Source organism: Crocuta crocuta, unplaced genomic scaffold (genome assembly GCF_008692635.1).
Source record: "Crocuta crocuta isolate KB4526 unplaced genomic scaffold, BGI_CrCroc_1.0 scaffold68, whole genome shotgun sequence".
In the NCBI taxonomy this organism is placed as follows: domain Eukaryota; kingdom Metazoa; phylum Chordata; class Mammalia; order Carnivora; family Hyaenidae; genus Crocuta; species Crocuta crocuta.
In genome coordinates this window covers 918,731-987,660 of record NW_027532426.1, presented here as the reverse complement: position 1 = coordinate 987,660, position 68,930 = coordinate 918,731, and the positions used below count along the sequence as shown (strand labels likewise).

Here is a 68,930-nt window from a genome sequence, read left to right as displayed (position 1 = left end):
CTTTCTCACGGAATCTATATTCTAGCTGGGGAGTCAGGTGCTAAACCAACCGCTGTACAAACAGCTGAACTATTTCAGTCACGTTTAGGCAAGGGGTCACATTCAGCCTGTGACAGGGAAAGGCACTCTTTGTCTGCTCTTTTTTTTTTTAACATTTATTTATTTTTGACAGAGAGACAGAGTGCAAGCGGCAGAGGGACAGAGAGAGAGGGACATACAGAATCGGAAGCAGGCTCCAGGCTCTGAGCTGGCTGTCAGCACAGAGTCCGATGCAAGGCTCAAACCCACGAACCGTGAGATCATGACCTGAGCAGAAGTTGGACACTTAACCAATTGAGCCACCCAGGCGCCCCCTCTTTCTCCACACTTTTTTTCCATAGCACTTATCATGGGACGCCTGGGTGGCTCAGTCAGTTAAGTATCCGACTTCGACTCAGGTCATGAACTCACGGTTTGTGGGTTCGAGCCCCGCATCGGGCTCTGTGCTGACAGCTCAGAGCCTGGAGCCTGCTTCAGATTCTGTGTCCCCCTCTCTCTGCCCCTCCCCTGCTTGTGTTAAAAAAAAAAAAAGAGGTGAATGAATGAATGAGAAGTGAAGGCATTAAGTCTCTGAGCTGCCAGGAGGGTCTGGGATGAAGGGCCACCATGGGGGCACTGAACTTGACAAGGCTGAATCCCCTCCAGTGACGGAGGAAAGCAGAAGAGGAGAAGGTGGACTCAGACAGCTGTGGTCACACAGGGAGAAGGAGGCTGAGGTCAGATGGCCTTGGGAGGGAAGGGAATGAGACTCACAAGGTTGCCAGGCAACCACGCAGCTGCAGACCATTAAGTTGCAACAGAATCAACTGGCCGCTGTCAAGAACTATCCTCTTTGAAGGGACGGGGAGACAGGAGCTGAGGAAGGGGTGGTGGCTGGAGGCAAGCCTGGCCGGTTCTGAAGCAGGACAGGGGCAGCACCCCGGGTGCACTGCCCATAAATGAAGCGAAACACCGTGGGGTCAGGTCGGGAGGGAGGAAAGTGAGCCCAGAGGGGGCAGGTGGGTGGTGAGAACGAAGGCAGGTGGACTGGCAGTCACGGCAAAGTCAGATTCAGCAGGAGCTGGACTTCTGGAGAGAGGGTGGGCCACAGGCTGCGGCCCAGGAGAGGCAGCAGCACAGGCAGCCCAGAGAGTTCTGGCCGGGGGCCCAGCTCCGTGCCCTCCCCCGTCCGGTGTCAGGCAGTTTCACCTGGCCAACCCTTAACCCAAAAATGCACCTGAGGGCGCCTGGGTGGCTCAGTCTGTTGAGCGTCTGAGTCTTGATTTCTGCTCAGGTCATGATCCCAGGGTCATGTGAGGCTCTGCGTTGAGCGTGGAGCCTGATTAAGAGTCTCTCTCTCGGGGCACCTGGGTGGCTCAGTCAGTTAAGCATCTAACTTCAGCTCAGGTCATGATCTTGTGGCCCATGGGTTTGAGCCCCATGTTGGGCGCTCTGCTGACAGCGCTAAGCCAGGAGCCTGCTTCGGATTCTCTGTCTCCCTCTCTCTCTGCCCCCTCTACCCCTTTCATGTTCTGTCTCTTTCTCTCTCAAAAATAAATAAAAACATTTTAACAATAAAAAATAATTCTCTCTCTCTCTCCTCTGCCCCTTTCCCTCACTCATGCTCTCTCTCTAAAACGAATAAGATAAAAAAACACCTGAGTAAAGATTCTTCTCACACTGGTGCTTTTAGCATTTGTTTCCCATTTTAAAACCACTGATAGTGCTAAACAAAATACTTTCTAATATTTTTTTTTAAATGTTTTTTATTTATTTCTAGGGGAGAGAGAGAGAGAGAGACAGCGTGAGGAGGGGAGGGCCAGAGAGAGAGGCAGTCACAGATTGAAACAGGCTCCAGGCTCTGAGCTGGCAGTCAGCACAGAGCCCGACGCGGGGCTCGAACCCACGAACCGCGAGATCATGACCTAAGCGAAAGTCGGACGCTTAACCGACTAAGCCACCCAGGCGCCCATCTAATATTTTATTATAAAAATATTCAAATGAACCAGAACGTTTAATTTTAATGTAAAGACTCCTAGACCCACCACTGAGATTCCATGATTTATATTTTATTATTATTGATCTCATATCTATCCATCTTAATTTACATGCATTTCAAACTAACTGTACAATAATATGCTTTGACCTAAATACTTCCTTAACTAGACTTCAACTTTATTAGTTTTTTTTTTAATAAAATATATGTACAATGGAGTGCACAGTCCCAAATGTGCTCTGCAAACAGAGTTCTGGTCTTGATTTTGATTGTTAAGCAAGACAATAGGCCCTGTCAGCACCTCATTCAACAGTGGAAGGTGTCATTATTAAGATATGGGAGGCAAAACAGACCCCAGAGGGAAGAGTAGAGAGAAAAATAATCAAGGAAAAGGGGATAGAGCATTCTGGAAGTCAGCAGGATGCAACAGCACAGATGAGGTGCAGGTAAGGCTGTGGTGATGAAAATACCAGTAATAGGGGTGCCTGTGTGTCTCAGTTTATCATCTGACTCTTGATTTTGGCACAGGGCATGATCTCACGGTTTATGAGTTCGAGCCCCACGTCAGGCTTTGCACTCACAGTGCAGAGCCTGTCTGGCATTCTCTCTCTCGTCTCTCTCTCTGCCCCTCCCTTGCCCGCATGCTCTCTCTCTCTCTCTCTCAAAATAAATAAGTAAAAACTTTTAAAAATATACCAATAATAATAGTAGACCCTTACATAGAACTTACCATGCATCAGAGACCAAGTGAAGGCTACAGGTGTCTCATTCATTTCTCACCTTGACCCGCCCAGGTAGGTACGGGTAGCATCCTAAGTCTGCAACTCGCCTTAGATCACAGGTAGGAAGTGGCAAAACTAGGACTCAGCCCGGGGTTGCAAAGCCTCCTCGTTCTGCCCTTCCACACACACAAACACCAGTCCCGCACACAGATACCAGCCGCCGCCTGCGTCTCACCCCGGCTTCTGATTTGAGAAGACTTCTCATTAGCGCCCTGGGCACAGGGCTGGGTTTGGAGCTCTGCAGGCGATCCTAATGTGGGGTACAGGCTGAGAGCCACCGCTCCAAAGATACAAGCGGGCATCAGATGGGAAGGAGAGGGGGGCCAGGGAGAGGAGGCCAAGCCTGGAGTGTGAGGGTGCCCTCTGCTCTCCCCTCTAGGCAGCTGGGCAGCCACCTGGCCCCTGAGCTCATCCCAGGGCGGGGGGAGAGAGCACCTCTCCAGCTCAGCCTTAGAGCAGCCTGGTCCTGGGACAGCAGGTAAGGCCAGACATCATGAAGCCACTTGCTCCTCCCCAGCCCCCCACCGCAGGAGGGACCACGCATGCCCATGCTACCTCCCGGGGTCACTGTCTCAGCACCGTCACCCCTCCAAAGCCCCATTGCCTGAGACGGAGTGGCTAAGGCATCCCCAGTCTCTCCCTCGCCTACCATCAATAACCCAGGAGGAACCCCGGGTGACTGGTGGCTGCTGACAGCGGTCTGCAGCTGCCTGGTACTGCTATTTCCCAGGGCTGGCCCTGGCAGGGGGGAGTGGGGTCAGGCATGCAGAGTGGCCCCCAGGGAGTCTTCCCTCCCCTGGGAAAGTCCTCCCCGCTGTTGTTACTATGTCTATTTTTTATGGGCCCCCGTGCCCTGGAATCTAAATGCCGCAAGGCCCTGACAGGGCCGATCACATCCACCTGTTACCCCCGGGGCCTGTCCCGGCCATGGCTTACACAGGTGCTCACCACCTGGAAGGGAAGTGGAACAGAAGCATGGCCTGCTACTTTAACAAATGTCGCCTGTAACTGTATTTGAAAAATCACATGCAAATTCACACAGGGCCAGTTCTCTTACTTGATGATTTCTACAGAAAATTTCATGGGGCCGGAGCCCCTAGTACTGGTGGGCTGCTGCAGCCCCAGTAAATCACCACAAACTGTAGAAGCCAGTTCCTTCTCTGACAGTTCAGGAGGTCAGAAGCCCCAGGGGCGCGGGGCTCACTGGGCGGAGATGAAGGCGTCACCAGGGCTGCTCCGGGGATGAACCCAGTTCCAAGCTCATCCAGATTGTTGGCTGAATTCAGTCCTTTGTGGTCCTAGGGCCTCGGCTGGGGGCCTCTCCCAGCTCCTTAAGGCCACCTGCGCTCCTCAGCCCTCCCCCTCCGTCCCCAAACCAGCAAGGGAGGGTAGAATTCTCCTCGTTCCTCAAATCTCCGATTCATTCTTCAGCCACATCACTTCTGCCTTTAGGCAAAGGGCATTCGAGCCAAAGAACATTTTTTTATGATTATCTATTTTGAGAGAGTGTGTGTGAGTGGGGGAGGGGCAGAAGAACAGAGAATCCCAAGCAGGCTCCTCACTCAGATCCAGGAGCCCGACCCAGAGTTGGACCTCGCAATCATGAGATCATGACCTGAGCCGAAATCTAGAGACGGATGGACGTTTAACCCTCAGGTGCCCCCAGCCAAAGAACATTTTAACAGCATATCTGATTAAGCTGGGCCCACTCAGGGGCGCCTGGGGGGCTCAGTCGGTTGAGCGTCCGACTTCAGCTGAGGTCATGATCTCACAGTTCACAGGTTTGAGCCCCTCCCCTCCTTTCAGGCTCTGTGCTGACAGCTCAGAGCCTGGAGCCTGCTTCAGATTCTGTCTCCCTCTCTCTCTGCCCCTCCCCTGCTCGCACTCTGTCTCTCTCTCTCAAAATAATAAACAAACAAACAAACATTTAAAAAATAAATTTAAAAAATTTTAATTTTAAAAAACTTGGGCCCACTCATACAATCCAGGATAAGCTCCCTACTTCAAAGTCTACAATTACATCTGCAAAGTCTCTTTTGCCACATAACCTCGTATATTCACTTGTCCCAGGAATCGGGCTGTGGGCGTCTTTGGGGGATGATTATTCTGCCCTCCACACCCCTCCTGGGAGGAGAAAGATCCTAGAACTAGGAGTTTCAGCCCAGGTCTCCTTGGTCCTTGAAACTCAGGACAGGGATCGCTTCACCTGTCTGAGCCTCAGTTTCTTCATCTGTGGAATAGGGACACACTAATACTTACATGCAAGGACCATGGTGAAGAGCAACTACGTTTATTCATGCAAAGAGCTTATCAGTGCCCGGCACACAGCATTGTCAGTCTGGTGAGAATAAGGGCAGGGTCCCTGGCGGNTCTCTGCCTCTGGATTTTCTGGGCATCCAGCTAGTCAAAGTTTGGAGCCAGGAGTCCCCTCTGGCCTCACGGTTCCAAAATCTTCTGTACACCAGTTAGTGCTGGCCTCTGAGAGGTCCAGCTTCCGCAGGCTCCATCTCGGCCACCTCCTGCAGGGGAAGCCCAGGACAAGTCTCCCTCTGAGTCACGGCCAGCGGGAGAGAAAACCTTAGATTCACACATGATGCTTTTTAGGGAATCACCCTCCTTATGCCTTGGGGAAGGAGAAGCTCTCTGACATGTGCGAAGTGTGTGCATGGACCTTGTGATACCTCCCCGTCACAGCAGCCCTCTGAGGTAGGAATGAATGATTCCCATTTCACAGATGAGGCTACCTGAGGCCCGAAGAAGATAAGGAGAAGGAAGGAATAAGGTGCAAAGTCACTGTGCCCGGTGCTTTCCATACATCACCTTCACAAGACTCCTCCCACCCACTCCTGCACCCAAGTTATTTTCCCCATTTCTTGGAGAAGAAAATAGCTCTGCGAGGAGGAGAGATCTGCCCAAAGCGCAACATCTGGAAAAGGGCAGAACCAGGAAACCCTTTGCTTCCCCACTGGACACGGTTCCCTTGAAGGCAGAATATACAGTCTGGTGACTGTGAGCACCTTGGGGAGGATGTTGTCTCTCCATTCAGGACAGAGCCCGCCCTGCTTGCCCGCCAGTGTCCGCAGTTGCCTGTTGGGTGGGATACACAAATCCGTTTGGTGCTGTCCCCACCCGGTGTGACCAGCCTGTGAACAGCCAGGCGGGGCGGGGGGGGCGGGCATAACCTCCCTCCACCCCAACAGAAGTCTTGGGTTCTGGTGCAACCAAGGCTCTGCGGAAAGCTTCTAGTTTCCCGTCACCATGGCAACACGTTGCCATCCCTCTCTCATGTGAACAGAGCGGCTCCTCCCGCCACCCTGTCTCCCAAGCCCCCTCAAAGGCCCTTCCACCTCTAAGATCCTGGATTCGATCAATTGCCACCAATGCCTGTACTGGTTTTGTCATTTTCACTTATTCCGTCTGCAGAGTCACTGAGCCCTGCTCTGGATCGGAGTGGTTATTCACCAGAACATTCGGCCGCTGGTTGCCATGGACACCTCTGAGCCTGCTTCATCACTCGTTAATTTCTTAGCAAGGCTGGCTGTGAGCGTGGGTACCACTGCCCTTATCCAGGTCCCAACAGGCATCAAACTCCCCCGGACAAGCAGGGGCTGTGATGACGCATGAACAAGAGCCAGCACTCTAATACCAACTGTGGAAAAGTCAAGAACAGCCTAGAGCTAGTTACCTCTGTCCAAACCAGGTCAAGGCGGCAATTCATCACATAAGTCAACAAGCACGCTATTTAGTTTTCTGGCACATCTTGGGCAAACTCTTTAGTCTCTTTGCCAACCACTTTAAGATGTATTTCTATGGGCGCCTGGGTGGGCTCAGTCGGTTAGGCATCCGACTTCGGCTCAGGCCATGATTTCGTGGTTTGTGGGTTCGTGCCCCACATTGGGCTCTCTGCTGACAGCTCAGAGCCTGGAGCCTGCTTCAGATTCTGTGTCTCCCTCTCTCTCTCTACCCCACCCCCTCCCCTGCTCATGCTCTCTTTGTCTCTCTCAAAAATAAACATTAAAAAAATTTTTTTAAGATATATTTTTATATTGAAAAGTGCCGAGTGCATTGTGCAAATTGCTATCTCACCTTGAAAACAAAAATGAGCCTCCAAGTGCAGGAACCTGAGGGAACCAGCCCCAGGGGGGGCGGGGGTCCAAGAGGCAGGGGATAAAGAGCAGACCCGGGATGGAGAGGAGGGGCAAGCTGAATCCAGCCAGCACAGAGGACACAAGATGGGCGGGGGGTACACTGGGGGTTTTCCAGGCAAAGGAGGTGAAGAGGCAACAGGATGCAGCCCCCAGGCAGAGAGCGGGGCCATCAGCCCACGGCCCATTGCCCCTGATAACTACCTCATGTCCTGTTTGCAGAGTCCGCCGGAGGGGACAGGAGATCAATACATCACTCCACATGGACACACTCCCTGCTCTCCAAACACCAGCGTAGGGTGAAATATGCTTCCCCTGAATCTGAGGTCCCTGGGGGCATCTACCCCATCTGCCCCCCGATGGGACAAAGGGAGGGATGATGTCACCAGCGCTCTGAAGGACTGGGTGGGGGGCACTCTTCCCAACCCCAGGGAGCCTGTCTCCTGCCTGCCCCCGTGCCCAGCTGAGGAACTGCCCGCACCCTGCACCCGCCCCCACTGCTACGAGGTCCACTCCCCTCCCTTCCCCCATGCACTGACCTATTGAATGACAGGGTAAGGCAGGGGTGATGTACCTGGGCCCACCCCCTTGTGTCTTACTGCGGGGGAGGCTGACCTCATGGGGGTTTGGGAGGGGCCTCAAGGGCTTTAAAAGGCAGGGCTGGAGCACCAAGCAGAGCAGAGCACCAAAAGGAACCAGGCCGGCTGCAGCATCACCAACCTCCGCAGCATCACCAACCTCCGGGCTCTGCAGGTGAGAGCACCCAGGTAGGGGTGTGGAGAGGTGGGGAGAGGGCTGTTGAGACATCTCCCTGCACCAAGGGACCTTGGTGCTCTAGAGCCCACCCTGGAGTTCCCAGACCTTTCCTCTCCTGCTGCTTCCACCAGGGCCCTGACCTGCCCCTCTGCCTCCATGCTCACCCCGGTCCTGCAAGGAGAGAAGGACAAAGGCTATTCTCCCATCTCTGGGTGAAAAACTGAAGCCCAGGAGGGGCTGTGACTCGCCAAAGTCACACCAATCATGGAGCAGGGTTGGAACTGGAGCCCAGGCTTCTGGATTCCATCTCAAGCTCTTTTCCACACCAGCACTGTCTGAAAGAACTTTCCATGATGCCGGGGACTAAATCTGCACCGCCCAATATGGTACCCACGAGCCAAAGGCGCACCGGAAAGGTGGCTAGTTCAGAGGGGGAGCTTTTAATTTTAATTAATTTAAATGTAAAGAGCTGTATGTGGCTAGCAGCCGCCATGTTGGACAATACACGAGGCTAAGCTTGCTTCCTTAGCAGCAGGAACCCTTTCTCCTCCAAAGGAAACCTAACAGCGAGCTCCACTATGAAAAACAGATAGACACAGTATTTTATTCACATACATGTGTTCCTCCAAGGTAACATTTTTATAATTTACTTCTGATGAAGCCAGTCAGAACAAGGAGGCAGAAAAAACATGAGTGCTAAGAATAGAATTTTAGATTTGAATTTTAGACTCATTTGAGGATCCAGTTTATTTCTGTATGATGGTTTGTTTCCCCAAACTCAGCTCACACTGACACAGAGGTGAAGTGGGAACAATTTAATTTTTTTTCATTTCTTTAAGTTTATTAATTTTTGAGACAGAGGCAGAGGCAGAGAACAAGTGGGGGAGGGGCAGAGAGAGAGGAGACAGAGAATCCCACGCAGGCTCTGTGCTGGTAGCAGGGCTCAAACCCATGAGCCACGATACCATGAAAAATCAAGAGTCAGATGTTCAACCAACTGAGCCACCCAGGCGCCCCTATAACAGCTTAATTTTTAACTGCTTAATTACAATCACAGGATTTTCCTCTTAAGCAAAAATGTCGAGAGAACCTTCTTTCTGAGAGCTGCACAGATTCGACGTGACCGACCACACAGCGAATATGCTGGTGGTCTCCAGACAGATCCCATACCGTGCAGTCTGTAACGTGCCCTTGGGTATTACCATTTAACAGGGGCACAACCTCAGTCGGTTGAGCATCTGACTCTGGATTTTGGCTCAGATCATGATCCCAGAGTTGGGATCAGCATGGAGCCTGCTAAAGATTCTCTCTCCCACCCCCCGCCTCTCAAATTAAAAACAACAACAACAAAAACCTTTTGGCGGCACCTGGGTGGCTCAGTCGGTTAAGCATCTGACTTCAGCTCAGGTTATGATCTCACGGTTCATGAGTTCGAGCCCCACGTTGGGCTCTGTGCTGACAGCTCAGAGCCTGCAGCCTGCTTCAGATTCTGTATCTCCCTCTCTCTCTGCCCCTTCCCCACTCTGTGTGTGTGTTTGTGTGTGTGTGTGTGTCTCAAAAATAAACATTTTTTTAAAACTTTTAATAAAAAATAAAAGTTCACTTTAAATTACAAGATGTAAACATCTACAGAGCCACTCACAGGGCCTCACATTCTGCACAAGTTTGGAGATCATTGCTCTAAGTTGTGAGAGAAGCCACTGCTGTGATTCGGCTAGGTGAGGAGGAAAGGGGCTGGGTTTGGGAGCTGCGGGGAGGTGGAGGGAGCCGGCAGGACTGGAGGAGCGAACTGAGGAGCAGCCCACACCCCCACATGGCCCTGCACCTGCCAGCACGGAGGTACCTCGAGCCCATCTGGTCCAGGCCCCTGCCTTTGGGTGCCTGGTCGGCCCCGCCTTTCAACTCCACCCCTCTTTCCTTTGCAGACAAGATGCAGCGACTGTGTGTGTGCCTGCTGATCCTGGCACTGGCTCTGGCCACCTTCTCTGAAGCTTCTTGGAAGCCCCACTCCCAGCTGCAGGATGTACCCTCAGGTCCGATGGCCAGTAGGGGCCTGGAGCCACACTGGGTGGACCGGCAGGGCCCAGCCTCTCACCACCGACGGCAGCTGGGGCTCCAGGGTCCCCCACAACCGGTGGCAGGTAGGAGATGTGACGGCCGTCCCTGCTTGCCTCACCCAGCCAGTGTTGGCCCTGGCCTTCGTTCCTAGTGGCTGGACATCCTTCTCATATGCTCACATCCTGTCCCCTCTGACCCTCAGACCTGTCCAAGAAGCAGGGACCGTGGCTGGAGGAAGAAGAAGCGGCATACGGATGGATGGACTTCGGCCGGCGCAGTGCTGAGGACGGCGACGAACATCCCTAGAGCGGAGCTTCGGAGCCCCGCCGGCGCCCAGCCCAGCCCAGCCCCACGCAAAACCAATTAAAATAAACTAGCTTCCGACAGATTGCGTTGTGTCAAGTGTGGGGCGGGAGAGGGGAGCTGGTGGGGACACGGTTGAGGCAGCAGAGAGAACGGAGGACCCTCTTAGGGGCGGGGACCCGTCACTCATGCTTCTCGGTATCCCCAGAGCCTAACATTGAATGCGAATCTACTTGTGCAGGTAGAAGATGGTGGAAAGGTGGCAACCAGAGGCAGCTTTCTAAGAGAGAAATCAAACTGCGCCACTCCAGGTTTTCACCCTCTGATGCCTCTTTTTTTTTTTAATTTTTATTTTAACTTTTATTTATTTCTGAGAGAGAGAGAGACAGCGTGAGCAGGGGAGGGTCAGAGAGAGAGGGAGACACAGAATCTGAAGCAGCCTCCAGGCTCTGAGCTAGCTGTCAGCACAGAGCCTGACGTGGGGCTTGAACCCACAAACCGTGAGATCATGACCTGAGCTGAAGTCGGAAACTCAACCGATTGAGCCACCCAGGCGCCCCACCCTCTGATGCCTCTTGTTGCACTTAGAATAAAACCTAAACTCCTTGCCGAAGCCCTAAGTCAGCCCCGCGGTCCCCAAGGCAGGTGCCAAGTGCCTTCCGCTTCTCTCCCTTTCCCTAACGCAAAGTGCCAAGCTCGATCCTGCTCAGAACTTTTGTCCTTGCTGTTCCCTGTGCCCCGAAGGCTTTTCCCAGGCGTAAACGCTGCTGGCTCCCCTTTTCCTCCCTAGATCACACCCTGTCACTGTTTCATGTGTTAGTTTATTGTCTGCCTCCCCCAGTTAGAAGGGAGACTGTAAGAGTAGAGACCCCGCGTCCCTCCTCCCTGCTTTCTCCCCGGTCCTAAGAACAGGGGGTATCCAATAAATATCTGTCAGCGGGGCAGGTGCGTGGCTGACACAGGTGTTGGTGTTTCACCCATATTCCCTCCCTGTTCTGAGCCTGTCAGCAGCACCCTTCCACTAGCACCCTCGACTGGAAGATAAATACCCTAGTTTCCTCACCCCTTGGGCAGGACCATTCTGTCTCCCAGAATTCCCTTGTAGGACTGAGCCCCTCCCTTCCCCCCAGCAGGAATGTGCTCCATGATATCCTTTGTTCACTTGCCTCCCTTCCCCATCTCACACCCTCATGGTCCCACTTGAGATCACCACCCAAATAAACCACTCACGCAAATCCGTATCTCCTAGTCTGGCTCGGGGCAGGGCAGGGTGTGTGAGGGGCACTCATCTGAAAACAGAAGAGTTTGGAAAACAACACTCTCAGGGGCTCTTGGGTGGCTCAGTAGGTTAAGCATCTGACTTTGGCTCAGGTCATGATCTCACAGTCCGTGGGTTCAAGCCCCGCATCGGGCTCTGTGCTGACAGCTAGCTTGGGAGTCTGGAATGTGATCCCTCATGAGCCCACCTTTGCAGGGTGCTGATACCCGCTGGAGTGTTGGGGCAACCCTATGACTGAGATTCGCATCCTGGTGAATTAGGAGGGGGTACAAGTGGAAGAAGGTGCACTGGCTTATGCAGTTGCTCCAGTGTTGGAGAGAGAAGAGAGGTGATGCTTTTGGCTGTGGCGTCAATTGGCTTCTGTTAATCCCCAGAGAATCTCCGGAGGAAGAAAATATTAGGCTCAGGTTAGCCAACCATTCACTCAAGCCCGAGGTCTGAATGTAAGAGCGCAGATAACAAAGGAAGCTGGAATTGGAACCCCAGCAAGTCTCCCCCCGTTAAAGTCTTAGAATGAGGGGCGTCTAGGAGGTTCAGTTGGTCAAGTGTCCAACTCTTGGTTTCGGCTCCGATCATGATCTCACGGTTCGTGGGTTTGAGCCCCGCGTCGGGCTCTGTGCTGACAGCTCAGAGCCTGGAGGCTGCTTCAGATTCTGTGTCTCCCTCTCTCTCTGACTCTCCCCTGCTCACGCTGTCTCTCTCTCAGAAATAAATTTTTTAAAAAATACATTAAATTTCTTTTAAATAATTTTTTTTTAAATTTTGAATTCCTGGGGCACCTGGGTGTCTCATTCAGTTAAGCATCTAACTCTTGGCTTCAGCTCAGGTAATGATCTCATAGTCCGTGAGTTCAAGCCCCGCATCGAGCTCTCTGCTGACAGCGTGGAGCCTGCTTGGGATTCTCTGTCTCCCTCTCTCTCTGCCCTTTCCCTTCTCATGCTGCCTCTCTCAAAAATAAATAAATAAACATTAAAAAAATTTTTGAGCTCCCATGTTTCTGAGAACCTTCTGGGCTGGAGGGAGTGCCTCCACCCTGTCCGAGGAAAGCAGGTTCCCTTTGCCTGGAGACCATGCAAAGGCCTCCTTCAGGAAGATCGCTTACAAACTGATGTTTCTCAAGATCCCTCCTGCCTCCCTTCAGGGCTTCCAAACCAAAAACTAGGGTCAAGTCTTAGGATGTAGAGAAGCACCGTCCCAAGTATGAGGGGGAAAGAATTGATTATTCAGCCCAAATACTTAAGAAGCTGGATAATGTGTAGCAGCAGGGACCGGGAGAGCACGCACCGGAGGGGGTTTGGGAAGCAGGTGGACCAAGGAGGTGGGCTGGAGACTGGCACAGTGCCTGGGTAGGGGGAGCGTGTTGATACGGGAGAGGAGAGCAGTCTCCCGTCTCCTGGCAAGGACACACGGAGCCCGTCCTAACGCCTTGCTGGAAACGACTCCCTCAAGCTTGGACAAAGCAGTGGCCTATAGCAACGGAGCTGAAGTGCCCGAATTGTCCCAGCAGAGGACCGAGGAAGGAGTCAGAAGACAGCTAGGCATGCTGGAATGAGTTGTTATGGACGACAAGAGCACCCACCACATATTATGGTCCTGCAAGGGCACAGAGAATAGTCATTTCTCCAAGGACATGAGGAATGAGTTAGCGAGGACACATAAGCACTGTTGAGAAGTTCGGTGGGGGGTGGCCTCTGCCAGCCGGGGCTGATGTAGGAGATGCTACCGCGGACGGGGCTACTTAACGTCAATGGGGATGACAGGATTGCAGGACAGGAGGGACAAGGCGGCAGCACTTAACCATCAGGGGCAAGGTGGGCATAATTCCCATGAGGAGCAACACCGGGAGGCCTTAACCCACAGGATCTTCAGTGGCAGCTGACTGACCGCGGTGCCCCTAAACCTGAGATACATGGGTGGCCAAGAGGAACAGACCAAGAGCAAATAAGCTGATGTCAGGGGCCAAAACACACGAAAATCATAATCTGCAGTCTGGTTGACGAATCTGCATTGGTTCTCAGAAGCAGCCATTAATCAGTGTCATTGTACACTGGCGAAGGAGGCACACTCAGATACTTCCAAAGCCGTTGTGTACAGGGCTGAGCTGACCCACCAGAGGACCCCAAATGTGGTCATGTCTCCATCCACGTCAAAGAGAGAGCGCAAGGAGGCCAGGTGACATGTGGTGGAGCCTGTCTCACAGCGATCCAAAGGGTCCTCCGACACAACCGTGGTCATCCTCTGGTTCCTGAGTGCACAATAGGGATGGATATAATTAGCAGCTCGCATTAATTCCCTGTCTGGGGAGCAAGTGTGACCACGGCGGGGAAGGCCAACTGAAGCTGCCCACCTACTCACCACACATTTTAGGTGGAACGGCAGAGGTCAGTGCCATCCTTCAAGACTGCAAGGGTGATGGACTCCATCACAAGACGCTTTGATTCCTAGGCATGACCCCTGAGGAGGCCAGATGGCCTCTTGCCGTCACGGTTAACACTACAACTTAGCCAGTGATCACCTGATCGCAGCAGCGGCACCAGGTCGGGCAGCTTTACTAGGAGAGATGAGCACAACCTGTGCCACCTGACATGCTCCTGCTGCTGTGATGAACACGTTATTGCCAGTCTGAGTGCCTGGAACAGACGGGGGTGCACATTCGTGGTCTTGCCCAGCTCCGTGCTGACTCCCCAGCTCTCTGTCACAATCTGATCCGATCCAACGTAATCATCTAGACATTCTGCAGAGTGTCACTCCGGCCTGACTTAATGATGTCATCGTGACAATCAGAGCTAGAGAGCAGGAAGTGGCCAGCACGCTGGCTGTCCTGCTAAGCATGTGCGCCAAAAGTCGGGGCATAAGGTCTGCAGAAAATTAGGAATCCTGGTTAAGTGTTTAGGGACTCAGTAGTTCAGGGCAAACCTCACCTCTACTACTGAAAAAAAGAGGCACAAGGCTTGCTAGGATTCTCTGGGTTTTGAAATCAACACTGTCATACTTGGAAATACTGCCCCCACCCAATTATCAAGCGAATCAGGAGGCCGCCAGTGGAGCCCAAATCAAGAAAGAATTCCCAGGGGATGCCTGGGTGGCTTAGTCGGTTACGTGTCTGACTTCAGCTCAGGTCATGATCTCATAGCTCATGGGTTCAAGTCCCATGTCAGGCTCTGTGCTGACAGCTCAGATTCAGATTCTGTGATTCCCTCTCTCTCTTTCTCTCTCTTTCTGCCCCTCCCCTGTTCACACTGTCTCTCAAAAAAAAAAAAAAAAAAAAAAAAAAAAAAAAAAGATACACAGTAAAAAAAATTTTTTTAAAGAAAGAATTCTCAGGCCAATCCAGGCAGCCCTGCTGACTTAACCATACAACCTGGCGGACCCCACAGCTCTAGAAGTATCCGTGGTGGACAAGGGTACCATACAAAATCTCTGACAAGTCCCGGTAAAAGAGCTACAGTGCAGACCCCTAGGCCTGGCAAACTTTCTCTGAAAGAGCCAGATAGGAAATATTTTAGGCTTTGCAGGCCAAGAGGCAAAATCACGGATATGGTGTAGGCCTTCAAATAACCATGTAAAGTGTAGCCGTTTAGGGGCACCTGGCCAGTTCATTTTACATGTGACTCTTGATCTCGGGGTCATGAGTTTGAGCCCCATGTTGAGTACTGAGATTACTTTTTGAAAAGTTAAAAAATAAAATGTAGCCATTTAAAAATATCCGTTACAGGGGCACCTGGGTGGCTCAGTTGGTTAAGCATCCAACTCTTGATTTCAGCTCAGGTCATGACCTCAAGGTTCATTGAGTTTGAGCCCCACGTTGGGCTCTGCATTGACAGTGCAGAGCCTGCCTGGGATTTTCTCTCCCTCTCTGTGCCCCTCTCCCCCTCATGATCTTTCTCAAAATAAATAAACTTTAAAATATATATATACATTCCAGCATGTGCTATCCATATTCCATTGGAAGCATTGGGATTCTGTGCCAGGCGGCTTGTCCTCACCCATGCACAGGGCACAGAGTGCAATATATCAATGCCCCCAAGACTGCCAGTGACAAATGTGCATTGCCCAGCTTCCTCAGCCTTTGAGTAGGGTCCATCTTGGTGCGTCCCAAACTTCAATATGCATGTGCCTTCCCTGGGGTCCTTGTTACCATGTAGATTCTGACTCATAGTTCTTAGGTGGGACCTGAGAATCTGTATTTCTGACAAACTCCCAGGAGATGTGGGTGATGCTGGTCCACAGACCACACCTGAGTTGCAAAAGGCTACACTTCTTCCCAGAGTTCCCTGCAGGATTAAGCATCGGTGCCTAGCACTCCCTTTCATTAGCTTCCTTCCGTTCTCAACTCTCCACTATCCCCAATAGCAATTCCTAGATCATCTTCCAAACAAACTACTTGTTTTCACATGCTGTTCCAGGTCTGACTCCAGGTCTGAGGGACATCTACCTAAAACAGTGGGTGATTCTCACCCATGCCTTTCCCCTCGCATTTATGGCACTGGGCCAGAATCCCTGGAGCAGAAAAATAGGGAAAGGAGCCTGTCTGAGCATGAGCTCCAGAGGCCTGAGGGTTTGGGTTCGCATCCCCGTTCTGCAACTAGCGGATAGACTGCCTGGACCTGTCTGTTTCTTCCTCTAACAACCATTTACCAGATCACCCACCACCCCACAGGGGTCGTTGATGTGACTAAGTAATGTATGTAATAAAAGTCCGCGGCACATGATTCAGCGTTGGAGCCCATCCTCTTTCCATGACTTTGCCCCAGCAAAGCCGCGTGCATGAACACACACATGTGCACACATGCTCCCAGAGAAAGACGCTGGAGTCCAGGCCAGGTTGTGCACAGGTCCTTTATTTCCTGCACCAGCAGGTGCACAGGCTGACACGCAACAGGAGAGTGAGCAGCACAGCAGGGAACAGGGCCAGACTGAAGTGGGGGCAGAAACACTCCAGCTGTTTAGACGTAGAGTGGGAAAGGGCAGAACATCTAGAATGTTCTGGCACCTGAACTAGCTTTTGCACCAGCAGCAGAACGAGGGCCCCCTATCTCTGCAAAGGGTCGAGGCTTGGGTCCTCAAGCCCCAGCCCAGGTTCATCAGGACAGAAGGCAGGCTGGTGACAGACAGAGGGGGTCCTGTTTGGGAGGATGGGAAGGAGGGCCTGGGGTAGGTGGGACTTGGCCAGGCAGCTGAGGGAGGGGCCTCAGGCTTCTGCAGGCTGCTGGGAAAGAGCAAAGCCTGAAAGAGAAAGGGAGTGGATAGGAACTGAGGGCTTGGCCAGCAGGCAGGGGCCGAGGCCTTGTCGCTGTATCAGAAAAGCAGCCAAAACTGATAGTTTTGCGAGCTGCCCACTGGCCGGCCAAGAGGTCACTGTTCAGTTTACAAACTGCACAACCTTACATGGCCACCCTGATGAGGCTGCCCAGCAGTGACCAAACGGCCATTGGAGTGGGGGAAGTCCACGTATAATGGTAAGGCAACAAATTTCACAGCTGATAAACAGGCCAGGCAGGCGCCAGGACAGGGTCAGAGGGGAGGGACAGGCCAGGAAAAATTCTAGCAGAGTAGTGAGCAGAACAGGCTCAGACCCACGCTAGCTATGTGACCTTAAATGAGTTGCTTTAGCTCTCTGAACCTCAGTTTTCTCACCTGACAAAGGGGGCTGGTAACAGCTCCCTACAGGAGTGCGAGAACTAAAGGAAACAGTGCCAGTCATGAAATCACCTCTGGTGTGTCTGTGAGCTCCTTGAAAGCAGGGCTTGGGTCCTCAAGCCCCAGCCCAGGTTCACTGGGACAGAAGGCAGATGCAGCTCCCAAACCTTGGGGCTTCCAGCTGGGGAGAGGAGACCCTGACGCACTCCCCCAGCACCCTGGAGGAGACCCAGCCTATCTTCAGACTCAGCCAGGGGACTGGTCCAACTGTGATCCTTGCTGGCAGAGGCCTTTGTCCCAGTGGCCTGGGTGGCCCCAGAATACCCCTCTTTCTCCCAAGCCCTGGGAGGGTGGTTGGCCCAGTCCTCCCCTAGCCTCTGAAAGGGCTGGATCAGCACCCGAGCTGCTGCTCTGAGCCTGCTCCCTATACCTACTGCAGGGCTGAGGAGCCTTGGGGATCCGGTGGCAGAGTGGGAGACAGGGAGAAGGGGGCAGCAGAGACCGGGAGGTGAGGCACAGTGGGGGACTGCAGTCCCTGGTCTTAACCTTCAGCCTTCATACCCTGGGAGAAAAAGGGGTAGAGATCTGGAATCCTATGCAAATTCTACAGAAATGAGTCCTGGGGCCATAGTTCCCATTGAAGGAACCTGGAGACCCCTATGCAAATAATATGCAAATTCCATGCAAATCACCACACTCGTGAGGCCAAGCTGGGGTAAGTGAGCACTTGGGGTGCTCACCTACCCTCACCTTTCATTGCTGATCTGTAGCTCTTCAGGCTGGCTGGAGGGCGGCCCCTGCGGGAGCACTCACCTTTCTGGAGCATCTTCTGCCTCAGCTGCCGACCATACCGTGCCTGCCGCCAGTTAGCCAGCTGCTGGAGGACACGTTTCATGTTTAGATGAGAGGGTCCCAAGCCGCTGGCCTGCAAGGCTGAGGTCACCATGGTCCTCTGCATTGCCTCATCCAGCTCCGGCTCCACCTCCTCCCAGGCCTCAGCCTCCTCAGACACCAGTTCTGCCTCTTCTGTCGCCCCCTCCTCAGCTGACGCCACCTCTTCTGTGGTCCCCAGCTCCTCCTCAGACACACAATCTTCCGCCACAAAATCCTCTGCTGTCGGCAACCCCTTCTCAGCCTCGAACCCCCGGTCCTGCTCCCTCAGGGAGCCTCACTGCAGCACAGCCTGTATCTGAGCAGGGAGACGGGAAAGTCTTTCTGTGCCTGCTGAGAGCCAACCCCAGGCAGAGTCCCCAGCCCCCCTCCTCCACCCGCCCCTAGGACATCTCCAGCCACCAGGCTTGAGGAGCTCTCCTGCTCTCTGTCCCAGTCTACACATAGATCTGATGGCTACTCCCCAGTTCTGTCCCAGCCAGGAGAAAAGGGAACTGGGTACCAGCCTCAAGGCTTCAAACACCCAGCCCAGGCACCGGGTAGGAAGGACGGTCACCCCGCCTTCACCCTACTGCACAGAACAGACCAGCAAGAATAATATTCCTTCTGCTCCCCTCCATGATTTAACTGTTACAGCCCATCCCACAGCCAGTTGCCATAGGAACAAATCCATCTTAGTAAGGCTCAGACAGTTCAAGCCACTTGCCCAAGGACACACAGCCAATAAAGGGACCACGTTGGGACTCAGTCCCAAATGTTTCCAGCTCCTAGGCCAGTGCTCCTTTACTCTCAGCCTCTGTCAAGGTGAAGGAAAGGCTTCGGTCCCCACTTGGAACAGCCTAAATCACGTGGCCACCTATGGAGCAAGATCTGAAGGAAAAGGGAGCAGCCCCTTCCAGAACAACTCAGCCCAGCGGGCCCAGAGCACAAGGCCTTCTCTAGGGCAGCAGGACTGCAGGTGGTTGTCTGACTGCTGAAAAGTGAGGGCAGCTGATGGGGGGGCCCCTAGCCAGCTTACCCCAGCTGTGACATGTCCTCCTCCTCAGCTGTGACATGCCCTCCTCCTCAGTCGTTCCAGGATTCTTTCAACAGAGATAAGGGCCTTCACTGTCCCAAAGCAACATTAGCTAAAACCCCAAAGTCCCTGGGGCCCCAACATGTGAAAAACTCCTGGGAAGAAATGACGGGCCCAGACATGTGGACAGAGAAAAGGGGGGGAGGGGGAGGGGCTCGGGCTGCAAACAAGGGGCGCCAGGAGTGAATGAAGGTCAGAAGCAAACCCCCTCCCCAATCTGGGAAAGTGAGTGTGGGTCAGGCAAGGGCCCGGGGGCCCCAGCAGTGCACCTTTCCATAAAAAAACACCTGGTCTGAGATAATCCTCCTTACAGACCTCCTGGGCTCCCCAGCCAGGGTGTCCCGAAAACCAGGAAGGGCCTCCGTGGTGGAGAGAGGGGATTACCAGGGGATCCCCACAGAGCTCCAGCCCCCTACTTCCAGGCACAGAAAGGGACTAAGGCTGGAAATCAGCCAGCGGGGCTAAGGCACAAGCACACAGAGGCAAAAGGCGGGTGGCCGGGGGTCCTTACTAGAGGTACAGTGTATGTGCTTGGGTGACAGGGCTAGTGGACACCGGCGCTTGCTGGCGGAGGGTCTCCACCTCCTCCTGAGCCTGGGTCAGCATGTCCCCGTGCTCCGGGCACTTCTCCCGCAGGGCGTGCAGCTAGGAAGCCACATACAGGTTCCGCTGAGACCCAGGCCCACCCTTTCCCAAGGGGCTAAGAAGCGAGAGGCCCAGACCCTGATGCGCATAATGACAAGCAGGGTGCCCCCAGGTAGGTCCCTGGACTCTACTCCACTCAGATGCTACCTGCCAAGTCCCGTGCCTGACGCTGAGAGTGTGCAAAGGGACAGACCCAGTCCCCCCCTTCCAGAAAGTCAGGCAGCTGACCAAGGGCCCCGAGCTCATCCCTGCACTGGGCCAGGGTCTCTCAAGGGCCGGGGCAGGAGTCAAGGGGAGCCCCACCTCATCCTGGAGCTGCATCTGGATGACCTTCTCCGAAGCCAGCTGCTGCTGCCTTCTCGGTCTCAGCCCCATACTGGAAAGAGCCAAGCCTGGTGAGCACCGTACCCCCAAGCACCCCCTCACATCCGGCAGGCCTTCCCAGGCACATGGGTCAGGCTTTGGCAGCCCTTTAAGTACGAAGTCACATAGAATGAGGCCACATAAGGGGCACCTGGGTGGTTCAGTCGGTTAANAAAAAAAAAAAAAAAGAATGAGGCCACATAAGGCAGGAGAGTCACGTGGCCTGGTTTCTGGAACATCCCGTGACCCTCTCTGGGACCTGGTCTCCTCCCTGGGACAACAAGAGGGCAGAATGAGGACTCTCTGAGACCCCTCCAACTCAGACTCTGACGCAGAGATGGGTCTGGGGCCTGGCCTGAGCTCAAGAGCCCCAGGAGGCGGGGACAGGGAGGAGAGGGGGCCTGGGTGTTGCGGGGCCATGACGGGAGGGAGCCCTGGGCACACCCCGATGCACAGACCGGCAGCGTTGCTGCCGCTTCGGGACCCAGGCCTGCAGCTGGGTGACTTCCCTCTGCTGCTGGTCCTGGTTCTCCATCCTGAGCGCCAGCACCTCTGACAGCTCAGCCATCTGCTGGCTGGCCTCAGCTGGGGACAAGCGGGGACAGAAGGTCAGCGCCGGCTCCCTTGGCCTTCGGGGACCAGTCCGGCCCTCCCGACGCCTCTGTCCACCCCACCCCTCAGCTCCTGCGGAGGGCTCTGGGTTTGCAGGACTCACCTTCCTCACTCGGTCTTCTTTTCAGTAAATGTTTGTTGACTGACACAGAGCAAGGCCCTGGGTGATCAGTCTGCAGGACCTGGTTCCAGCACACACGGGGCTCAAGTCCAGTGGGGAAAGTGATGGGCAAGGAGCCCCCGCCGGTGCGTAGCTGGGCTCTGAGGGAGCGAGTATAATGGGCGCCCTGGGGGTCGCAGCTGCGGCGCCCGGTCCAGCCTTACCAGGGCTGCAAAGCTAGGACCCCTGCAGGGCGAGCGGGCCTCAGCCAGGCACAGAAGGGCAAACAAGGCCCAGACGGGGTGTGGAGAGGCTCAGGGACAATCACAGGACACTGGGAGGGAGGGCTCGGACACTGGGCAGGGCCCAGATCGTTGGGGCTGTTGGGGGGGGGGGTTGTGGTCTGAGGCTACCCTAAGGCCAACGGGAAGCTTGGCGTTTTAGGCAGAGGGCGATGTGGTCAGGTGTGGTTTTAGAAAACTTATTTGGGCTTGTGCAGAATGACCCAGAAGGGCAGCAATCCAGGCTGGGAGACCAGGCAAGAAGGGGCCTGAGCTAGAGGCAGGGAGGTGAGGAGGAGGAAGGACACTTGAGCCTCTCTGAGGAGGCGGAAGCAACAGAACTTAGGAACCAGTTCCTATGTCAGGGGCCTGGGGACCCGTGGGGCCAAGGGGGGAGCTGAGGAGCCAGGGGGAAGGAAGGGCAGGCCTGGGGGGAGGGGAGCAGCATGAGTTCAGCCGGTGCCCTCTGTTGTCTGCCTCTCACAGCCAGACCTGAGCTCCTCAGGGACAACACTGTGCCTCCCTCTTCTTCAGAAACTCCCGGTGGCAGCAGAGCCCTGGTCCGGCCCCAGGGCCTCAGTGCCTGGTCTCTGGCAGCTCCTGGTTTCCTTGCTTCCAGGCCCCTCCTTCTCATGCCCTAAATAACAAAAGGCCATAGGCTTGGAGGGGCCCCGGGGCCTCTGTAGAGCTTTTTACAGTGTACTCAATGCAGGTTCTCAGCTGTGTCCCCGGAGAGGTCCACACTGAGAACGTACCTCCCCCTGCTAAAGATGAAGGTTCAGGGAGGTCAAGGAACGCGTCCAAGCTCACACAGCTAAGAAGTTCAGAGTGGGGACTCGAACTCAGGTCTCCAAACTCCGAGCTCTGAGTTCTTCCCTCTTCCTCAAGGTACAACTTCACGGACAAAACCGCTCCACACAGTCCAGGATGAGCATCTGCTCCTCCTCCTCGAGGGTGTCGAGTTGAGAGGCCTGGAGGGAGGGAGAGAGGAAGGGGCAGGGGAGTCAACGGCCCCTGGCCGTGGATGTGCCCTCTTCCCATATGCTCACCTCCTCTTTCAGCTGCTCATTCTCCTCCTCCTGCGGGGCTGCCCGCTGAGGGCAGTAGGGCAGCGACCCTGTCGCTGAGAAGTCCTAGGGGTGACAGCGATGGGAGTCAGGGTTCAAGGGGTGCGGGACCCAGGTCCCAGGCCACCCAGGGTCTGCCCACCCGGGCTCAGCGTGGTGCTCTCCATCAGCCTCAGCGATCCTGCCAGCAGATACACCGTCAGCGTTCCTGTTTGCAAACAGGGAAACTGAGGTACGGAGAAGGCGCTGCCCAGGTGACAAGGCAGGACACTCACGACTCAGGGGCTCCATAGGAATGATCATGCTGTGCTCTTCCTCTTCCTCCTCTTCTTCCTCCTCCTCCTGCTCCTCCTCAGAGTCAGAGTAGAGCTGAAGGAGGTCATCTCGCAAGCTCACCTGGTGTCGAGGCGTAAAATCTGGCAGTGGGGGAGAGGGACCCCGTTGGAACCAAGGTGGGGGCGAGCACAGGTCCAGGGACGGCGTGAGGGGCTAGGGGGGACTGTAAGTAGGTCTGAGATGACACCCCCTCCCCTCCTCCCCACTGGTTACCTCCTCCCTGGCTGAGCCGAGCACGGCTTCCAGTTTGCTGTTCTCCTCCATCAGAACACTGTTCCATCTCACCAGAGACCGGCCAATGCGAGCCACTGTATTTAGGACCCACTCTCTCTGCAGAGGACCCCCCATCCATGGGGAATACTTTCCTGTTTTATGAGGTCCCCCAGACAGGTGGGAGAAGCTAGGGAGTACACAGGGGGCAAAGGGAAGCCAGGCCACTAGGGGAACCCCTCCCCACACCCTAGTTTTCCAGGGTACTAGAAAAGGACCTGCCTTTGGCCCACTGCGGGGCCTGACTCAGCTTCCCCTTCTGGAAAAGAGCAGATCAGACCAGATGGCTCTAAGAGCAGTTCCAGCCTGGACATCCTCCATATACCTGCCTTCCATAAGAGGGACCCCCAGCTTGGCCCCGAGAGAAATAATCAAGCAGAAAAAAAGATAAGACTCCTACCCCTCCAGGGCGGAATTAAAACAGAGGCCTGGCTCAGGCCGGCGGGACAGGGAAGTCAGTCCATGCCTCCTCTAGCAAATTTAACATCACTTTGACATCTTCTTGGGTGATCTTGACTGGCGGGGGTCGGTGGGGACACAGCTCTGCAAAAGCGGGAGTGGAGGGGGCGCCTGGGTGGCTTAGTCGGTTAAGCGTCCGACTTTCGCTTGGATCATGATCTCACAGCTCGTGGGTTCGAGCCCCGCGTCGGGCTCTGTGCTGACTGCCAGCTCAGAGCCTGGAGCCTGTTTCAGAGTCTGTGACTCCCTCTCTCTCTGACCCTCCCCTGCTCACGCTGTCTCTCTCTCTCTCCTAGAAATAAATAAAACATTTAAAAAAAATTTTTTTTTAAAAAGCGGGAGTGGAGACCAAGTTGGGAAAAGGGGGGCGTATGCTACCCCACATCCCACTGTTTCCTGCCCTGTCTCAGTTCTCCCTCAACAACAAGAGTCGGGGACAAGATAGCTCCCTTCCTGCCCCCGCTATTCTCTCCAGACACCCCAGTACTCAGCAGCCGTTCCCTGCTCCCAGGGCCAAACGGACTCTTGTGCTCTGGAGGGGCCTGGGTGAGGTAAAGGGATCGCAGTCCTCCAAGCTCGGGTGGAAATGAGTTCTCAGGACGCCTGGGTCCCTGGCACTAGGGGAATGTGGCGGCTAGCGGAAGAACAGCCGCGGACTCATCTCCCCTCAGCCAGAGGGCCTCCTGGGTCACACAACAGACGCAGTCACCCACCCTGCACTTGTTGCGTGTGGCGACGAGGAAGGGACTCCTCCGGCACTGCATAGGGGTTCCTGAGCCTCTAGCCCTAATCCAGGGTCTCCCGAGACCCCGGAGAGGACACCAGGGGAAGAAAGCGGAGGCCCCGACCACCCCTAGGCTGGGACCAGCCGGGCTTGGACACCGGCAGCCAAAAGGTCGACAAAGCCTCCCCTCCGCCCGCCCCCCTCCCCAGCGTGGCGCGGGGGCCAGCGCAGGCTCAGAGCGCACCGGGCAGCGCCCTCCTGCACCCCCGGCCCCCCAGGCACTGCGGCTGACTGAGGAGGGGGTCCTGAGAGCGCGCAGATCTGCGGAGCAACAGGCGCGCAAAACGGGGAAGCCAAGCCGGCGGGTGCGCCGACCTGACTCACCAACAGCAATCAGGGGACGACAGAAGGTTAGAGAAAATGGGCAAGAGGAGACCGAACAGGCACCGCAGACAGTGATATCGCAAGTGGGCGGAAGGGTGAGACCGAGTGCTAGAGGGGACGGGGCGCNGCTGCGCAGGGGCGGCTGCAGGCTGCGCGGAGGGCTCTGGAGCGCAACTGGCTGCAGGTGGGGGTGCGGGGTGACTCCCGCTGGATCCCCGGTTCTGGACCGGTGCCCCGCGAGGCTGTGCCCGGACTCTTGCGGGGCGCACCTTGGATGCGGAGTCTGCGCCTCAGGCCTGCCTTTATAACCTGCGCCTGCAGAAGGCGCCCGTCGGGCCGTACCACGCGCGGGAGGGGGTCGCCAGGAAACAACCAGTGGTGCCCGGGACTGGGGGTCGCGCGCGAAGGGACGGAGGTGGCGGAGCGGAGCGCAAAAATTCAGAACAAGGAGAGAGTCGAGTGGCGGTTGCAGCCGGTTCCGTGGGCTTGGTTCCGAGTTCAGGGTTTCTCCTCTCCTCTCCACCTCCGGAGAATGGTTCTGCTCAAAGTCGCAGCTCCCCAGGAATTCCGGCACAGAGACTTCGGAGGTCCCTACCTACGGGCAAGGCCTCCCTCAACCCCCTCAGGGGTTGCCGGCTGCCCTCCCTGGATATGATCGGGGAAGTAGCGCAGTGCTGTGCTTTCCCCGGTAGCTGGGAGATGATTCCAGATCCCAGGACTGTTTGAACGCGGGGCCCAGTCAGGCGCGTCACACAGTGATCCTCGCGCTCACTCCCGCGTCCGTGCCCCAGCCGCTTGACAGCCCTCTTTCTTATTTCTACCTTTCCCGGTGCTTTACCTCCAGCCCTCATTCACTTCGGCCACCGCCTTCCACCCTGGCAAACACCTGTTCTTCCTGCAGACACAGCTTAGAGGTCTTCGGTGAAGACTCCTCCGACCTCGTCCCCTGTGGCCCCAGAGCGTCCCTTATCCGGTGGCCGGCAGTGCTCAGAGTGTGTCTACCTCCAATCCCGGACCTGCGCCCCTTCCGCAGTGCACCACGGGAGGTGGGCCCCAAGTCCTGAATGAGCTGGGCGGGGCAGCAGGGGGGGGGGGCGGGCATTTCTGTGCCTTTAGACTGGAATAACCTGCAAGCCCCCAAAGAGATGGTAATGGCACGAATTCTTTTTTTTTTTATGCTTATTTATTTTGAGAGATAGTGCAGGGGAGGGACAGAGAGAGGAGAGAGAGAGGGAATCCCAAGCAGGCTCCAAGCTGTCAGCATAGAGGCTGACAGGGGGCTCGAACTCAGGAAACTGTGAGATCATGACCTGACCAAAATCAAGAGTTGGATGCCTAATGGACTGAGCCACCCAGGTGTCCATGACACTAATTCATTTAAAGCCTTAGGATCATTCTTGGTGCCCCAAGTTTTTTCCCTTCAGTAACCAAACAATCACCTGTCCTACTTAATTTACCTCCTAAATATTTCTCAAATGTGCAGTCTGCTCTTCAGCCCCTCTTGCTGAAGATTCTCATCCTCTCTTCTAGATTATTCTAGATTCATCCTCTTTTCTAGATTGTGGTGATACTCGCCCCTGCCCCCACCACATGAATCCATCTCTCAGGAATTCTGGGACCCCCTTCCCCACAGCCACCACTCCAAGCTTGAGCCCAGGACAAGGGCTTTCACCCAGGGACTGCACCTAGGACAGAGGTTCCTCAGGCTAACAAAGTGCCTTAGGAGCCAGGTGTCTGTGACACTTCATGGAACAAGAGACACAACCCAAGAAAGAAGAGCAGCCTGCCCTGTCCCCAAGGCCTCCCAGGGAGAAGCATTGTGATAAGAACGTTTTCTTCCATCTGGGTCCATTCTTTCCTTTGACGAATATTTATTGAGTGCCTTCTGTATATATCGGGCACTGTACTAGACTCTCAGACTAGAGCAGGGAACAAGAGAAGCTAGATCCTGGCTCTCCTGGAGTTTAGAGTTGAGAAAGGGAAGTAAATAGATGAGAAAACAAGTAAGACAGTCATAGTGCGGTGAATTTTTTTCAAAACACACAGACAAGGAGCTATGAGGAAATTGGAAAGTACCTATCTGACAGGGTGGTCTGGGTGGGTGGGAGAGGAGAAATCATTAACCACTTAGTAATCTCCATCTCAGCCTGTGCCCCCAGCCTTCACAGCCAACTCCTGCCTGTCACAAGGCAGCCTCTCTCTCCTCAAGAGCCAGTGTTTCTCATTCCTGATTGGAGAGTGAACCCTGGTGCCAGTTCACCTCCCTGGCGGGCCACCAAATCCTCCATGCACCCCCACCCCCGTCAGCCCCATGGGGAATTATCTGCTTGTTGATCAGAGGGCCAGTCTTCATTAGTTATGTATGCTATTTCTAAAATACTGGCTCTACATCTGGCCCCCTCGGGGTAGGGGAGTAAGAAGTGGTTCCCCTGAGTTCCCCTCCCCCACCCTATGGAACTCAGGCCCCTCCCAACCTCTGCCCTCTGGCCCCCTGCTGCCTCCTTTCCTCCCCTCCTCCCACCCAGAGCCAACACTTCTCCCAAACTATTGAGGGGGTGCTCATGCCAGAGGCCTGGGATAAGAAGAGGAGGCATCCAAGATCCACGACCACCCCCACGTTCTCACGTGCTGCCCTGTTTCACGGTTCCAATCTCGAGCAACCTCAATATTTGTTGCCTTCATTTCTTCTCTCATCTCCACTGTTTAGTCCCCCTAAATTATCCATCCTTATTCACTCAACAAACATATACGAAGCACTGGAAGCCAGGCACTGTGACAGCTGTTGGGGACATGCCCGTGGACAAAACACACAAAGATCTTTGCCCTCCCAGGGCCCACGTGCAATGGGCCGAACAATTACGGAACGAAGAAGCAGGGAACGAAGGGAAGGATAGGGCAGGGAAAGAGGGTGAGAAACAACAGCAAAAGCAAAGGCTTGAGACCAGAGAAGGAGGGCCTAGCGGCTGAAATGCGCAGAGGATTGCAGGTGGTGGTGCGGTCAGAAAGGGAGCAGCAGACCCCGGGCACCGGACATCACCTGAGCCAGCAGAAGGCTTGTCATCAGAGTGGTGTCCTCCAACTTAAGTGTAACAGGACGGCTCTGGCTGATTGGCTGACAGTAGACAGACAGTAGGGGCATCTTAGTCCCCTCAGACTGCTTTAATAAGTTGCCATAGACTAGGTGACTTATAAACTGTTTCTCGGAGTTCTGGAGGCTGGAAGTCCAAGATCAAGGTGCCCGCAGATTCAGTGTCTAGTGAGAGCTCTGACTCCTGGCCCATAGACTGCTGTCTTTTTTTCTTTTTTTTTAATGTTTATTTATTTATTTTGAGAGAGTGTGTGTGGGAGCATGCCCACGAAGGAGGGGCAGAGAGAGAGGGAGAGAGAGAATCCCAAGCAGGCTCCGCACTGTCAGCGCAGAGCCCCACACAGGGCTCTATCTCATGAACCATGAGATCATGACCTGAGCTGAAATCAAGAGTCAGATGCTTCACCTGCTGAACCACCCAGGTGCTGTCTTATCTTCCCACTGTGGTCGTCACATGGTGGAAGGGCTGTGGGAGCTCCCTGAGGCTTCTTTTAGAAGCCCACCGGCTCCCATGCAGGAGGGCTCCCCACTCAAGCCCCAATCACCTCCAAAAGGCCCCACCTCCTAACACCATCGCACTGGGGGTTTGGATTTCAACAGGAATTGCAGGGGGACACAAACACTTAGACCATAACAACCCTATCCCTCTCTAAAAACAAAACAGAACAACAATAACAAAACCCACCAGCTTTCTTGAGATATAATTCACATGCCATAAAATTCACCATTTAAAAGTAGCCTAAGGCACTTGGCTGGCTTAGTCAGTGGAGCATGTGACTCTTAATCTCAGGGTTGTGAGCTCAAGCCCCACGTTGGGCATAGAGATTGCTGAAAAATATAATTGTAAATAAAATAAAATAAAATAAAATAAAAGTGTCCATTCAGTGGTTTTTAGTATAGTCACAAAGAATAAGATTTCCTCTCCCTCTGCCCCTCCTCCACTCAGGCTCACCTGCACTTGCTCTCTCTCTCTCTCTCTGTCAAAATAAATAAATAGACATTTAAAATAATAATAATAATGGTGCTTGGGTGGCTCAGTCGGTTAAGGTCCAACTTTGGCTCAGATCATGATCTCATGGTTCCTGGGTTCCAGCCCCACGTCAGGCTCTGTGCTGACAGCTCAGAGCCTGGAGCCTGCTTCAGATTCTGTGTCTCCCTCTCTCTCTGCCCCTCCCCTGCTCATGCTCTCTCTCTCTCTCTCTCTTTCAAAAATAAACACCAAGGGGTGCCTGGGTGACTTAGTCGGTTAAGCGTCCGACTTTCGCTTAGGTCATGATCTCGCAGTTCGTGGGTTCGAGCCCCGCGTTGGGCTCTGTGCTGACTGCCAGCTCAGAGCCTGGAGCCTGTTTCAGTCTGTGACTCCCTCTCTCTCTGACCCTCCCCTGCTCACGCTGTCTCTCTCTCTCTCTCCTAGAAATAAATACAACATTAAAAAAATAAATAAATAAAGATAAACACCAAAATAAAATAAAAAATAACAATAATATTGTATTTAATCCAATATCCCCAAAATATTATCATTTCAACATGTAATCAACATAAAATTATTAATAAGATTATATTTTACATTTTTAATAATGAATTGAGTGCATTTTATTCTTATAGAACATCTCAATTGAGACTCAAATTCATTTTTCTCTTTATTTCCTTAAATATAATTTGTCTTTTTTCCCCCTGTGTACCTTTAAATTTTTTCTTTTCGGAGCGCCTGGGTGGCTCAGTTGGCTAAGCATCCAACTGCGGCTCAGGTCATGATCTCATGGTTCCTGGGTTCCAGCCCCACGTCAGGCTCTGTGCTGATAGCTCAGAGCCTGGAGCCTCTTTCAGATTCTGTCTCTCCCTCTTTCTCTGCCTTTCCCCCATTCATGCTCTGTCTCTCTCAAAAATAAATAAACATTAAAAATTAAAAAAAAAAGAACTCTCTAAAAAATAAATAAATAGATACATTTTGTCTCTACATCACTGGATTTCATTAATTTAATCATGATGTATCTTAGGATTTTTCTTTTTATAAATTTTTTTAACGTTTTATTTATTTCTGACAGAGAGAGAGAGAGAGAGAGACAGCGTGAGCAGGGGAGGGTCAGAGAGAGAGGGAGATACAGAATCCGAAGCAGGCTCCAGGCTCTGAGCTAGCTGTCAGCACAGAGCCCAATGCAGGGCTCAAACCCACAAACCGTGAGATCATGACCTGAGCCAAAGTCGGCCGCTCAACCGACTGAGCCACCCAGGTGCCTCAGTAGGATTTTTCTTTATCCTTCTTGGGGCTGACTGAGCTTCTTAGATTTGAGGGCATATAGCTTTGATCAAAATTTGGAAAATTTTCAACTCATATCTTTTTTTAATATTTATTTTTATTTTGGTGGGGAGGGGAGAGCACAAGTCAAGGGGGGCAGAGAGAGGGGGACAAAGGATCTAAAGCAGGTTCTGCACCAACAGGCTGACAGCAACAAGCCCAGTGTGGGGCTAGAACTCACAAACCCTGAGATCATGACCTGAGCCGAAGTTGGACACTCAACAGACTGAGCCACCCAGGTGCCCCATCAACTTTTATTCTTTAAATACTTTTTTCTGAGCCCCACTTCTGAGCTTTCAATTACATGTATGTTAGGCCACTTGATACTGAACCACAGGCACTAAGGCTCTGTTCATTTTCATTTTCCAGCCTTTTTCTCTCTGTCCTTCAGTTTCAGTTGTTGCAATTGGTCTATCTTCAAGTCCACTGATTATTTTTTTAAAGACATTATTTTTCAGGAATCTCTACATCCAAATTGGGGCTCAGACTTACAACCCCAAGATCAAGAGTCACATGCTCTACTGACTGAGCCAGCCAGGTGTCCCTCCACTGACCTTTTTAAACCTCCTTTTAAGCCATTCAGGAACTTTTCATTTCTGATCCCATGCTAGATCTAGAGCCTGGATCTCTAGCATCTTCCATTTGTCTCCTCATTATACTCATATATTTTTTTACATCCTTATACTTAGCTGTAAGGAATTTTTAGAAGTCTTTCTCTGCCATCATCTCTGTCATTTATGGGTCTGTTTTATCGACTGATTTTTCTCCTGGTTACAGGTCACATTTTCTGCATCTTTCATGCTTCATAATCTTTTGGAGGCTGGATATATTGTGGATGTTACATTGCTGAGCCACCATTTTGTTATCTTCCTTTGTTGGGTTTCCTCTTGCCAGGCAGTTAAGTTATTGTGGATCAGCTCGATCTGCTTAAGAGTTGTTTTTAGGGGCGCCTGGGTGGCTTAGTCGGTTAAGCGTCCGACTTTCGCTTAGGTCATGATCTCGCGGTTCGTGGGTTCGAGCCCCGCGTCGGGCTCTGTGCTGACTGCTACCTCAGAGCCTGGAGCCTGTTTCAGTCTGTGACTCCCTCTCTCTCTGACCCTCCCCTGCTCACGCTGTCTCTCTCTCTCCTAAAAATAAATAAAACATTAAAAATTTTTTAAAAAATGTTTAAAAAAAAAAGAGTTGTTTTTAAAGTTTTGCAGGGCAGACCCAGAAAGGTTTTTATTCTAGAGATATTTTAGCCCTATTAGGAAGGAGTAGTCTTTCCAGAGGGTCTACTGAATGCCCCACATATTCAATGAGGACTCTCCTCACTGGCTGAACAAAACCTAAACATCTCCCAGCCCTGTGTGAGCTCTGGGAATTCGCTTACAGCTTCCTGGGAGTTGTTCTTTCCCCAGTAGATATTCTTTTCAGCCTCATGGAATCTCACCCTACCCACCTACAGTTTTGTATTCAACCAAAGACTCAAGAACATTCCTCTGTAGGTTTCTGGGACTTGTTCAGAACTGCATGGCTCTCTCCTCCTGGGAAAAATCTGTTCTACAAATTGCAGCCTCCCTGAACTCTGACCTCTGTCCCTGCAAGTCAGTGAGACACCAGAGTCTGCTTGGGTTCCCACTTCCTGTACTGCCTTTAGAAACTGCCTCTAGATAGATATCCAAGGGCATCATAGGACTCACCTTATTTGTTTCTCTCTGAGACCACAGTCCTGTGATGCTTATTGTTCAATGCCTTAAAACCATTGTTTCAGGCATTTTATCCAGTTTTCTAGTTGTCTTCTGCAGGAGGGAAATGTGGTACCAGCTACTCCATCTATTTGGATAGACGTTGAATTGGAAGCCTAATCCTGAAGGTAAAGCCATAGGACTTGCTGAAGGATTGGATGAAGAGTGTGAAGGAGAAAAGTCAAGGATGACTCCAACTGTTTGGGCCAGAGAGAGCTGCCGTCCACCAAGAGGAGGAAAACTGAGGGAAAATCAGCTTTGGTAGAGAAAATCAGGAGTTCAGATTTATCTAAACATCCTTTTTTTTTTTTTTTTAGTAGGCTCCACATCCAATGTGGGGCTTGAACTCATGATCCTGAGATCAAGAGTCACGCGCTTTACCAATTGAGCCAGCCAGGTGCCCCAGGAGTTCAGTTTTAAATAAGTTGAATCCAAAATGCTTATTAAGTTATCCAAATGGATACACAACAAGTTGGGTTTATCCCAGCTGGATATATAAATATAACAACTGGATATATCAATCTGAGCATAGGGGAGAAATGGGGGCTGGACACTTCAACTGAGGACTCATTGCTCTATGATGAGAATGTAAAATCATGGGACTAGGTGAGGTCCCTGAGAGACTGATTGTAGGTACATAAGGGGACCCAGGGTTAACCCCTCAGTATGTAGACGGCGGGAAGAGGAGGAAGAGTCACCAAAGCAACCGAGATGGATGGGACCGTGAAGAAGAGGTAAACCAAGGGAAAGCTGGGCTCCAGAGAAAGTGTTTCAAGGAGAAAGCGCCACCTGTGTTGATGAGGACACAAGATGGAGGCCATGGACAACCTTGGCAACCATGGACAATCTCAGTGGAGAGACAGCGGTGAGAGGGACTGAGAAGGGCGAAGAAGTAATGGGGGGTGATGGAGTGAGGACCAAGAATATAGAAAACTATTAAAGAGTTTTGCAGCCAAGGGGAGCTGAAAGAGAACAGTCACTGAAAGACAACACAGGCACTAGAGAAGGTGGTTTAAGGATGAGAGATAAGGGGCGCCTGGCTGGCTCAGTGGGAAGAGCCTGCAGCTCCTGATCTCAGGATCGTGAGTTCAAACCCCACGTTGGGTATAGAGATTACTTAAATAAATAAACTTAAAAAAAAAAAAAAGCATTTAAGGATGAGCAATGTGACGACATGTGTATGTGCTGATGGGGATGTCCCGGCGGGGAAGAGAAAACTAATGCAAAAGACAGAACCCAGAGCCCAGGGATCATCCTGAGATCATTGTGGGAGTGGACGAACATTGGTAACCAAATCCATTCTCCTCAGTGCTCCAGCATGCATATTTTCTATGGTTCCTTTGTCAGCAAAAAGTTGGAAGGAGACACAACCCAACCCCCAGGTTTGCTGTGGACGGTGAGACTGGAGAACCTCAGGAGTGGCCACGACAGGGTCACCTGTCCACACTTCTTCAGCTCTGCCAAGCCGCTCCCTCACTAGCCTCCAGCTTCCTGGTCAGTCTCACTGTGCCTTGGACATCTCTGCAGCTCCATGCACAGCAGGGGACATGAAATAGGGGCCCATTCCATTCCTGCTGAATGGATGTTTGCTGAGTTGGATTATCCCTGCCCATGAGACAGCAGCCCTGAGGCCCCTGAGAAGTTTGGGGTGAAGAAGAAGAAAGTGGAATGGAGGATACAGAGATGAAGGGGACCTTGCAGGCTCCCCGTTGACTGCACCCTCTAGGTCCCCGCACCAGTGCAAAGCAACTCTAGCTAGAGCCACCAGAGGGCAGTGTTGGCCCACATACCCCGTACCCCCATCCAGCCCTTCACCCGCAGATCTGTGACCCCACAAAAGAGGCAGAGTAGGGATGGTGACTTCATTTTACAGATGGAGAAGCCAAAGGTCAGCCCCCTGGTCACTCCACAAGCACTTTGGCCTGGCTGATGGACATCTGCCACAGCCCAGGGCTGCCCAGGACACCCAGCAGTCCCCTCCCAGTGGTGCCGGTCAGCCTTGTTCCCCTCCACACCCTGCTGCCGCTCTAACCAGACAGGCCGGCAGAACAGAAACCCTAGACCTCCTGCCCTTCCTCCAGTATGAACCCACTGACCCCTGCTGAATCAGAGAGAGGACAGGAGGGGGCTCGAGACCCACCGCACCCATGAACTTGGCAGTACAGTTACTCAGACAGGACACAGGCTCAGGCCGCCTCCCCTAGCCTGACCCTGAAAATGAACCAAGGACAGGCTACCCCATGGCAAGAGCCCTTGACAGTCGGCCTGGGGTCTGGACGAGGCCAGACACCAGGCCCACTTTCTGCATCAGACCAGGCACAGGGCAGAGGGAAGTGCCCTCAGAATGGGACAGGGGTGCCGCTTCCCCCCCTCCCCCACTCCTGAGCTTCTCCTGTTGTTCTCCCAGGGGCCCTCCTCTCTCTCCGGGTGTCTCTTCCCCACTAGTGCCCAGGCACCTCCACAATGTCAGGCCTCCTTTCCTTTACTCCTTCTCCCAGACCCTGCCCAGACTCCTAGGCACCAAGCCCCCTGAGCCTCTCTGGGGCCTGGGGTGAGGAAGTGTGCATGCTGGGGGCCTAAGCTCCTCACCTGGTGTCCTCTGGGTTCCTAGGCCCCCGCTGGTCGGGACAGGGGAAGGAAAGAAGCCAGAGAGGCAGCAGAGAGAAAGTACCAGCGGTGATGGTGGGGGCGGGGCTCTAGCCAGGTTGGCCGGGGTCCTAGAGGATGGCAATTTCCTCCACTCCAACCTCACCCTACCCCCTTGCGCTCCCTCCCACCTGGGGGCTCCTGTCTTCCCCGACCACCCGCCGCTTGCTACCCACATAGGCTGCAGGCTCCCTCCACCTTGTCTCCCACTCTCCTGCTGAGGGCGCCTCCTCCTCTGAGAAGCCCTCCAGGCTCCCAGAAGGGATGCCTCTCCTGGCATCTTCCTGCCTCTCACTGTTCACAGTGTAAGATTCTGTTACTTATGAGATAATGATTTAACGCAGAGGGCACTTCTGTATCCTTAGGGCTCTAATTAGGGTAAGTAAGCACACGGTACCTGTCGAGTGAACCATGATGGGTTCTCTGGGTGAGTCTGGGTGTGAGTGGGGGGCAGGGAGTGGTCCCCAAAGACTCCAGAGAGACTTGCCCAGTCAGGAGAGTCTGTGTCCCTGGACTCTGGACAGTGCTCCACACTCCCCAACACGGGTGGGCCCCACCAGGAAACAACCCAGGGGCACATGGACAGCAGACCCTCAGGGGGTGGGCCGTGTTAAGGGACTGCAGCATAGTCCCCTCCCCTCTTCTCGCTTAGAACCCCTCAGCCCAGCCCCCACTCACTTCCTCCAGGCACTAGCTCAGAGGCCTAAGTGGGATAGGAGCTATCTGCAGGTGGTGGGTCACAGGGCCTGCCCTGGCCTGCGGGGGGAGGGGGTCCCCAGGAAGCAGCTGGGAGCCAGGTGGAGGGAGCCACAGCTCGCAGTGTCAGGGAGGGAAAGGCAACCAGCTGCGTCCAGCCTGCTGGGCAGACAATGGTGGCGAGCCTGGAAGACATTTTACTGCCCTTGGGCCTCCCTCAGCTGCCTCCACGTTCAGGGGGAAGACCGAGGAGCCCTTCCCTGCCTGACTCCTGTCACCAGACTCCGTGACGCCTTCTGATCCTTGGGTCCATGTCTAGACTCTGAGACCTTCTGGGAACAATTCATGAGTCGGGAGACAGCACAGGAGGGAGAAACACAAATTCACTGAGCCCCAGCTAGTCTATGCTTCATATACGTTATTTCATTTCATCATCACCCGAAAAAAATATATATATTACTGTTTTATAGATGAGAAACAGGCACTTCTAGATAGCCCTTATTCTAGAAAGGGCTTCCTTGAGACTTCTGCTTAGAATTAAATCTTCCTCCTGGGGCGCCTGGGTGGCTCAGTCAGTTAAGCATCCGACTTCGGCTCAGGTCATGATCTCACGGTTTGTGGGTTCAAGCCCCATGTCGGGCTCTGTACTGACAGCTCAGAGCCTGGAGCCTGCTTCAGATTCTGTGTCTCCCTCTCTCTCTGACCCTCCCCTGCTCACACTGTCTCTCTCTCTCTCAGAAATAAATAAAACATTAAGAGAAAAAAAAGAATTAAATCTTCCTCTTTGTAATTCACACCCCCACACCCAATCCCACTTTCTGTTTCCGGCTATGCCCTCGAGGGATCCTCCAAATGAGGCTGCACCCTCTTGTGCTCTGTGCACACCAGACAGGTGTTCTGCTAGTTTGCTCTTCTCTGGGCTCCCCCTCCTCCAGCCAGGCCTGAACCCCACCCTCTCTGATCTCATGCCCCAGACCTGCCAAGGATGGTGGGCTGGACGCAGAAGGTGGAGGCGGGAGACGGCAAAGAGCCATGGGACTAAACGTCAGGCATTCTGCATCCAAATCCAAGCTCTGGCTCTCACAAGCTGTGCTGCCTTCCAAACATCACCTAATTTCTCTGAATCTCGGCAGCCTCACCATATATAATTTACCTTCATTTTACATGCCTCACAGGGCTTGTAAGAGATTACACAGTAAAGCACTTAGCACCTACCAAGGGCTCAGCAAGTGACAACTGCTGATGTTCACATTATTACTAAAAATGTCACCTGGGCGCCTGGGTGGCTCAGTAGATTGAGCATCCAACTTCAGCTCCGGTCATGATCTTGCTGCTCGTGAGTTCCAGCCCCACACCGGACTCTGTGCTGACGTCTCAGAGCCTGGAGTCGGCTTCCAATTCTGTCTCCATCTCTCTCTGCCCTCCCTTTCTCATGTTCTGTCTGTATGTCTGTCTGTTTCTCTCTCTCTCAAAAATAAACATTTTAAAAAATTAACAATGTCACCTGAATTTCTTGGGCCTCAAAAGTAAAATGAGAGGCAAATATCTCCAACCTCAGTTGCCGTGAGGATGTCGCCTGGCACAGGCTCAGCACGGAGAAAGCTCAGCCAGTGATGGGTCTGATTAGGATTGCTAGGACGGCTGTCCCTGAACGACCCTAGGACAGAAAACCACACCCTTCAGGCAGGGTCACACCTGCCTTCCACAAAGCCCAACCCTTCTTATCCACGATCCAGTTCGTTCACACACTTTGCCCAGACACACAAAGCCCTCCACTCCCTGACTTTTGCCGCATTTTCCAGCCTGTTTCACGCTCTCATCTCTCCAAGCCGCTGTCATCTCTCGAACTCTGTGCTCAGCTTTCACATCTTTGGTTGTTGCCACTGCCAGAAATCCGGCCCAGGTATCTTCCATGATGCCCATCGAACACCTCCTTATTTGAAAGGCAAGGCCACTCAAACATCGCCACGCCCTCCACGGGCTCGCTGAACCCACGCGGGCGCCTATGCACATGCGCACTCTGTGCTTGCCTTGCTTTACTGTTTCAACGGGAAGATGAGATGTGGGGCAGCTCTAGCCCCAGGGCCTTGAGCAAAGCCTGGCAGAGAGCAGGTCCTTAGGAAGCACTGGGTGATTGAATGGGCGAGTGACCCATGAGTCTAGCCAATGGAGAGTGTTCTTGTTCCTTCCAGAGACAGGATGCTCCTATCAGTACAGACCCGGATTGCATTCGGACCTGTTTTCCACAGCTTCGTTGTACTAGCGATTATTGTGAACCGGGAGCCAACTGCATATCTCAAATCTTTCCCACACGTCCTGGGTGTTACCAAATTGCCCCATATTTTCTTTTCTATTTAAAAAAAATTTTTTAATGTTTATTTTTGAGAGAGAGAAGAATCCAAAGCAGGCTCCAGGCTCAGCTGTCAGCACAGAGCCGGACACGGGGCTTGAACTCACAAACTGAGAAATCACAACCTGAGCCGAAGTCGGACGACTCAGTCGGTGACTCAGTCGGTGACTGAGCCACCCAGGTGCCCCTCCCCATATTTTCAGGGGGTGAGCCACCCAGGTGCCCCTCTACATATACGTGCGGAGATGTTTTTGGATCAAAACATAGGATTTAAGACTCCATCTAATTATTTCCCAGCTAGTTATTTTATCATATTGATTGTATCTTTTTAGCCAACTCACATGCTTTTGGGATGAGGTTGTATGGGCGTGTTTTACTTTTTTTTTTTAGTTGTAACACATCATTTTTAGTGTTTTAATTATTTTTTAAAAGATTTTATGTTTAAGTAATCTCTACACCCAATGTGGAGCTTGAATTTACAACCTCAAGATCAAGAGTCACATGCTCCACTGACTGAGCCAGCCAGGCACCTCCTTAATACTTACTTTAAAAACATTTTTTGTTGCTGAATAACTTTTTTTTAAATTGACAGACTGTATTTTTTTTTAATTTGTTAATATTTATTGATTTTTGAGAGACAGAGACAGAGCATGAGTGGGGGAAGGGCAGAGAGAGAGAGAGAGCAAGACAGAATCCTAAGCAGGATCCAGGCTCTGAGCTGTCAGCACAGAGCCCGATGCAGGCCTTGAACTCACAAACTGAGAGATCATTACCTGAGCAGAAGTCAGACACTTAACCGACTGAGCCACCCAGTTGACCCCCAACAGACTATTTTTAAGAGTAGTTTTAGGTTCACAGATGATAACTTATTTTGATAACTTGATTTTTTTAAGATTGTTGGGTTTTTTTTAAGTGATCTGTATGCCCAATGTAGGAACCAATGGTCACATGCTCCACCAGCTGACCCAACCGGGTGCCCCCTGAAAATGTGATACTGAAATCCACCGTAGCGGCCAAGGGCAGTCTGCCGCTAGATGGACCACTTGGGCATAAAGAGTATTTCGTGTTAAAAGTAATTAAAACCCAGCATGGAGTGTCAGGGTGGCTTCATCGGTTAAGTTCCCAACTTCAGGATCTGGCAGTTCAAGTCCCGCGTTGGGCTCTGCACTGCCAGTGCAGAACCTGCTTGGGATTCTCTCTTTCTCTCTCTCTCTGCAACTTCCCCGCTTGACCGTTTTCTCTCCTCCTCTCAAAGTAAATAAACTTAAAAAAAAATTTTTTTTTTTAAGTAATTAAAACCCAGCAGATGCAGGAAAGGCTCCCAGCCTCCCACTCAGCTGCCAAAATTTGCATTAAAAAGGAGAGCCTGTACCAAAAAGAGAGCTTCACCTAAGAATCTTATCTGCATAATTGGGCAACCTTGTTTTTCCAAACATCTCCTCTCACCTTCCTGCTAATGAGCGTTCTTCCCTTTTTACCCCCAGACCCTTCCTCTGTCCTCAGCTCAGATAAGCCTCTTGTTGCCTCATCAGCTTTGGAAGTTCATGTCTGAGGGGACCGCCCATACGTATAGCTATTAAATTTGATTTCCTGTTAATCTGCCTCATGTCAATTTGATTCTAAGTCGAGCTGGAAGGACCGTAGGGCAGAGGAAGGTCGTCAGCCGCAGCATCACCTTGTTGGATTCTGCCCCTCATTCTGGCTCATTGCCATTTGGGGGGGGGGAGGGGCGGCTTGGATCCGCCTCTCTTGCCTTCAGTGTGGCACTTGCTATTGTGAGAGGTGAGTGTTGGTTTCCACCGGTACTGTTGATACCAGGGTAGATCTGCTGAGTGTGGTGAGTGGCAGACACTGACATTCCCCTGACCACCAGAGCCAGGTTTCCGGTTCCTTGGCCGTGACTACGCAGTCAAGTCTGCCAGCATCACCTAAGCTTGCACTTTCCCTCCTGGGGGCCTCCTCTGCTGCAGCCCTCAACTCCTGTGCGCCCTCAAGTAAGCCTGCATAAAAGGAAGGGGCTGGCGGGGGCAGCTGGTTCCGAGTCACAGCAGGCAATGGAGCTCTGCCCCTTGTCTTCCAGGCCTCCTTCCTTTTAGAACCCGGATTCCGATTGTATCTTCAGTTTCCCAGCTTCCCTTGCAGCAAGGGAGGGTCATGTGGCAGTTTCCTGCCAATGTCTCTAGGGGGCAGATGACCCTTCCGGAAAAACAAAAAGGCAAAACTCCTCTTGGGGAAAAAAAAAGACTTTTGCATTTTCCCCTTCTTCATGCCTGGACTGTGCTTGCATCCGGTCTTCACATGCAGTAGGAGGAACAGGCCTTATCCCCATTTTACAGATGAAGAAATTGAGGTTCAGAGACATAAATTTAATTTTCTCGAGGTTACAAGACTCAGATAGCTCCTGCAGGAAAACCAGAAGCGTCAACTCACTTCATTGAGATTAACTAGCTTAACTTTCCCTTTGTGTCCAGGCTGCCAGGAAGCTCAGTGCCTATTATAAAGCTCAATCATGCCTACTATTAACCCTTAACACTGGTGCTTTACTGCCCTTTCCCTTTCCCTTGTCTTCAATGCCTCTTATGAGACCTAAGAGGCTAATCCTTTCTTATAAGACGCCTCCTTCCCTTTTGGAAAGCTTGGGGTTGCCCAGCTTACCATTCCCTGGCCTCTGCAGATCTCTCCACTCTGCTCTGGGCAGCAGTGATGTAAATGGGCCACATGGATAGGTTTGATGGTTTTGGCTCCAGTTTGGCCAACAGGGAGCCTTGGTAAGAGGAACGAACTTCCCCATGAGGACCCTCATTCAGAGTCCTGACCCCAAGAAGCACTCGCTGCCTTCCTGCCAGAGGCCACGATCATCAGCCCAGGGTGCTGCCCTCTTTCTTGCCGGTCCCTCTCTCTCTCCCTGCCCGCACCTCTGTAAACTGTCCCTGTACCAAATTCTCAAATTACCCCAGCTGAGTGGTTCTTGCCAGGGCCCCGTTAGGGCTGTCTGCATCCCCCCAAATTCATACGTTGAAGTCTTAGCCCCCAGTGTGATATTTAGAGGTGGGCCCTTTGGGATGTAACTAGGTTTAGATGAAGTTTTGAGGGCGGGGCTCCATGATGGGATTAGCCCCCTTGTAAGAGGGAGAGATCTCTCCGTGAGAAGCAGGCACCAAGGCCCCATGGGAACACGTCCGGGGGACGTCCGGGGGCGGCTGTCTTGTACCAGCCAAGCAGCAGGCTTTCACCAGGCATCTGCTGGGACCTTGATCTTGGACTTCCAGCCCCCAACCTGTGGTATTTTGTTAGAGCCGCCCAAGCAGCCCTGAACACAGAGCACAGAGGAAGTGCATTGTTCATAAAAGTCCTTGTGATGTCCCCTCCCCTCAGCGGAGCTCGGCTCAGCATCTCATCGCCTCTTGCCTGCACCCCACACCTGCCTCTCGGTTGGGCTCGCTGTCCCTGCCCCCAGCACATCCGACTTGGTGTCACAGGATCCTCTGAGGACGAGGCTGTGGCCTCCCTCCACTGCCTGACTTCCAGGTGCCAAAGGTTCTCAGACTGGGTAGGTGCAATTAGCTGTCCCCGGAAGGGGAATTCGGGGATGTGGGCGGGGAACCGTCACGTAAGCCAACGGTAGTGTGGTGGGTGACATGATGGTGTGCACGGGGCATTAGGGAGCAGACAAGGGGCACCAGCTCAGCCTGGCTGGGAGCACCGTGATGAAGGAGGCAGCGCTCCTGGAGTGAGGGCTGAGCTGGACCCCAGGGAGTGAGCAGGGGAAGGCTTTCTGGGCAGAGGGACCAGCATGGACAAAGGACAAAGATCGGGAGGCAAGAACCAGCAGGGAGGATGCTGGTTGAGGGGACGGAAGGGAGGTGGGCACCACACACCAAAAGGGGGCCCAGACTCCGGCCGTAGGAAGTGTCCCGCCCAGGAGAAATCCACCAAATAAATGCACATTAAGGCTGGCCAGGGCAGGGCTGGAGGCTGAGGCCAGTGAGGAGGTCGCCCCTTGGAGAAAAAAGCGAGGCCTGTGTCCCTGAAGCGGGGACTCACCTCCAGCCATCTCTTTGCCCCTCCTACTCCCTAAGGTTCCAACATGGCGCCCTGTGAGCGTGCAGTGCATCAAATCTACTCCAGATCCGCAAGTGCGCCTTTCTCCCTGGCTCCCCTCCCTGTGTCTTTCCCACACACGAGGTGGTCATGAGTGCACATGGGACCCAGCTAAGGAGGCGTGGGGCTGCTGAGGGAGCCCCCAACTCCCCATCCCACCCTCGCCCCGCACAGCCTCACCTGGATCTCTGTGTTAGTTTTATTTCCTTTGCTTTGGTCTATACAAAAAAACCAATAACCAAAAACATAAAGCGATAATAATAAAACTCTCCGCTGAGACCTCCCGCAGCCCCCCACACCCACGTGCAGGGGGTGCTGGTGGGTTCGAAACAGGAAGGGGAAGAGAAAGCCCCTCACCGCACACCAGAGGGGTCAGCCAAGAGCACTTCTCAGGAGTCAGCTAGGGCGGTGGAGTGGGTGGGCCGGGGTGCCAGGGAGCTGTCCCCCGAGCTCCCAGGAAGGGGCCAGATCCAGTCGGGTGTCCTGGAGAGAGGAGCAGGCAGTGTCCTGGAGTGGGGGACTCACTCTCCGCATCTCCATCCCATCTCCTTGTCGGTCCCTGAACTTTTCAAGACAAGCTTTGGATTCTGTGATTTGGGGCCTTGAACCTGGGTCCTGGACACCCCAGGGACTCAGAACAGTCGCTCGACTGGAGTTTGGTGAGAAAATCAGGCCCAGGTTAGGAACCAAAGCTCTGTGGGGCCCAGGCTGCCGGAGTCAAGTCGCCCGGGCTGGGGGTGGGAGTCGGGGGTTGGGGGTGATGGCCAGGTCGAAGAAGAGAGCAGGTGATTGTGTCTAAAGCTTTAGTGCCGGGGCCACAGAGGTGGGGAGGGGGTGTCGGGCCCTGGACCCACGGCCCAGGACAGAAAAGCAGGAGCAGATCACCATCCCAAGAAAGACCCTGCAGAGGACCTCTGGAGGCGTGGGGTTCGGCGAGAAGTCGCAGCCCTGCTCCCCTGGGCTCAGGCACTTTTCCGTCTCGCCCCATCGCCTGCACGGAGAGCCTCTCAGATGAGGAAGCGCACCTGGAGGTGAGGCAGACACAGGGGGGTCAGGGCAGGCCTGTGTCCCCCAGGAGCTTGCCCCCCCCACGTCGCCCCCCCACTACCCACAGAGGGGCAGGGCTCCTATCCCCACAAGATAACAGAGTGAGGCAGGCCGAGGACACCTTCCTTGGCAGGTGCTCGACAGCAAAGTACCCACACTCATTCCTCCCCCCAGAAAGAGCCAGAATTTCAAAGGAAACATGAGAGGGGGTTCTGGTGGGGGTAAGCATGTCTCCACAGCCCGCAGGCACGAAGGAGGGCACCGTACTGGAAAGGAGCCGGCTAGGCCAGCATGTGGTCCGCGGCGGGGTAGGGGGGCCTGAGGCCGTCGCTGTAGGTGTCGATGGGATAGTCCCCGTCCATGTCCATGTGCATGTCCAGAGGGTCCAGGGGCACGTCACTTGAGTACATGGGGCGGTAGGTGGCATCCATATCTGGGGAAGAGAAGTGAGGGGGACCTTCTAAGGTCTGTAGACCACCCGGCTGGACAGCCCTCAATCCATCAGCAGGGGGCCTGACCCCTTCCTTAAACTCCCACATCAGGGGGCCCCCAGGGGATATCCGTGGACGCTATACGGTGTCTGCCACTGGAGACACGTGCCTCTCCTTCACTCACACCCACAGACACCCCGCACCCCGGGCTCCTGGGGGTCGCTGAGGAACTCGGCACACACTTACCATCCGCGTAGGGTTCGTTGATGGGGATCATGCTCTGGGCCTATGGAGAGAGACAGAGAAACATTGGGGGAAGGGAGAAGGGTGGAAAATATAGGCTCTAGGCTAGGGGTGGGCAGCTGGAGAGGATTCTAGAATGGGGGCCGGGGAAAAACAAAGACCTCTTGAAGGAACAGAGGATGAAATGGGGTTATGCAGTGTCCCCATGGGCCCCTCCCCGCAGGCACCACCTCCCGAGCATGGAAGGTCCCACTGTTCAGGCTTGGGGGCACCCACAGAACCAGAGCAGCCCTGGGGGCTGGGGGTGGACAAGTGGACCTGAGAGCGAGTACCAGGAGTGCCCCACCCAGGATCGGGGCAGCCTCTAGCCTACAGGGCACCTTCGTGCCAGTTAGAAAAACGTTCCCTGCCTCAAATACTTATAATACATAGCGTGAACAAAATACAATGACCATTCTGGCAGGTCAAAATCAGAAAGATAGTTCAACCTACCACTTCTACCTGCTAGAAACTGTCATCAGTGATCCAATTAAAAAATAAAAATCAGGGCGCCTGGCTGGCTCAGTCAGTTAAGCGTCGGACTCTTGATTTCAGCTCAGGTCATGACCTCATGGTGGTGAGATCGAGCCCTGCATGGGGCTCTGCACTGAGCACGGATGGAACCTGCATAAGATTCTCTCCCTCCCTCTCCCTCTGCCTCTCTCCCACTTGGGGTGCACATGCGCATGCTCTCCCTCTCTCTCTCAAAAATTAACTTTAAAAATTAAAAATAAAAAATAAGAAATTTAAAGAAACAATTACAAAACAAAAATCTATGAAGTTGACAGTATGGTAGGAGCCCCCTTAAAAGTGTTGTCCTTGTGCAGTGTGCAACTTGCAGAACCATACATTGCAGGCCCACCCAGGATACTCACGGCCTCCCAGGCAGCTGGGTCATGCTTGAAGAGGGAGTTGGTGAGCTCCACAGACACACGCTTACGGTAATCTGGGTTCTTGTCCTCGGAGATGCGGAACAGGACAGCAGCAGCATAGGTGGCTGGGCAGAGAGGAAAGGAAAGACCAATTCAGGTGCCTGCCTCCACTCCGGCTAGAGGACCAACACTCAGCCCTCCTCTGTTACCCCCTTGCCCACAGCACAGCCCCGCACCTGTGCCCTCGTTGCGAGAGTGCAGTAGCTCCATGAGTGGGGACGAGGCCCCCTCGGCATCAATGGCATCAGCCGCCTCCTTGTCCTGGGCCAGCTCACACAGCACCCCCGCAGCCACACGCTGGATGTTGTCCACCGATGAGTACAGGAGCTGGGGAGAGCGCGTGCAGGGTGGGGAAGGGGTAAGGCAGGCAGAGGGGGGCAGCCCGCATCCCCTCCCTGTCCATCTCTGCCTCCCTTTTCTGGATTTAACACAAGCTCATACTAGACAGTGTAAAATCTAAGAAAAGTATAAAGAGACAGAAAAGAAAACCAGCCATACTTCCCCACCCACACACAGCCTNAAAAAAGTAAAAAGAAAAAAAAAAAAAACCCAGCCATAATTCCCCACCCACACACAGCCTCTGTTAATACGCTGGCCTATTTCCATCAGATTTTTACCACAGTCCTGCTTTTTATCCATAATTTTAAAAAATGTTTTTTAAATGCTTATTTATTTTTGAGAGACAGAGTGTTAGTGGGTTAGGGGCAGAGAGAGAGAGACACACAGAATCTGAAGCAGGCTCCAGGCTCTGAGCCGTCAGCACACTGGGGCTCAAACTCACAAGCCATGAGATCATGACCTGAGCCAAAGTCGGATGCTTAACCAACTGGGCCATCCAGGCGCCGCTAAGATTTTCTTTTTAAGTAATCTCTACACCCTGCGTGGGACTCGAACTCACAACCCCCAAGATCAAGAANTTTTAGCATAAGGCATTTTCCTACATTATTAAAAAACATTTCCTAGAAATCTATGAGTTCATACTGGTAAGAGAAAAAGAGAATGCTAAAAAGCAAAACAATAATGAAAACAAACAAACAAAACCCTCAGTGATCACAATAGGAGGTCACAATGGTACCAATCCCTTACTCTGAACTCTAAAGGGAAAAATTCCTTGGGGCGCCTGGGTGGCTCAGTCAGTTAAGCATCCAGCTTCAGCTCAGGTCATGATCTCACAGTTCACGGCTTTGAGTCCCCGTGTTGGGATCTGTGCTGACAATTCACATCTTGGAGCCTGCTTTGGATTCTGTCTCCCTCTCTCTGCCCCTCCCCTACTCATGCTCTGTCTCTCTGTCTCTCTGTCTCTCTCTCTCTCTCTCTCTCTCTCAAAAATAAACAAACATTTTAAAATAAATAAAGGGAAAAAATTTCAAAAGCAAAAAATTCATTAACATCACTATATATGGCCATAGGATATAATGGGCCATTCTTTTTTTAACCATTCCCTTATCATTGGACATTCATTTTGTTTCCATTTCTTATAAGTGACGTTGCGATTGTTGGCCATAGGTATACATTTCTGCCACATTTTAAATTATTAAAAATTATTTCATAAGGAGAAAAGTCTCAGACTTGTAGTCAAAGACTATGAATATTTTCAAGGCTCTCTACATAGGTTGCAGAACTGCCTTCAGGAGACATTTTACCATCTTCTCTCCTCACTGGCAGGATATGGGACTGCCTCTTTCATCACGTCTTCGCCAGCACAGGGCACCCATTTTTTGTTGTTGTTGTTGTTGTTGTTTTTTCCTTTGCCAATTTGATAGTGGAAAATAGGATCTCACTGGGAATGTGAGCTTCACTTTTTTAAACTCCTGAGGTTGAGCACTGTTTGTTTATGAGCCACCTGGGAATTGCTTCTGCCTCTGCCCATCTAACCCCTGGGGTCTAGTATTAGTGAGCTCTTTTATATGAAGCATATTAGACTCTTGTCTATTGTAATACCTGCAAACATTTTCCCAATTTCCTGTTGATTTTTTATTTTTTATTTTATTTTATTTATTTTATTATCTTATTTTGAAAAAGAGTATGAGTGGGGGAGAGGGGCTGACAGAGAGAAACTTTTTTTTTAATTATTTTGAGAGAGAGAGAGAAAGAGTGTGTGTGCGTGTGTACACGTGCGCAAATCAGAAAGATACAGATTGAGAGAAAGAGAGACAGAGACAGAGACAGAGAGAATGTGTGTGTGTGTGTGTGTGTGTGTGTGTGTGTGTATGTGTGCAAGTGGGGGAGATAGATAGAGGGAAAGGGAGAGGGGGAGGCAGGGAGGGAGGGAGAGAGAGAGAGAATCTCAAGCAGGCTCTGCACTGAGCTTGAACTCAAACTGTGAGATCATGACCTGAGCTGAAACTGAGTCAGATGTTTAACTGACTGAGCCACCCAGGCGCCCCTGCTGTTGACTTTTTAATGCTTTTGAGGCTGTTTCTGACATAGATGACGGTAATGGTTACGTAGTTGTATCTTAAGCTACTTTTTCCACCTGTGATCTCTTCCCTTGCTTTTGAGCTTGGAAAGCCACTCCTATGCAGGGATTCGCTAAGCGGTCACTCGTGGTGGGCCCCTTTTCTCCCAGCCCCTCCAAAGACCTCTTGATGCCTGGCCCCCACAGGCCGCCAAGCTTCCCCTTCCAGCAGTGGGGGTGAGCAGGGATTGGAGGGCCCTCTCCCGTCCACCTGCCCCAGACTCACCTGCACAAACAGGGGGATGGTGTTGAGTCGGAAGATCTCCATGCGGTTCATGGGATCCCGCGCGAGGATGTGCAGGGCTCCGGTGCAGCCCTCCACAATCTCCTCCATCCTCACGCCATCCTGCACGAGAGGTGGCGTTGGGACATGGCAACCGATGACCCTCGGACACGGCCGCACGCCCTGCGCCCCTGCCCCCTGCCCCGCGACAATCGGACAGACCTCACCGGTCCTCGGAGTGCACCTCCACTACGACTTGCCTCCCCATCCACACACACATGCACGCACATTCACAAAAAGGACGCTGACCCCCGGGGAGGGCGGTCGCAGGTGGCGCCAGCTCACTGACCGTGTACGGCTGCTGCGTGCCCGCAGCCACGTGGCGCTGGGCGTCCTGGTGAGCCTTGACCAGCAGCTGAACCAGGCGGGGAATGACGGCCGCCTCCTGCAGAGGGGCGTGGTTGGCTGGACACAGCGCCAGGTTCCTGATCAGGCCGATGGTTGCCTGCCAAGCACAAAGGACCACGGTCAGGGACACTTCTTGGGTATCTGGAGAATCCCGATTTCCCAGCACCCTCTCCTCCTTCCCTTGTCATCTTTCTGTCCACCAGGCAGACAAAGACACACTGGAAGACCTCCAGACCATGAGAGCACTCCCAGCCCACGTCCCTTACTCCATAGGATCGGTAACTCTAACAGCCCCTGCTAAAAATGAAACCCCATTCCGGAACATTCTACCAGACCCATGCCCTGACCCCCACCCTTGTCCCTTCTCTCAGCACCCCTTCTCCCTGAGATACCAGGGTCTTATTTACTTTCCTGGTAATTCCCAAACCCTGATTATCAGGAAGTCCTGGCCGTGGTTGACCCCCAAGCTTCCTGCTTTAGTGATGCTCACACTGTGATCAGTCCCCGGTGAGGCCGCTCTGGGAAAAAGCCTCCTCCCCAGGGTCCCCGTCTCCCAAGGGCCAGGTGCGCCTCCCAGAGTCCCTCGGGGTCTTACAAAGCAAGTTATCATCTCATCTGACTCTCAAAACAAGCAGCCAGGAGAGCAGAGATGAAAATCATGAGAGATGGGGATGTGACCACAAGGTAGATGACTTGTCAAGGTCACTCTGCCACTTAACTGCTAAGTCAGACCCTCCCCCACCTCGGGCTTGCAGCAGAGACCAACCCCCAGGAGGGGCTACCTTTTTTTTTCTCATTGTGGATTTTTAAAATTCAGCGTGTAACTACTTAGAGTCATTCTTATCTGTACTGTCAAAACTGTCTAAAATTTCACCAGTGGGAGTCCCTTCCAGCTGGCCCTCCTCTACCCAGGCAGCATCCTGCAGAGAAGGCTCTTTGCGCCTTTAATCCCTATGGCCCTAAGTGTTCCCCCAGAACCCTTTCTGGTTTTTGTCTTTTTAGTATCCCTTCTGAATTTTAGCAGGACGCAAGGCCTTCGGACACATGACGCTTTGCCAGCTTCCGTGTATCTAGATGTGGCAACGTGATCAAGTTCCAAAGCGCAAGCCGAAGCGACGTGTCCCGCGGACCAGCTGCGGTGCCTGGGAGCCCGTTAGAAATGCAGCATCTGGAGCCCACCCCGGCCTACGGACTCAGGGCCTCTCTGTTACAGCAGCTTTGCCTGTACTGATACTACCCCCGACGGCAGAGAGCCCCTTCCCCTCGGCTAGCCCCCCACAGTGGCCACAGCAGGTACCTTGACCAGCGGCCACTGGTTGGGCTGGTTGAGCAGCTTGACAATGGCCGGGATGCCGTAGTTGAGGCGCACGGAGTTCTGGGCCATCTCGGCCTCCGGGTGACGGCTGGTGAGGTGGCGCAGGGCACAGACAGCAGGCTCCGTGATGTCGTCCTTGTCGCCAGCACGCAGGATGGCATGGATGAGAGCCTCCACGCCGCTGTTCTGGGTCACCAGCGTCTTGTTCTTGCTGTTGTTGCACGTCAGGTTGGACAGAGTGCCCGTGGCACAGGTGAGGACGTTGACGTCATCCACGCTCAGCTGGTTTACCAGGATCTTCAGCACACTCTCCAGGCCCTCCTGCGGGGTGTCGGGGAGGTGGCAGAGACTGAGGATCCCCCAAATATGTCCGAGGGCAGCAAGATGGTCGCACAGAGTCTGAAGCCCACCTAGCTGATGGCCGATGGGCCCTGCATGTGCGCCTGGAATCTTCATGCCTGGGATTCTGTGACTCCCCATGGGAAGGTGGTACTATCAGGATGGTTGATGGGCTTGTGCACAGACCCACAGCTAGGGGGCCAGCTCCAAACGTAGGCCTGACTCCCAAGTTTGTGCTCTTCGCTCCAACCCCTCCTGCCCCTCTCTGCATCCTCAAAGCCAGGCAGGGCCAGGAGGAAACTGCAGAGGAGGCTACATGCCTTGGTGGCCCAGCTGACCTGTTTTCCCTGCTTCTTGTCTCTCTGGGCCTTCACTGCTGCCCCCTCAGTGGTTCCCCAGACCAAATCCACTTTCAGGAAACATCCCTGACCCAGAAGCCGCACTTCTCCTTGTGAACAGACGGCCCCTAGGCTCTGGGATGACAGTTCTGGGTTCAAATCTCATCTCTGCCAATTTACTAGCTGGGTGCAAGGGCCAATGCATAGACTCCCTGGGCCTCCGTTTCTTCACCTAACCAGCCGGGTCCCACATGCCACCTCCAGTTGTTGAAAGGGATGAGCGAGCCAATGTCCACGAGTGCCAAGCAGGGTCCGGCACATGGTCAGGGCTGAGTGAACAGCCTGTTGATGGGGGGTGGGAGCCTCTTAGGAACGGTAGTCAGGTTGGAAAGGGAGACCAGGAGTCTTGTCCTAAAGCTGCAGTTTTCTTTAAGTTGTGTTTTTAGCCACCAGAGCCCCCAAGCTGTCTCTTGCTGTGTTATTGGGCCTCGCCGCCGGCTCTAGATCAAAACCATTACCCTGATGCCACCTGGGAACCTGCGGCTTAGGAACATCAGTGCCTTCATCTCTTCTCCTTCCTGAATCTTTTTTTTTTAACTTGTTTTTAATGTTTATTCATTTTTGAGAGAGAGAGGTGAAGAAACAGAGAGAGAGAGAGAGACAGAGTGTGACAGGGGAGGGCCAGAGAGAAGGAGACACAATCCGAAGCAGGCTCCAGGCTCCGAGCTGTCAGCACAGAGCCCGATGCAAGGCTTGAACTCAAAAACGGCGAGATCATGACCTGAGCTGAACTTGGACGCTTAACCGACTGAGCCACCCAGGCACCACTCCTTCCTGAATCTTTAACTGATCAGAAGCTTAGGCTAAAGGGATGAGGGTCTGCAGTGTATTTCCAGCCTCGGCCACAGCAGGGGAAGATTGAGAGGCCTTAGGCCTCCCACGGCTCCTGAGGTCAGACTCCCAGACAGGAGCCTGCATGTGGCAAGAGGGGAGGACAAGGTGGCTGAAGAGGGGGACCCAGGCCCGAATGCCCCCCTCACCTGTTTGGTGGCCACGTCCGAGAGATTGCGCAGGGTCCAGAGGCAATTCTGTACGAGGCGGGGGCTGTTGCTTGTCAGGTGTTTGCCCAGGGCCTGCATCCCACCTGGGGCACGGGACAGGGGGCATCAGCCATGGGGAGCACAGCCAGCCAAGCCTCGCTGCTGGCCCAGGCCTCCACCCTGCCCCTCTCGGCCACATGGGCCACATCCCATGGCCATACTCACCAGCCTCCACAATGGCAGGCTTATTGCTGGGACACACGGACAGCACCTTGAGCACACGGCTCGTAGTCCAAAGCAGCTTCTCATAACTGTAGTTGCGCATGATCTGCACGAGGGCCTGGGGTCCTCCATTGGCCAGGATGATGAGCTGAGGCGGGGAACAGTGGAGAATAAGTGTGAGACAGACAGGAAATACGACAAGGAACAAGGAAAGGATTGGGAGTGGCAGAGCTGTCATTACTGAGCTTCAGCTAAAACCTGAATAGCTTTTGTGACTACTAAAAAAGCCAAAACTTTGTGGGGTGCCTGGGTGGCTCAGTAGGTTGAGCGTCCGACTTCGGCTCAGGTCATGATCTTACGGTTCATGGGTTTGAGCCCCGCGTCGGGCTCTGTGCTGACAGCTCGCTCAGAGCCTGGAGCCTGCTTCGGATTCTGTGTCTCCCTCTCTCTCTGACCCTCCCCTGCTCACGCTGCCTCTCTCTCTCTCAGAAATAAATAAAACATTAAAAAAAATTTTTTTAAAGCCAAAACTTTGAAAAAAGGATAATATACAATGCTGACAAGGATGAGGTGAAACAGTACGAATTTATAGCACCGACAGCGACATTGTAAAGAGTACAATCCTTCTGGATTGCGATCTGGCAGTCTGGGTCAAAGCTCAGAAACATTAAAAATCCTTAGCCCCACTGATGAAAAACTGTTCTACTTCTTGGGAAGAGCTGTGTGCCCAAAGATGTTCATGACAGCACTGCTTATAAAGGTGGAAAATTGAGAGCAATCTAAATGCCCTCCCTCAGAAAGTCTCGGTCCTCCACTTAATGAAATGCTATTTGCCCCTACAGAGGGTGGTTCTGAGGATGATACAGCAAAAACAAACAGAAAACCAAACGTAGGAAACAGATGCAAAGTTGTACATGTGCCATGACTACAACCACGTACAAACGTGCCCACGGGAGAGCACCGCAGGAAGCATGTGGAGACATCAGTGGTTGTGTTGAGGATGGTGCCTTTTTTTTCCTTTCCTTTTCCTAATCCTCAAAGTATTTCAGTTACATAGGGAAATGTACTGTACTCATGTATTTAACCTAAAACTGGTGAGGGGGCAGTGGCCGGAGGCTGGAGCTGGACAGAGGGCGATGTGCCGGAAGGCTGCGGGGCTGCGCCGGGGGCGGGGGGCAGCCCACCTTGCTCTCCTGGTTGCCGTAGGCCAGGAGCTGCAGGCAGTCGGTGGTGATGGCCAGGAACTTGGGGTTGTTCTTGTTAAGCAGGGGCACCATCTTCTGCAGCCCATCTGCCAGGCGCACCGCCATCTTGGCGCCCTCCTGGTAGAGTAGCAGGTTATGCAGCGTGGTGATGGCGTAGAACAGGACCGACTCCACGGGGGAGCTGGAACGGCGGGCAGCGGGTGAATGGGAGTCGGGTCCCAAGGGCCTGGCATAAATGCAAGCTAACCTCCCCCAGGAAGCCTTGCATACCAACACCCCTGTGGAAACAGCGCTTTACTAATGTCTTGTTGTCCCTTGAGCCCAGCCCCACTCTTATGCATGGAGCACACAGCACCAACCCCCTCCCCACTGGGAGGCCACGGCTCCTCCTGCTTCTGGGCTCCTAGCCCAGCACTGGCACATAGTAGGTCTCCTGGACATCTGTCTCTACTAAGTAACTACCATAGGGGAGGCCGCGTACTAGAGAACCCCACAAGGGGGCGGGGGTGGGGGGGGAGTCAGAGAATCTCCAACCTCAAGGAATTCACAGCCCAGGATGGAGATAAGGGAAAAGGCCAGTCAACATTGCAAGGCTGAGAAAGATAAAGGTGGCAAGGGACTTTGTACATGCTGTTCCTTCTACCTGGAATCGTCTTCCCTTCATCCACACAGTCTGAACCCCACGCACCCGTCAACACCCTGCTGTTCAAGTGCACAGCTCCTCGCAGCTCTGATCAATCCAGACAGACCTCTGCCCTAGCCTATGTGTATCCTCCTAACTAACGTGCTAGTCACGTGCCTGCCTCCCCTGCCGGGCTGTGAGTAGCTGAGCACTGGGACTGGGCATGGTTCTGCACCTGGCACATAGTAGGGCCTCAATAAATGTTGTATGGAAGCCCAGGGAAGGGAGCGGGGGAAGCCGTAGTATCCCACAGCAAGTAGGGGCGGTTACCTGAGCATGCGGACCAGGGCAGGGATGCCGCCTGACTTGAAGATGGCAAGGAGCCCCTCGCGGTGGTGGGAGAGGTTATGCAGGATGCTCGTGGTACAGCGGGCCGTGTCCAGGTCACTGGTGTTCTGCATGGTACGCACCACAGCTGCCACCAGCTGGGGCGAGCCCATCAGCGCCCGCCGCGACGCCTCTTTCTTGGACAGCTGGTTCACAATCATGGCTGCCTTGGTCACTACCACCTGAGGGGCAGAAGGAAGGATGGGACCAAGTGAGCAGACGGGCTGGGCTGGCTGCCCCGGGGAGATGGAGGAGCCAGGCGACCCCTCCACGAAGCTCAGAGGGACCCCGGTCAGTCTCTCCCCACTGACGGAGGCCCCAGGTAGGGCCGTCCCCTGCAGACGCCTGACCCCTCCCCTCTCTGCCCTGCCCCCTCCCTGGCCGTGCCCCTCACAGACCGGGTCCTCATCGTTGAGCAGTTTGGTGAGTTCGGGCAGGGCCCGGGTGGCCAGCTCAGCGTCGTCCTGGTAGTTGATGAGATGCACGATGGCTGACTTGAGCAGCTGGGACGGCTCAGCCAGCCGCTGCAGGTTGGTGGTCTGCCCCTCCACCTGGGTGGCCAGCAGCAGTGAGCTGTCTTCACCTGTCACGCCAGGACACATGGCCTCTCGCACCCGCTTGGCTCTGGCCGTCGTCGATATCTGGTACTCCAGGTCACCTGGGGGCCAAAGGGTAGGGACTGAGCTGCAGAAGGTGGTTTGGGGGGGACACTGGGGAGCAGGGCAGGCCTCATGGGCAGCCCACCTAGGTTCTGTGGGCTGGCTCCCCGCCCCCAACCAAAGCCCGGGACACCACTCTCAGTCCTACCTCTAACCAGGGGGGAGGTCACCATCGCCTCAGTTACATCATCTGTAAAATGGGCTGCCATTCTGTCCCTCACAGGGAATTCTTACGGTAATTAAATGAGATAATAGTTGTAAACTGCTCTGCAAAGAAAGGATGTAGTGCAACTAACACTACAAAACTATGACTGAATGTTACTATTCATAGGAATAGCTACCATGTTTTGGAGTACTTACTATGTGCTTAGCTGTGAATTAAATGCTTTTCTTATACTTTCTCACTTAATCCCACAACAACCCTACAAGATAAGTACTATTATTATCTCCACTTTACAGACAGGGAAACTGAGGCACGGAGCGCTTATAGGAGTCCAAGCTGGGGTGTGAACTCAGACAGCCTGCCTCCAGAGCCCAAACCCCAACCCTAGGTCCCTCCCTTAACAATCGGGTCAGGGTAGCATGAGACAGCCCAAGTCTCCTTTCAAGTCTGAAATCCCATGACTCTAATTATATCCTCATCCTCTCCAAAAGAGGCAGCTCTCCCATTACACAGGCTAGCAAAGAGAGGCCCAGAGGGCCAGCCAGTATCACACAGCAGATCAGAGGCAAAGTCGGGAATGTGGGCTTCAGAAAGCAGGAGGTGGGTTCTCAGCTCAGACTGCAGGTTCCATCCACCGCTGGGTGGGTCCAGGAGTCCCACAGATAGGTGCCCATGCTTCCTGGGCAGCCCTGCCCTGGCAAGTGCCCCAGTGCCCTGGGGGGTGGGGAGAGGCGGAGGCTCCACCCCGCAATTAGTAGGGAGGGAGACACCACAGAGCTTTCCCACCTAGGTGCTGTATTTGGTGGCTGCCAACACAGTGCCTGGGCACCCCTGCCAAGCCTGCTGTCAGGGAGGAGACCCCGAGGGGCAGGGGCTGAGCTCCACCTAGCACAGCCCACCCTCTACTTTTCCCAGCTCCTGCAGCTCACCCTGCTCATCGTTCAGGGCCCCAGGGACACGGGCAGACATCAGTCCGAGGGCCCAGATACTCCTCGTCCCCTGTGAGCCCAGCGCCCTGGCTGGTGCGGCATCCCCACTCCCCAGCCCCAGAGCCCGGAGCCAGGAGCCAGGCTGTCACCTCACCACCTGGCCTCAGCCTCTCTGCAGTCTGCTCCTACCCCCACCAGTACCCCGGTCTCCTCATTAAACTTGAGGCTCCTGGAGCCAAAGCACCATCTTCCCCTATAATCCAGGGGCCCCCGAGGGCAACAGTGATGCCTCCTCATTATACACTAAGTTCACTGAGGGCAAGGCCAACGCCTTCAGACTGGCGGTTAGAGTCTATGCTTCCCCCTCTGTAACCTGAAGTTAAAGGAAGAGGAATCTGCCTCCCTCTCAGATGGGGGTACCCTGAAGCAGCAGTGCCTCCTCCTTCAGACGGGAGCCCCCTAAAGTCTGCTTCCTTTGGCCCTGACTTCCCTCCAGCATCCAGGCCGGTTTTCTGCCAAAATATTTCAATGTAACCATTTCCATGAAATAGTCCCCAGGGATCCTGACCTTGGCTCTGGGGCACCTGAGTGTAGGTGGTGGTCTTCTTGAGAGTGTACTGGCGCCCGCAGGCCTCATCCTCCTCCATGATGCCCTTGCTACTGACCGAGGGCACGCAGGTGTTGGCACCTGAGTGGATGCCGGAGTCATAGGTGTATGTCTGTTGCCACTCGGTCACCTTGATGGGCTGTTCGATCAGGTTCATCACCTCCATGGTGGCTGCTGGGGACACAAAGGCGGGGCAGGAAATCAGCTGGCTCCAGCGAGGCATCCCATCATCTGGCCCAGCCCCCAGCGGGATACCCAAGTGTGAGTCCTAGGCTTCTATCTCTGACCTCCAGCCCAGGGTGGAGGGAACCCCAGGGGGAGCAGGGCAGTAAAGGCAGATGTCACACCCCAGCCCTGGGCTCGCTCACCTTGCCGTCCCTGCCCAATGTTCCCAGAGCAGGAGGTGCTCAGGGCCTCCAGCAGCTTCTGGGGCCCCGCAGACCCACCCCCACGCACTGGGGCTCCCTGGGAAAGTCGGTGGTGAGGCAGCTACTCCCGCAGCACTGGACAGGAAGCGGGGTGGGGCAGAAAAGCAGTCAGACAGGTTTCTCGAGAGAGCCCCAGAGGCTGCTGGGAGCAGTCCAAGGCTCCGCTGGAGACTCCAGGATCTCAGGATCTTTCCTGAAGATGGGGCAGGATCCCGAGGGACCCCAGAGGCCCAAGCCCTAAGACCTCTGTCTCGCCAGCACCCCAGTTCCTGCAAGGCTTTTCCAGAATTCTGTGCCCCGCCGACCAGTTCACATAACAGCCCCGTACTACTGGGCCAATCCGCCTCTCCGCAGAGTCCAGCCCTCGTTTGCAAAATGGGGTAACAGCAACCCCCCTCGAACACTGTTGGTACAGGCCTGATTGGTAAAGCACCCAGCCTGGCGCCTGACACATAGTAGGTGCTCCATGTTGGCTCCATGGCCGTGTATCAGCGTTTCCTCTCCCATAGGGGTGTTTCCCCATTTCTGGTCCTCCTAGAACCCAGGCTAGAGATGAGGGGTGGGGCAGGCCTCAGGAGGGGTCACTGCCTTTCAGACACCCCTCCTGCTCTCTGCAGGGACCTGGGGGCCCCTGAGGCTACTGAATTGCTGGGCCCTACTCTGTACTAGAGTGGCGAAGTCCCACTGGGTCTGCTTGGCTTCCCCTGTCTGGGGAGCAGATTCGGGAGGAGAGGCAAGGCAAGGTGGGCTCCAGTGAGGGCCCGCCTTGTGCCAAAGCTTTCACTAATGCCACCAGCCCCACAAGCAGGTTGTGAAGTGTATGCTCTGCCCCCGCCCCATTTACAGACAGGGAAACTGAGGCTCCCCGGGCGAGGTGGCACAGTGGAGAAACGGCAGGGCTGGGACCAGGAACAGACCTGAGTGACCCCTAGGTCTGTGGCCTCTGCACACACAGTGTGGCCTCAGACAGCAAGCAGGCTACAGGCCGGTCCACCCATGATGGTGGACAGTACTCAGCACCTCAAACCCGTGGCCCCGTCGTGATGGGGGGGCCAGGTGAGGCCAAAGTGGTTCAGCTGGTTCAGCCTGGCTCCTCCCGCCCCAGGAACAAAGATCACCAGGGATACGTCCCCCCAGCGCTACCCTCCAGGAGGAGGCTGACTGATCCTTCAGGATGCCTTCTATGGTGACCCGGGCTCCTTCCCTGCCTGTGAGCACAGCGCACCTGGTACAGGCAGAGGCAGGAGCCGGCTCAGCTCCCAGCCGCCGCCTTCCTCTCCTCCCTTCACCCCAAGTGACTCAGAGTTTCGAGCTGACAAACAGAAGCAGGCCCAGAACACCAGACAGCGGGCTCTGTGCCACCAGATGCACCCAGCTGCTTCCCAGGCCCCGGCCAAGTGTGGCTATTTCAGGAGGAGCCCCCTCCCCCACCCCCGCCATACCCAGCACTCCTGCCTTCTGGGGTGGGAGAGGGAAAGAATAGAGAAGTTTGGAGAAGCAGACTTGTCACCAAGCAGCCACCAGAGAGGAGAAACCTCCAGGGAGGAGGTCTGGGACATCCAAGCTCTGCAGAAGGAAGGTAAAACTGTACCAGGATAGGCAGCTGCATTAACCCTGTAAATGCCACGCTGCGGGGGCAGATGAGCAGACATCTGGGCACTGAGCCTCAGTTGGATCTGCTCAGGACAAACTGAACGTCTTCAGCCCTGATCAGTAAGATCCGAGCCAGGGAGAGTCCCTCTCCAGCAGAGACAGCCGCCTACCTCTGCGGCTTTGGGCCCAGGCAGGGGTGCACAGGCCTCGCCCTGAACCTCAGGAATTAAGCACCCTTTCCCCACCAGCCCCATATCCACAGGGACCACCAAGATCAAGGCTGGCCACAGGAGAAGCATTTTGCCAGCAGGCCCCTCACCACCCCTCCCAGCTCAGGCTTGGAGCCAAGAGAAGCTGAGGGCTGGGCAGCTGCTTGGGGTCAGAGGGGTGGCCCACAGAGGTCAAAGGATCCACGGGGGTGGGGACACTGAGCTGCTTTTACTATCAGAGGAGTCTCATGCTTGCCTCAAGCCACTGGGCAGGCATTTTATTATTCCCCGTTTCCAGCTGAGAAGACTAAGGCACCAACACTGAGAAAATGGCAGTGCCCGGCTCAAATGCAGACCTGCCTCACTGCACACCAGCCCACTACACAGGGCCACTCCCCCGGCTCCTAACAAGGGACCCGGGGAATGAGGGACACCCCGCAGTCAAGGAGAGACGGCGTGGCTGGGGCCTGGGTAAAGCTGAGCCCCTTGCCAGGGGACAGAGATGCTGGTGAGACTAAGGGTGCTTATAGTTGAAGGCAGGACAATGGCTGTGAATTCGGGAGTTCCAGATCCTGGACCCAGGCCTGGTCCCACACTTACAGGTGTCCTTAGGCAACTACCTTCCCTCTGTGCTTTGTCTACAGAAAGGGTGGCCCGGCTGATCTCGGAGGAACGTTGATGTCTAAGCTTCTGGGAATAAGGAACCCCGCTCCCCACGACAAACGAGGAAGCTGAGAGGGTGGGCAAGGTGAGAATCGGGGACACAGGTCAGAGCAGACACGCTCCACAACAGGAAGGCTAGAAATCAGACCGCAGGCAGGATGGTCAACCCGCCCCACCTTTCTCCTCCTGCCAGGAGAAGCGGAGGAATTCTCTCATGAGAAACAAAAGTGCTGCTTTGGCAGTTCCCAGGGTGGAGGGGGCCACACCCAGCCTGGTCTCGCCCAGGACCTGGAGTGAGACCCGCCACAATGCCCCTGGACAGAGCCAGGGTGGAAGCTGGTGAGACAGACACAGCCCTGCCCACACACTCAGGCCAGCGCTGGGCAGAGCCAGACACAGACACGGGGCAGTTTTCTGAGTTTCAAGGGAGCCCTTTGTTGAGCAGTATGCTCTACTGTTGGCCACACAGGAGGCAGAGAAACTGGCTCAGAGGTCACAGGGTGGGGGACAGGACAAGGGAAAAGAAAAGAAGCCTGGGCCCTGGATGGGGAGTGCAAAAGAAGCCTCCTTCAACTGGTCTACACTGGGTAGGAATCTTCAAGCAAGCTTTGCCCATACCCTGCTCTTCATTCCTGCTTCCTCCCTAGCACAGCCAACCCGGCAGGCTGTCAGGAGGCACTCAAAGTCCAACATGGTCCTGACAGAGTGTGGTCCAGCCCTGACATTCAAAATAACTGGCATTGGCACAATCTCACGGTTCGTGAGTTCGAGCCCCACGCTGGGCTCTGTGCAGACAGCTCAGAGCCTGGAGCCTGCCTCGGATTCTGTGTCTCCCTCTCTCTCTGCCCCTCCCCCGCTCACACTCTGTCTCTCAAAAAATAAATAAATGATAAAAGAAATAAAAATTAAAAACTGCCATCGGGGCACCTGGCTGGCTCAGTCAGTGGAGCATGCAACTCTTGATGTCAGAGTTGCCAGTTCGAGCCCCACTTAGAGTGCAGAGACTGCTTACAAATAAAATCTTTTAGGGGTGGCCAGGGGGGCTCAGTCGGTTGAGCATCTGACTCTGGCTCAGGTCATGATCTCACAGCTCATGTCTTCAAGCCCTGTACCGGGCTCTGTGCTGTCAGCGCAGAGCCCTCTTTGGAACCTCAGTCTCCCTTTCTCTCTGCCCCTTCCCTGCCTGCACTCTCACTTCTCAAAAATAAGTAAACATTAAAAAAAAAACAAAAAAGTAAGAATCTCCTTTTAAAAATCTTTTTAAAAAATTAAAAAACACAAAACTGTCGCCAGAGCAACCTCGGGCCCCGGCCACCATCAGCACCGCCATCAGCGATGGGCACAGCTGGGCTGCAGGACGCCAAGTGTCAGTAAAACACCTGGAAACAAGGACAGCAATGGCCGCCCAAGAAGCGTGCAGGAAGCAGGCTTAGACATACTGCGTGAGAGCCAGAAGTGCAGGCAGAGCCCTCCAGCAGCTTCTTGGGCCAGTGGCCAGCATCCTGTGCAGACTCTGATCACGGGCTCAGACGGTGCCAGAGGAAGGGGGCTGTGGGCAAGACAGGAGAGCATAGGAGTTAGGGAGGGGGACCCATCCAGCCCCACCGCTCACTGGCCGTGTGCCCGTGGGCAAGTCACCTGATTTCCTTAAGCCTCATATTCCTCATCTGCAAAGTAGAGATGGTCAACCCTCTCCTTTCTTCAGACCATGTGTGGATTGTGGATCTAGCATAGCCATGACTGTGGAAGCCCTCTGTTGATGGTCAAGGCCTCCTTCTATTAGCAAAGCAAAGAAACGGCAGAGGAGGAGGCAAGAAGAGTTGGGCCTGCAGTTTGGGACTCAGGACCCAGGGAGGGGATCTGTCTCCGGGCCCTAAGCCAGAGTCCAGCCAGAGTCCCGGGGTGGGAGTGGGGGGCTGGGCAGGAGGAGTTATATCCGGTCTGGGAGGGGAGGCCAGGTGGAGACATGGCTCTGCCCTCTCCCCTCTCCCCAGTCACATGTGCTGCTTCCTGTAGCCAGGGGCGGTCAAGCCAGTGAGGCCTGGACATTCCCCACATAGCAGTCCCAGGAGAGAGGCTGGGCTGAGCAGGGTCACCAGCCCCCACCCTTCCCCACAGTCTCTGACTCCGGCAGAGCCTTGGCCAACCGTCCCAGGCACACAGAAACAGACCCTAAGAAAAGGACAGACAGACATGACTGCTTCCCTTGCGAGCCATGTCTCCCTCGTCGGGCTGAGACTTCTCAACTAGGCCTCTTCCCTCAGATTGGGGGCCCCAGGAGGAAACCCCCCACAGACTAGAGGTTCCATAGCAGACAGTGAGGTCTCTCCTTTCAGGATGGCCTTTCCAAGCTGGCAGAGACTGAAACGGGAGCCACATATGGCTAGGGCCCCCCGGGGGGCCAGGACAAGACAGAGGAGCCCATCCTCCTGGATGCTTCCGGAGGAAAACCCTCTCTTCCGGTCTGGAGGCTGGCCCAGGCTGCTGCCCAGGACTGGCTGGGGGTGGAGGAGGCTCAGGTCAGGCCGTCCCAGCTGCCGTTTGTTTTCTTCCTTCTGGGCTCCTTCCCAAAGCAAACAAACCAGGGTGGGAAAATGAAGGGGACCTGGAGGAGAGGGAAATGCGGGGCCAGGTGGCTTGACCCTGGGAACCTCCGGGCTCCCCCTGGAAGAGAGGGCTCCAGCTGGAGCTCCGGTCCCTGCTGGGGACCCTCTGTGGACAAAAACCCAAACCAGTGGATGACCCCAAACCGGGGCTCCTGGGAATGGAAAAACACGGCACCCAGCCTCAGGAAACAGCAAAGGGTGGACCTGTGCCAGGGACTGCCTGGCACACAAGTGCCCCCAGGGTGGGGACTTGGGCAGCCCTGACCCCAGCTGGTATCCTCTCCTTAGGGGGTGATTCCCCAGGGTTTCATTTTGCAGGGATCAGCCTAGCCCCCTCCAAGAAGCACAGGGAAAACCCAACTATCAGTTCCCTGTTCTGCATCTGCTGGAGAAAACTAGGATTCGGAAGAAGGTTTGGTTAAAGATTTGTTATCGTAGTCAGAGCATGAGATCATCGAGACTGAGGCTAAGAAAGGAGAGGATGCAAAGAAAAAGGGAAAGGGAAGAAATGTTCGTGGTGGGATTATGGGTGATTTTTTTCTTCTTTGGTAAACTTTTCTAAACTCTTTGTTTTTCATCGTGCGCAGATACTACTTTGTCGATCGAGACGGAGGGGTTCACATGGACCGAACTCCCCGTCACTCCCAAATAAGCAGCAGACTGATTGCCCAGCATCATCCCAACTCGCCCTGTCCCTGTCCCTGCCACTCAGTCCAAGGAAGGCCTGGCCAAGGAAGTTTCTAGAAATTGGGACAGTCCGTGCCCCCAGACCTCCACCAGATTCAACCACATCCCAAGAGAGAGGCCTCAAAATGTCACTTGCAGGGACACAAAGCTGGGTAACCTGACCCAGCCACACTTCTCTTTCTCTTCACAGGAGTCACGGGGCCAGCCGGCTCATGGATACCTGTCCCTCTCACTGCCAGGACTCTCTTCTCCCAAAAGACACAAGACTCAGAGTTTCCCCAGGGGCCCCTGTAGACCTCAGACTGGCATCAGAGTACTGACCCCTGCCTGCCCTCTCTCCTGGGCAGGACGGGCCCCCCCTCCAGCTCCCACAGACAGAACCCTGCTTCAGCCTCCTCAGAGAAGAGTCAATTCTGATTTCTCTCACTCAGCAACGCAAGATCTCATCTCTAACAGACAGGAAGTCCTTCCTCCTGTCTAGCCTCCATTTCTTCGCTAAGAGCATCAGTCCCAACTGCTCTTGTGTCCCCAGAAGTGACGGAAAACTGCAAACCTGGCACCCCCTTTGGAGCATCAGCCGGGGCTGAGATCATTCTCTTTCCTCCTCTGTCCCATCAAGTGCCTTCAGCCTTGTCTCCTCCAGGATCAATAATCCCCATGCCCAGGGTCCTCTCTCAAGGGATCCAGAAGCCCAGTGCCGATGACATCAGAGCCCAGGCTGTACCCACACAGATGGAGGCTCCATTTCCCAGGCCCATCCTGATGTCAGGTGCCAGGAACCAGGTAGGTCTGAGAGGACAGTGACGCCAGCGCCTCTCTCAGGGCGCAAGGCTCTGGCTGACCCCACCACCATCACCAGAAAGGCCCTCCTGGCGCCCCAGTCTCTCAGCCCCGGAGCAGCCTGGCAGCACTGACTGGTACAATCCGGCAGGACAGTGGCCCAGTCCTAAATCTGACTCTCATTTCTGTCTACTCTCCAGGGACCAGCCCCACCCGCCCCCATCTTGGCACAGATCCAGCCCCCAGCAAAGCAGGAAGCCCCACTTCCTCTACAGGGACAAAACCCAGGACAGCCCAGGGTCTGGCCCAGCACAAGCCGGAGGCGGCAATTTTGACCCCTGCCTCTTCTCTCCCCCACCAGCCTCCTCCATACATGGCCACTGCCCTGGCCTTGGGGAGATAGCACCCCCCCACACACACCGCTGCACCAGGAACTAACACCCAAGCCAGGGAGGTTTCGGAGAGCTGGAGGCTAGGACATGAGTCACCCCTTCCTGACCAACCTGCCCCCACCTTCACCACCCACGCATACCTTCCTGGGTCATTCAGAATTCTCTTCTCCAAAACTCCCAAGCGTAGGCTCTCAAAGAGCGGACGCAGATTCATTCCTGGGGTTTTGTGGGGCGATACAGCAGGATGGGCTCTGGGCTTGGAACCAGAGGACCCAAAGCCTAGTCTTGACCCTGTTGGGTCTCGCTGTGCAACCTTGGGCAAGTTAACTTCCCTGAGTTTCAATTTCCTCATCTGATGAATGGGGTAATGATACCTGCCTCTAGGGATAGTCAAGAAGTGAGGACAGTTGGGGCGCCTGGGTGGCTTAGTCGGTTAAGCGTCCGACTTTCGCTTAGGTCATGATCTCGCGGTTCGTGGGTTCGAGCCCCGCGTCGGGCTCTGTGCTGACTGCCAGCTCAGAGCCTGGAGCCTGTTTCAGAGTCTGTGTCTCCCTCTCTCTCTCTGACCCTCCCCTGCTCACGCTCTCTCTCTCTCTCTCTCCAAGAAATAAATAAAAATATTTAAAAAAAAAAAAGAAGTGAGGACAGTTGATGAAAGTTCTTGGTATCTATAAAGTCCTCCCTCACTCTTTCAGTCACCATTCATCAAGTACTTAGTGGATCGTAGGTATTATTCCCATTCTGCAGAGGTCACTGAGGCTCAGAGAGATGAAGTGACTTGACCAAGACCACACAGGTAATGAGTGACAGAGCTGGGATTCAAACCCAGCTCAGTGCACGCCCAAATCACTGTGCTCAGAATCGCTTTACTGTGATACCTTCCCCACTGAACAGCCCTTCCATGGACAATCACCCCATCTCATTCTCAGGTGGATCCTCTCCCCACCCCCTCATGAGTACCTCCCCGGGGAGGGAATCCTTCCTCCACACAGTCTCGAAGCCCAAAGAGAGGTTCCAGAGGGCTGGAGTGGGGGCAGGGCTGGGACTGGGTAGAGGGCTCCTGTCACCCAAGCTAGGGCTTGACCTAGCAAGAAATGACTAATAGGGTCCCACCTTCTGCCCCCTCCAACTCCCGTCCAGTGCATCGCCAGTTTCCACCAGGCACCCCTAACAATACTTCCTCAGTTACATCTTTTCATCACAGCCACAAACCAGATTAGCTAAACTAATCATTTAACCGATGTAATTACAATGCCTGCCCCTCCTCCACTTTGGCCCACAGAAGAGGGAAAACAGGTCTTTTTGCCCAAATTCCATCTCCCTGTGGCTCCCCAGAAGTACACTACCCACTGGAGCAGAAGAATAGGGTTCCCTCAGCCTCCCCCTAACCCAGGGCATTCTATGGGGGCTGCTTTGACCCCTCCCCACTGCCCCAGCTACAAACACCGAAGAGGTGGTAGGTCTTTCCACCCGAGTTAGGCCAAGCAGCCCTGATTTCCCCCAATACTCCCTTCACCCCAGGACCAAGGGAGAGCCTGGCTTTTTATATTTCCCCTCTGTTCCCCATGAGGCTGCCGTCCAAATCCCTACAAAAAGACCATACTTTATTAGATTTTTAAAAACCAGTGCTGAAAGCCTGGTGATCTCCAACTCTGCCCAGGGAAGGGGTTCTCAGGAAGCTGGGGCGAGGGCGGGTGCTCATGTTGCTCTCCTGACCCCCTCCCTGGCAAGCCTTCCTCCTGTCCCACTTTTTCCCCACGCAGCTCTCTCAGGAAGGGGTGATTGGGGAACTGACTGCAAAAGCCTCCAGAAGGAATGCACCTTCAAAATCCAGAAGCCAAATGGAAACCAAACCCCAAGCTCCACACTCTTCTGCCTCAAAAACCAGCCAGCTATATAACGCGCGGGGGGATGGGGAAAAAAGGCCAGAACAATCGCTGCCCCCACCCTCGTCAATTTGGCCCTGCCCTGCCCCACCCCCATTCCTGGGGAGGGGGGCAAAGCTGGGGAAAAAGCCACCGACGCAGGCCTCAAGCGAGGGGGTGTGGTGGTCCCCGGAGGCAGGAAGAGAAGGAAGAAGCTGCTTCCCCTTTGCCCCCCCCCCCCACTCCTGCCCTCTCGGGCCCCAGGGGCCCAGCAAACAGGATGGATGTGGGGGCAGGGAAGACAGGGTCAGAGCACAGGCACCGGCCCCGGTTCAGCTTGGTCAGCTGGGGGAGGGGGCCTTGCCCCGAGACGGCCCCCCTAACCCTGGGGGAAAGCCCTTGAGCGAGGAGGCAGGAAAACCCGCAGAGAAAGCTGCCGTGAATACTTCCTCCTGGAAAGTTTGTTTGGGGTGATTTTTCCGACAATAAGAGGTTAGAGAAGAAGAGTAGTCCCGGTCCCCTATGGACACTCTGGAAGCAGCAGCTACTGGAAACTGGGCCAGTGAATTTTCTAGCCATGCACGACCCCTGCGCCCAGACCCCAGTCAGAGCCACGGGTGCCAGACACCAGCTGGGTGCGGAGCCGGGCCCCGCGCCAGTCCCGCTGTCATCCCATCCCACCTCCGCCGGCGCAGCCCTAGCACGCCACCCACCCGGGCGAAGGGAGGCGCCGCAGGTACAGTACCGACGAGGCCCGGGAGCTGGAGGGCAGGGCCTCTGGACTCCGTGTGCTCACCTGCTCCGCAGGTGGGGCCCGCGGAGCTGGGAAAATGTGAGCTCAGCCCCCACAGTTGGGCAAGCCGGGCGCAGACAATAGGGCCCCACCCAGGCCTGGGGGAGTAGAGAGGGAGGGAAAGCGAGGATGACGCGTGAGGTGGGGTGAGAGTGGCCCCAAAGACACCAGCGGCAGCAAGTTTCCCGAACTGTACATTCCTGACTACAGAGTGAGCCCTGGGACGCAGACGAGCAGGGCAAAGTCTCCCTCGCCAGAGTCGGGGCGAGAGTCGGGGACGCGGCGTCGGGCGAGCTCCAAGGGCCCCAGGTCAGGCGCGACCCCACAGCCACCTGCGCTCATCCCTCCCCGCCCTTCTCAGATCTCCAGCTCACGCAGCCCCCAGCGCAATCGGCCCGAACCTCGCGCCCCCTAAGTGGCCGCGCCCAAGGACCCCAGCGCGCCCCCTGCCGCCGGTGCAGGGTGGCGTTCCCCGGCTCGCGCCCTCACCTGCCCCGTGACGGCGGGGATCGGCCTCTCGGCCGCTTGCCGCCCTTCCCTCGCCCCAGCGATCCCTGCCCCGATCGTCCGCACCTGCGTGTGGAGCCTGGCCGGGCTGGGTAGGGGTCGGGCCGGGCTGGGAGCCGGCGCGGGCAGCGTACTGAGCTCGGCGCGCTCGGGCGGCGGCTGCTCCGGACTCTGGCCAAGGCAGCAACTCAGTAACCGAACAAAAGGCGAAGGGACCTGACAGCCAAGCCACGCCTCTCGCCCCCTCGAAGCTCCGCCCCTAGGGGAAACGCCCACCCGCTGATGAGGGTTCACTGGCTGCCTCTCCCGACTGTCCCGTCGAGGGGCGGAGCCTCGCGCCCAGTCCCCTTCCACCGCCGCCTCTGTTTATCCGCTGGCCATTGGCCCCAGGGACTGCTAGTCGGCTCTGGGGACGGCCTCCAACTTGAGGTTCCATCCTCACTCCGCACCTATTGGCAGACAGAAGGTTACTTCCTCCTGATTGGATAAGGAATTGTCAGTAAGACTGAGGAAAGAGCCAATGGGAAGGATGGGGTGTGTCTTGCCCCACCCTAGCTCTGAGCAGGTGAGACTCATTACTCTCCCCTTCCCCCTACCTGTCCAACAGGTGAGTCAGGAGGCGCCATGGGAAAGGACAGACGCCTTCACAGGCCAACTCAGCGTCAGGCATGATGCTTCTTTGGGCTTATTCACCCTGGCCACAGAGTGGTAATAACATATTTGTGTAGCGTTTCATAGGCTTTTTTTCTGGGTAGAGATTTTTTCCCTCAAATATGGAGTGCTCATGAGATTTAGCATTAGAAGGCCTGGGTTTCAGTTCTGCCACTTAGCAGCTATATGATTGCAGTCAAGTTACTTAATCTTTCATCCTGTTTCTCCTCATCTGTAAAATGGGTACATTAGCTGGATCTCTCTCATGGTGGGGGGAATAAAATTAAAGTTTGCAAAATCACTTGGACGACTGCTAAATGTTAGAATTTAAGGATATGGGGGGGGGGTTAGTTTATTTTTGAGAGGGAGAGAGAGAGAAAACCAGCCGGGAAGGGGCAGAGAGAGACGGGGACAGAGGATCTGAAGCGGACTCTTCGCTGACAGCAGGGAGCTGGATGCAGGGCTCAAACTCAGGAACCGTGAGACCATTACCCGAGCCAAAGTCTGAGCCGAAGTCGGAAGATTAACTGACTGACCCCTAATGATATGGGGTTTTAATTTTTTTAAGCCTGTTTATTTATTTTTAGAGAAAGAGTGAGCAGTGGGGAGGCAGAGAGAGAGGGAGAGAGAATATCAAGCAGGCTTCACCCTGACAGCAAGGAGCCTGACTCGGGGCTCCAACCCATGAGCCATGAGATCATGACCTGAGCCGAAACCAAGAGTTGGTCGCCTAACTGACTGAGTCACCCAGGTCCCCCTATATGGGTGTTTTTTAATTCTCATGACAATTCTGAAAAAAATAAATTAGGATGACAAAAATGAACCTCATCTCAAAGTTGAGGAAAGTGAGGTTCAGAGAAGTCAGAAAACAAGAAAGTGGCCAAGAACTCCATTCTTCTAATTTCAGGACCCACCAAATACACGTTCTCCTGGCGGAATAATAGCATAGACATAAAATGTGAAAGCAGCAGGGAGGGTTGGGGGGAAAGGCAGAAACGAATATTCTGCGCAGAGCCAGAGAGCAATGATTTGGGTCAAAGAGAAAGTATTGGTGAATTTGGAAAAAATCAGGCAGTAGATCTAAAGCAAATCAACACTGGCATAACAATACGGCCCCCTCAGTGGTAGGAGACTGTGGGTTAGGTATCAGAAAGGATGTCCCAGTAGCAAGTTAGGAAGATGAGGGTCTTTCCTTTCTGTGGTTAGATGAATGCCCTCTAGGGGGTGGACAGCATGCTGAGTGCACCAGAGGCATTCACTCATCAACACTTAAATCCTGAGTACCAACTATATGCCAGGCGTCGATTTAGACCCTGGTAACACAGAAAACCAAAATGATCCGAACCCTCAAAGGGCTCCCAGAGGGCTAAGTGTAATGGGCTGGGTCAAGGCACCCCACTTGACCACTTTCCCACCACAGAAAGGGATGACGTCCAAAACAGTCTCACTTCTGAAGCTGTGCCATCCGAGAAGCCTTCCTGGAGGAGGCCAGGCAGACGTGAACATCCTTAACCAGGTACCATCCCACATGCCAGGGCCACTCCCCTTTCCTTAGTTTTCTTTACCCTCCCTCCTCTTGCTTTTCTATGTGTCTTCCTCCCTACCTTCCCCCTGCCCCCCCCCNAGGCAGTAGTGGCCAGCCCTCAGCCTGGAATAGAGCTCCCAACCCTAGGGCTTCACTTCCTTCCTCTCCCACCTCTCCACATCCCCTGCCCACCTCCCCACAGCCACCCCTGCACGCAGACACACACACACACACACACACACACACACACACACACTCCCCAGACCCAAGCCTGGCTTAACTCCTTTCTTCCCCCCTCAGCATATAGGCTGGGAGGACTGGTTGACTACAGAGGGGTGGAACAGAGGGGCACAAATAGGGCTTCAAAATAAAGCTGCTCTGTGTGTGTGTGTGTGTGTCTCCCTAGAATATTCCCTACGTGTCAGCCTAGAACATGCTGCAACACGCTGGCCCCAAAGCTAAGCACTCAGGCTGGGACCAGGTGGAGGCACCACCCACAGCAGCAGGGAAGACTGGAATAAGAGCTGTGTCTCCTCCCAGATCAAGGGATTTTCTGCACATTTATTAAGCACCTACTATTTGCCCACCAGGCACTGAGGATTCATCTGTAGGATACAGAAAAGAATTAGAAAATGATGTTTGTTCCAATGAGCTGTACGTGTAGGGGATTTGATCTCAAGGGGCGAGGAGGAGCCAAGGGACAGGGATGAGAATCACTGTGGCCACAGTCTCGTCAGTAGCTTGAACTTGAAGGGAAGGCCACAGGAACATCTTACCCAGTCCTCTGCCTCCAAGCCTTTAAAGGCAGGAATTTCTCCAACACACCTCCAGGAAGGGAGATTCTCCAGCCTCCCTTACATGATATACATGAATACCCTAGTCTCCTTATTCTAAGCTCCTTCTTATGGCTAGCTTCACTTTGTATTCCTGAATTGTTTTTTAATTTTTTAATGCTTATTTATTTTTGAGAGAGAGAGAGAGCTCTCATGCACGCCAGCACAAGTGGGGGAGGGTCAGAGAGGGAGGTAGACACAGAATCCGAAGCAGGCTCCAGGCTCTGAGCTGTTAGCACAGAGCCCACTGCAGGGATCGAACCCACAGACCTCGAGATCATGACCTGAGCCTAAGTTGGACACTTAACCGCTTAACTGACTGAGCCACCCAGGCTCCTCGACGTATTCCTGAATCTTAAAATTATTTTTCTTGCCCAGAGTTCAGTGGTAGCAGAGTTCTTGAGATGCTAAGAAACAGAAATGGTTCATTCAACCTTGCAGCTCCGTGGGTTCTTCAAGTAAAGAAGGAAAGGGCACCAAAGTGCCTCATCCCAAGTTGCCCCAGAGATAGAAGTCACTGGCAAAGAAGGGTCTGATGAGGGTCCAGTATTGGGGTAGGGGAACTGGTGAGGGGCAGGGGGCAGGGAGGTGCTTCCCTGGGGGAAGGTAAAGGATAACAGCCAGGACACCTTCCTCGGCTCATGCTCCACAGGCCTCCAGGCCATAGAACGAAGTGGAAGGGATGCTGTTGTCTTCTCGGCCT

General features: G+C 54.1%; 3 protein-coding genes across 6 annotated transcripts; 1 reads left to right on the top strand and 2 right to left on the bottom strand.

Annotated features, from left to right (window-relative positions):
• The first annotated feature begins 7,646 nt into the window (after positions 1–7,646).
• GAST (gastrin) lies at positions 7,647–10,061 on the top strand. Of its 2 annotated transcripts, none has more exons than XM_077779356.1 (3): positions 7,647–7,694; positions 9,623–9,838; positions 9,958–10,061. In XM_077779356.1, exons 2-3 carry the CDS (start codon positions 9,628–9,630, stop codon positions 10,059–10,061), a joined length of 315 nt encoding a protein of 104 aa, XP_077635482.1. In that variant the 5' UTR covers positions 7,647–7,694; positions 9,623–9,627. The 2 variants fall into 2 exon arrangements, with proteins under 2 accessions (XP_077635482.1, XP_077635481.1); XM_077779355.1 differs by lacking the exon at positions 7,647–7,694 and adding an exon at positions 9,503–9,536.
• A 6,110-nt stretch (positions 10,062–16,171) lies between these two features.
• HAP1 (huntingtin associated protein 1) lies at positions 16,172–41,628 on the bottom strand. Its single transcript, XM_077779134.1, is given in 17 exon segments — positions 16,172–16,563; positions 17,728–18,144; positions 18,887–18,950; positions 19,213–19,302; positions 19,526–19,528; positions 19,892–19,943; positions 19,945–19,964; positions 20,406–20,536; positions 21,849–21,915; positions 21,994–22,427; positions 22,554–22,728; positions 22,730–22,747; positions 23,084–23,215; positions 24,045–24,121; positions 24,237–24,380; positions 24,383–24,779; positions 41,614–41,628. Coding segments are annotated over 17 exon segments (2,271 nt in total). The 3' UTR covers positions 16,172–16,528.
• On the bottom strand, positions 41,274–65,423 carry JUP (junction plakoglobin). 3 transcript variants are annotated; one of them, XM_077779226.1, is made up of 15 exons: positions 65,285–65,423; positions 54,657–54,869; positions 52,736–52,995; positions 52,281–52,519; positions 51,308–51,509; positions 50,127–50,271; positions 49,902–50,005; positions 48,167–48,505; positions 46,811–46,966; positions 46,465–46,584; positions 43,957–44,107; positions 43,724–43,845; positions 42,813–42,852; positions 42,403–42,568; positions 41,274–42,113 (listed from the first exon to the last, which is right to left on the bottom strand). In XM_077779226.1, the coding sequence occupies exons 2-14, from the start codon at positions 54,859–54,861 to the stop codon at positions 42,417–42,419; spliced, it is 2,235 nt and encodes a 744-aa protein (XP_077635352.1). In that variant the 5' UTR covers positions 54,862–54,869; positions 65,285–65,423; the 3' UTR covers positions 41,274–42,113; positions 42,403–42,416. The 3 variants fall into 3 exon arrangements, with proteins under 3 accessions (XP_077635352.1, XP_077635354.1, XP_077635353.1); XM_077779228.1 differs by having other exon boundaries at positions 54,657–54,866; XM_077779227.1 differs by lacking the exon at positions 65,285–65,423 and adding an exon at positions 65,201–65,282.
• Between the last annotated feature and the right edge of the window lie 3,507 nt (positions 65,424–68,930).

Excerpts from the sequence above, each read along its gene's own strand:
- JUP (XM_077779226.1), bottom strand. The coding sequence starts at position 54,861 with ATGGAGGTGATGAACCTGATCGAACAGCCCATCAAGGTGACCGAGTGG. Across the intron at positions 50,006-50,126 it reads GCCTGCCATTGTGGAGGCTG|GTGGGATGCAGGCCCTGGGC; the intron begins GTGAGTATGGCC and ends CCCGTGCCCCAG. Across the intron at positions 42,853-43,723 it reads ACCCAGCTGCCTGGGAGGCC|GCCCAGAGCATGATCCCCAT; the intron begins GTGAGTATCCTG and ends CTCTCTCCATAG.
- GAST (XM_077779356.1), top strand. The coding sequence starts at position 9,628 with ATGCAGCGACTGTGTGTGTGCCTGCTGATCCTGGCACTGGCTCTGGCC. Across the intron at positions 9,839-9,957 it reads TCCCCCACAACCGGTGGCAG|ACCTGTCCAAGAAGCAGGGA; the intron begins GTAGGAGATGTG and ends TCTGACCCTCAG.